We start from the raw sequence: 72,089 nt of genomic DNA on the forward strand, positions 1-72,089 counted from the left end.
TATATACATGTATATATATGTATATATGTATATATATGTATATATACATATATATATATACATATGTATATATACATATATATATACATATGTATATATACATATATATATATACATATGTATATATACATATATATATACATATGTATATATACATATATATATATACATATGTATATATACATATATATATACATATGTATATATACATATATATATATACATATGTATATATACATATATATATGTATATATATGTATATATATACATATGTATACATATGTGTACATATATGTATATATGTATATATAAATATATATGTATATATAAATATATGTATATATACATATATATGTATATATAGATGTATATATATATATGTATATATAGATGTATATACATATATATACACATAGATATATATATATATACATATACATATGTATATATATCTATATATGTATATATATATATATGTATATATGTATATAGATATATATATGTATATATATATGTATATACATATATATGTATATATATATTTATATATGTATATATATATGTATATATGTATATATATGTATATATATATATATATATATATATATTATATGTATATATAATGGAAAGAGCCATTATATATATTATTTCAAATTAAAAACAAGTTCAAGGGTTCATTCAGGAAAGAGCTTGAAAGAAAATCCAAAATCGTCACCTGATACAAAGATCCCAGGAGATTCCATACAAAGTGTCAAAAAATTTTATAGAATGAAGACTCAAATTGATTTGATCACATGGCAAGTAAAGTTGGAGCATGTAAGGTTAATGAGAACTTTGATCCTTAAAAAATCATCTAGGAAAATTCATAGCCCAAGAAAGCAGGACGCGCAGGGTCATTAAGCTACACTGTGCTAAGACACATGCCACAAGTACATGACAAGGTAACTCAAAAATGGGTAGATAAAAATCTCAAGAGTAATCATTTACATAAGTGCCAACACATCCATCTCAATTAATCATTTTCTACAAGGTACTAAATGACGACATGAAGAGTGCCAAATGATAAATCATGACAACCTTGTTTCATTGTTAATGATATTCAATAAACTTGGATATAGCTTTGCTAGTGTAGTTGGATCCTAACTATCTAATTTCTTTCCATCACATCCTAAGTTTGAAAGGTAGTTAACCAATTGGTTACCTTCACGATAAGTATGAGTGACTTTCAAAAGCATCAATTAGGCACCAGGCCTGTTTTAGCTTGTATGCTAGACTTCTACACTGAATTTTTGTATTAATACAAGCCTAAATAATAATAAGAGAGTCCCCTTCCACTTGGAGCCAAGGTATCTTCATAAATGATGTTGTGACAAGGCCAAGGAGCAAAGCTAAAACCTTTACATTATTGTTGGTGCCCCATGGAATAGGTGAAAATTTTATGATTAGAGGTATGCCCAAGTGATTTCATAAACACACACCTCTACCAAACATCCTTGAATTTCCACGAGATGCACCATTGAAGTTTAGCTTAATAACACCTTGGTTTGGAGGTTGCCATGTCACACTCAATCTATCTTACTTCAATGTATTTGTGAGGCTTAAGAGATTGGGAATAGATACAAGTTTCCAGTTTTTGAGAATTTGATTATCCCAATTGGAGAAGCTAGTTGTGAGGCTTAAATGTTTTATATTTACTAGTATAGATATCTTAAATAAATCTATCTAAAGAAATGCCGATATATATCCACTACAAAAGAATGATTATTTAATTTACAACATCTAAAATTATTTATATTTCCTTTATCTCCATTTATTTAACTTTTTTGCTAACTTGAGCTTTTTATTTTAATTTCTTAAAAAATGGATGATTTATATTTCCAAATATAATAATTTATATGGATATTTTATGTGGTATTTATTAATTTTTTAAAAAAGTATATTCTATTTATAATAAAATTTAAACTTTTGACATGTAGATGGTTGTCAAACTTAACCTAGAAGAATAAAAGTTAATATTAAGATGGTCACAACAATCTCACTCCCCCATTCTGCTATTCTAGAATGCCTATCAGCATTAATTATTTTAAATATATTTATTAGTTTTACGTTGATGTTTATTTTTGCCAATTGTAAAATGTTATTTCTTTAAGTTTACACAATATTTTACTAGTTGTTTTAGAATCTAGCTACTATTTTACAATCTTGCTCTATTTTTTTTTTTAATATAATTTTACAAATTGTATAACTAATACTATGCCTCAAACTTACTATATATTTTAGTAGTTTAAATTAAGAAATCAACAATTTATGTTTTTTAAATTAAATATTTCAACTTGTAACTGAATTGGTAGAAATGAGTACTTCATTCATATAATATAATTTTTATTATTATTTAATTATTTCTTAAAATAATATAATTATTGATCTTTTTAAAATTCCCTTCAACTCTCTCTATCATTCTACCTTTACTTGTCCTTATAATAACATATCATTGTTTCTTCATATCCTTCCTTTCCATCTATAAATATCTATTTTCCCTCTTTCTAATTATTGGTAGGAACTTTGATACATTGCGTCTCTTGTTGAATGTATGTGAATGGAGAATATATATAACATAAATTAGAGATAATATTCTTATAAACATTCCATAGCTTGTGGAATAGAACATTATAATTTTACAATTTTTTTGGTTGAGTTTTATGTCATTCAAATAATTTGATTTATGCATCTATTAATTCAACATTTAATCATCTGTAAACTATTTTTGATCTCAAATATCCTAATATAAATAACATAATGTAATTTTTAGATTTGATTTTAAATAAAAATGGAAGAGTTGTTTATAGAGAATTTTTTATCATTATATTTTGGAGGTAACTTCAATTATTCAAGTTAAGATAATATTTAGTGATCTTTTTTAGCTCTCTAACTTCAGCTACTCATTTCTCCATGTTTTTTCATCTTATTTCTCTCTATTCATGTAAGGCATTCTATAGCCTTACTTTAACTTTTGTATGCCCCTTCTTCCATTTGGACACATCACTCTCCTATTGGCTAATCGTTGCATGCTCATAAACATGCAATTGCTAGTTACTAGTTATTGTCTTGTGCTCTTCTTCTTATCACAAAAATTACTCCCTGTATTGTGCATCTTTTATAGTTTGTTATCATAAGATTTGGTTTTTTTTTTCATCCTTATTTATCCTATCTACTAGGTTGTCTTTTATCATTAAAATAAAATAGTCTTAGAAATGTTTAGGAAATGTATTCTTTATATTTTAGGTTTATAGTTTTAGATATATGTTCTACGCTTCTCCATATTTGGTCTTTCATTTGTGAAATAGAGATTGCTAAATCTTTTTGAATATTTAAAACTAGTTTAAATATAAAAATATTTTTAAAACATTTTTTAGTTTCTCCATAATAAAATTGTGAAATTTAGAGCCTTCAATACACATGATAGTTGTGTGTAATGATCTCTTGCAATTAACTCCTAGATTCAAAAGGGTTAGAAAATATGGTTACATACTTAAATGTCTTATCCTAATTTCAGCACATGTATATACAAGGTAAGCTTATTCCTACACTATTATCATATGCCAATAGAACATACATTGGAATTGTGAACATGATAATGGAAGAGTAAAAGATGAAAGGTTAAAGAAAATGGATAGATAATGTTGGTATAATATTTATTTATTTAGTAGTAGGAATAAATTTAATGTTGAGTATTTGAAGGCCAACGGTCATGGGCATTTCTTACTCCAATTGTATTGTGTCTCTTTAGCTGATCATTTGTGATCTATAAATGATGATGGCATCTATCTATAAACTCATTTTATTCATCAATAGAATTCCTCTACTCTCAGTATGGACATAGCCACCATTTGTGGTGAACCATGATAAACATCTGTGTTTATGTGTCTTGATGTTCTATAATATATAGATAGATAGATAGATAGAGAGAGAGAGAGAGAGAGAGAGAGAGAGAGAGAGAGAGAGAGAGAGAGAGAGAGAGAGATCTCATGAATGCTTCATTCTTGAAGCCTCTTAAGAAGTCTCTAGAAATATGTATAAAATCTATAAATAGAGCATTCCTCTTAGCTATAAATGTATGAAGAAAAATTATAGTGCTTTGTTAATAAAGTATGCATATTTGATTAGTTCAATCTTATTTTGCTGCTTTGTTGTTTAACTCTATTTTTACTCTTTATGTTGCTGTTTTAATTAGTTCAACATGGTATCAAAAAATTTCTTATTTTTTGGGCTGTGAATATATGTTTCTTCTTGGTATGAATCTTTAAACTTGCAACCTATAAGAAAGGAGTGAGCAACACTTTATTTTTTAGGAAAAGGAAGACTACTACAGCAAGAGGGAGAGAATTGGTGAGAAACTTTCAATTTCAATCTGTGTATTAATTTTCTTTTGAAATCTGCTTCATTCTCATCCAAAAAGGATAATATTTTACAATGGAATTAGTTGGTGTTACTTAAAATTCCTATGATTAGCTATCTCATATTGAAATCACTCTAACTCTTCAAAATTGTTATCATATTGTGACTGGTAGTGAATAGAGGCCCACAAATCTAGGAAAGGATCAAGATAATTGGGATAAAAGGGACAAGAAGGTAGCAACACTAATCAATCTTACACTTTTAGAAGAGCTCTTTCCAAAATTCAATAATGAGAGAAGTGGAGTCAAAGTATGAGAAATTTTGAAGGATCTATATCAAAATTCTAATGATGTATGGTTTATATCTCTCACTACTAAGTTATATAATATGAAATAATCAAGCTTACAAGAGATAGTCGCACATTTAAGTAAATTAAAAGAAAAGAAAAATGAGCTTTCTTCTCTTGGAAAAGATATAGATGATAGCAATTTGGTGCAAATTATATTACAAAGTCTTTCAGGATCTTATCAATCATTTATGAGGGGTTTAGATACTATAGATAAATTACAAAGTATTAAATCTGAAGATTTGTGTGCTAATTTAGTTCAAGAAGAGAAAAGAAAAATTAAGGAAAAACAATAATTTGATAGTGAATCTCAAGCATTTATAATGAAAGGAAAAAAATATTATAAGAAGTCACAAGATAATCAATTTAAAGAAAGAAATTGGCACCCATAGATCATAATTGAAGTAAATGGAAATATAATTATTGTGGCAAAATGGGTCATAAGCCAAGTGGATGTTTCAAAAAGAAAAGAGATATACAGAAAAAGATAAATCATTCTACAAAATTTGATGTGCCTAAGAGAAATGTTTTTTTGTGTTGCACTTAAAGAAACTGGTACTTTCAAAGATGATTGGATTATTGATTATGGTGCTATACAATGCATGTCTCATAATGAGAAACAATTTGAATCAATAAGTCAAAATAATACATAGAAATTATATTTGGGAGATAATAGTGCTTTAGAAGTTAAAGGGACTAGTAACGTGAAGGTTAATAATGGTTTGTTAAAATATCTAAAGTTAGTCCCATAATTAAAAACAAATCTACTTTCAGTCATGGCTATAGAATAGAATTCTACAATGATAAGAGCTTAATCAAAGATGTCAATGATAATTATGGAGTTACAACAATTGGTAAAATGAAGAATGGGCTATATAAGTTTCAAGAATTTACTTCTAAGTATGGAGATAAATATATGTGTGTTATTGCCCAACATGATGATATGAGCAGGTTGTGGCAAGAGTGTTTAGGGCATGTCAACTTTCGAAGTCTCAAGCTTATGGAGAGATTACAAATGGTGTAGGGGTTTCTAGAGATATCATTAAATCCAAAGGGATGTGAAGGATGTGCAATGGGAAAAAAACATGTGGAAATTTTCCCACAAGGTAAATAATGGAGAACAAAAACTCCTTTACATCTAGTTCATAGTGATGTAATGGGTCCTTTTTAAAACACCTTCAATTGAAGGATCAAGGTATGCTCTCACTTTTATAGATGATTATAGTAGAAAAACTTGGGTGCATTTGATGAAGCGTTTCAAAAGTTTAAGGAGTTTAAAGCTTTGAATAAAAAATAAAGTGGAAAGAGTTTAAGGATAATAAGAAATGATAGAGGGACTAAATACACAAATATGGATTTTTTAGATTTTTGTAAAGAACATGGCATTAAGAAAAAATCAACTATCTCTTATTCACCCCAAAATGATGGGGTTGCTGAAAGTAAAATAGAATTGTAATAGAAATAGCTAGGTGTGTGCTTAACTCTAGAAATCTAAAAGATAAATTTAGGGCTGAAGTAGTTCATACTACCATATATATCTTGAATAGAACACCTACTAAGGCAATTTTCAATATAACAAAAAAGGAGGCATGGAGTGGAAGAAAGCCTATAGTATCTCATTTTAGAATTTTTGGTTCTAGTGCATATGTTCACATTCATGATGAGAGAAGAAGAAAACTTGAAAGGAAAAATGAGAAGTGTATAATGGTTGGATATAGTGAGAAATCAAAAGGATATAGGTTATACAATCCCAAAAAAAAAAAAAAATTATATTAAAAGAAATATATGGTTTGATGAAAATATTAAGAATGATAACTCCCCAACATTATCTTTCTTTCCAATTTTGGTCCATGAAGAAAAGTCTACTTCTATCAATGGTCAAAGTCAAGGTGTGCAAACTATTACAGGGGAAGAGACACAAATTGAAGGATCAAGTGAAAGTGATAATGAAAATCCAAGGAAATTTAGAAGTATCCAAGAAATTTATCAAGGTCATACAAATATATTTTCTAATAATTCTATTATGAATAAGGTGATGCAGGTCAACACTCCAAGCACGTATGAAGAAGCAAAGGGAAAAGATATTGAAAAATACAAAGCAAGTTTAGTTGCTAAAGATTTCTCACATTTTCTTTAACTACAAAGTTTGGTTGGAAAATTTCTCAAATGGATGTAAAAAGTGCATTTTTGCATGGTGACTTAAAAGAATTAATTTACATGCAACAACCACCAAGATTGATTAAACATGGTGAATAAAACTTGGTGTGTAGATTAAGAAAATCACTCTATGTTCTTAGGCAAGCACCAAGGGCATGGTACTCAAAAATAAATAAGTACTTTCTAGATGAAGGATTTAAAAGAAGTAAAGTTGATCCAGATGTGTATATAAAAATTAGTGATGAAAAAGTTGTAATCATTGTATTGTATGTTGATGACTTAATTACGAGAGATCACATATATAATATTGAGATCACTAAGGATAAACTAAAACAAGTTTTTGAAATTACTTATTTAGGTTTAATGTAATATTTTCTAGCCATACAAGTATGGCAAGAAGAAGGAAGGATCATGCTTTCTCAAACTAAATATGCTCTTGATGTACTCAATAAATTTAATATGAGAGATTGTAAACCATCTAATACACCATGTGAAGTAAGATTGAAGTTGAGTACTAACTACATGCTTTACATAATTTTTTGCTCATAGCCAAGAATATAAAGCATAAAAAATGTAGATAAAGATAAACTAACAAAATTTTGTGCAAAGTGGAAACAAGTTACAAATTAGCTTGTTTTCCCTATAAGATTTTCCATATTGCCCTAGTCTTTTTAAAAATAAATAACTAAATAAATCTTTTAATACAAATCTTAGACAATGGATTTAAACAATTATATTGTTCTTAACCATATGATTAAAATACATGGACTAATAAAAATAAAATAAAAAATAATAATGGAAAAAAATTTAAGTTGGGTCGAAGAATAATAATAATAACAATATTTACAAAAAAAAAAATATTATAAGAATCTAATTTTTTTTATAATAAAATTTTAATAATAATAGAATGTTTATTATTATTAAACTATATAAATAAGATCATATCATATAATACTATTATTTTTATTTATTTATTACATTTTTCAAAAATCTTTATTTTTCATTTATGTATTATTTTTTGTAAAGTCTTTAATATTCTTTTGTTAAAAATAACAAGAATAATATTACAAAAATTACTTATGCATTAAAATAATATTTAAAAAAATGGCAAGCGGAAAGTGCAGTGCAAGAAATGCAAATAGTAGACTTCATGTGAAAAACCCCAAACCCTTTCCTAGGACTAATCCAGGAAAACTCCCTTAGCATCACTCTCAGACTTCCAAACAGTCTAGCAAAGCCCCTCTCAACTATCATTTCCAAAGCAAGGCAGGTGATCATGGCCATCTACGAGTAGAGAAGGTTTACACATCGAATTACTATGCTTTGTTCAAAGATCTACAAATGGAGAGGGAGGAAAACATGACAGCAATATCTAGCCAAGAGATGCCATTCAAAATATTCTCTGTTTCAAGCTTAGATAAGCAAATTTCTATGTTCAATTCAACCAAGTATGCTAGGATTAACTAGATTTCTCCTTGTCTAGGGCTCGAGGGTTTCACTCATCTTCATCAACTAGCTATACCATCTCATTCGCCGATTTTCCCTTCTTCACCTTCGTTGCCTCCCTACATCCCCCTGCATCATAGAGCTAGCAAAAATCCCCATCTCAACCCTAGTTTCTCCAAACCCCTCCACCATTCTTCAATGGCATGTGATGACATGATTCTCATCATTAGTGATCAAGTCAACGAAGAGTAATTGAAATAATGTCAAGAGGAAGGCTTTTTTGCCTATTGAAATGACCTTTCTACTAATTTGCATAGACTGATCGATTGGCTTGAAGAGTACTATGGTGCCCAGGTATCTATTTCTAAATTCTCTGATCAAATCCTTTATCTTAATTTCTATGCTGATCTAATTAAAAAAGAATTTCTTAAAGCCTTTGAATGCATGTTCAAAGGCCATGCTATTCATTTCTTTGATTGGATTCCTAATTGTAATGAAAGTGTTTTAGACTTTCTAATTCCCACTTGGTTTGTAGTTTACTCATTACCTCCAAAATTAAAACACATTAACATCTTAAAAAGGATTGGTAGCTCTCTAGGAAACCTCATTGGATTGAATTTGGCTTATGAAAATAGCAATAATGTGAGACTCCTTATTAGTGGTCAAATCAACGAATCCGATTCCAAACATTTAAAACTCATCACAAATAGATCCAAATCTGATTTAGAATTTCTCAAGTATGATGGAAAAATATTGGATATCATTAGACTTGATGATGAAAGAAGATAGTCCTTTAACATGATGTCCAAAACAATGGATCTCAGTGAGTCTCTTCCCCTTATTAGAAGAAGATATCTCAAGATGCTTCAAGAAGATTAGAGTCCAAAGGAATGTTTCATAAAAATGGGTGTAGATTTTCCTAATTCAACGCCAATCAAGGAAGATTTTAGGACAAGGAAAAAGGAAAGATGCCTCACAGATAATGTAGACAAATTAGCAAACAAGGAGGAAAACTCCATTCATCCAGACAAGTGCCTTCTAGAAATTAATGACAAATCCACTTAAGAGATTGTTAAAAGAGCCAAGGATAACCACATCAAGACATCCAAAAAACCCAAGTTGTAGAGCATAATTGTGGACAACAAGAAACATAGAAAGAATGAAAGGAAAAATAAAGGAAGGTAGAACAGAGACAGGGCAGTTCAATCTCATCAGATTTCTCAAGAACCAAAACTATTGGCTAATAGGGAGGAAGCTTCAAGGATTAACTCATCCAATCAAAAGGGGTCAGATGAGACAACCCATGAGAAAGATAATGAAGACAAATTATAGTAGACATGTGAAGATAATCAGTTGGTTGTGATATTTGGCCTTCAATAGACATGTTTTTTAGAAGATATTCAAGAAAGACATCAAGAAGAGCTTGAAAATATTATGTTGTTTAATTCATGCAAGGAAAGTAGAAAGAAAGAATCCCAAAAGGAAGCAGTCTCTCTGAAACCTAACCAACCTTGGTTGGATGGTAGCATCTTGGAGACCCCTATAAAAAATAATTTAAGTTTTGGCAAACTCCAGCCACAACAAGTAGCTCACCATTCACTACTATTAGCAGGCTCTATTATAAAGATTTAGACAATGAACAAGCAGATAAGTTACCAGTTAAAGAATTTCAAGAACTTCTGAATAAGGAAAGCCCATTGGATTCTTCAAATTCTGAACTCAATATGACAAAGTTAGAAGAAGTGTATATTGATCAGCTTTTAGATGAATTAGCCCAAGTTTTCAGTACTGAAAGAGCTGACAAAACCTTGGCATCTCAAAAGGAAGAACTTATTCAAAGAATCTTCAAATTAGGGGCAGAAAACTATACCGGTGAAGATCTCATAAGAGATATATTAAATATTCAATTGCAAGACATGGCATCAGAATTTTCCATACAATCTGGGCTCTCTAATCAACTCAATATAGAAGATAAATTAGAGGTACAGGAACAACCTGTACTAGAAAAGATGGATATAGTACAGATAGCCGAAGCTAATCTAGAACAACAAGGCATCTACATGTCTCAAGAAGGGCTTAAATCTCCATATTGTGGCAAAGTAAGGGGCAAAAGAGGAAGAAAATCCGTTAAGGAGCTCAGGGAAGCAGAGGATCTTTGCAGGGATCCTAATCAAGTATGAAGATCACTACTTGGAATGCTAGGGGACACAATGCCCCTAGCAAAAAGAGGTTACTAAAACATAACCTCAATCATTTAATTATGATATTTTTCTAATTCAAGAATCTAAATAAAATAATTAGAAATACCTAAATTTAGTAGGATGCTAGGAGTTTGGTTTTCTATGTTTCATGAATCATCAGGGACATCTAGGAATCTCGGCATCCTCTGGGATCTGAGGAAGGTTAGTATTAGTATCCTCCATAATTCTAACAATTGGATAAGTGGTATTGTTCATAGTTTAAAATCAGATCTAGTACTTATTGTCATTAATGTTTATGGCCTAGTTAATAATTTTGATAAAAAATTAGTTTGGAAGGAAAATGGTCAATTCACGGACAGTCACTATAATGATTTATTCCTTCTAGGAGGTGATTTTAATACTATCTTAGATATTAATGAAAAGGTAGGAGCTATTCAGGTGCTATCGCAAGCATCTAAAGACTTTAAAGAGTGGTGTGCTATGCATAGTTTGATTGACATCCCTACCAATAATGACATTTGCACATGGAATAATAGAAGAAAAGACTTTGCTTACATTGCAAAAAAATGGGATAGATACATGATTAAGGGGGAGCTGGATGTGTGCAATCTTAACATCCAGTCTTTCATTTTACCTATCGTTGGGTCTGATCACTTCCCCGTCAGGTTTGAATTCATTGAGCCCCTCAAACTAGTTAGAAACCCATTTAAGTGTGAGAAAATGTGGTTCCTAGATGCAAACTTCATCAATAATATCAAATCATTGTGGGTGCAAGATAGCTGTGAAGGGTCCAAAATGTTTGTCTTTGTCAACACACTAAAGATGCTTAAAGAATGTATTCTTAAGTGGAATAGAGAACATTTTAACAATATCTTCAAATAAAAATTGGACATTGAAAACCAACTTAAAGAACTGAACTCTGAAATAATCAACAAGGGCATGGATAATAGGAGTTATCTTCTCAAAAAAGAATTGCTAGCCAAGCAAGAAAACATTTTATCCAAAGAAGAGATGTTTTGGAGATAGAAATCTCGAGAAAGATTCCTATCGAAAGGCGACCATAATACAAAATTTTTTCACAACTCCACAATATACAACAGAGCTAAGAACAGGATCACGTGTGTTAAAAACCATCAAGGTGTTTTAATAGAAAAATTGGGCAAAATAGTTGACACTTTCATTAAATATTTTTAGGATATATTCAATAATCATGAAGGTTCATATAGAAAAGCACAATCAAGCATGTTAATAGGTATCGCTAAAGTTGTAACTCAAGAAGATAAGAAAAAATTGATCAAACCCATTACCTAGAAGAAGTTAAGAAAGTGGCCTTTGATATGAATCTGGATAAATCTCCGAGTCTCGACGAATTCCAGACGTTCTTCTTCCAAAAGTGCTGGGACATCATAGGTGTTGACCTTTGGAAAGCAATCGAAGCCTCCAAAAATGGAGGCTCTCTCTTCACTGAGATCAACCATTCATTCTTCACATTGATTCCAAAGAAGTCCGATCCTAAATCTCTAGGAGATTACAGACTGATAGCCCTATGCAATAAAATTTGTAAAATCTTTTCTAAGGTTCTAGAAAATAGGCTTAAAGAGATCCTTCCCAAGATTATCTCTAAGGAACAAATTGATTTCATGCCAGGTAGATCTATTCTTGATGGTATCATCACCATTCAAGAGACCATCCACTCTACATGTTTAAACAAAGAAGCCTGTATGCTCATGAAATCAAACATACAAAAAGCATATGACATGGTAGATTGGAGGTTCCTATGTAAGATGTTAGAATCTTTTGGGTTCTCCCATCAATGGATTAATCTAATCTTCAAATTTATATACACTCTTGAGATCTCTATTCTTATCAATGGTACGTTGGAAGGTTTCTTTGATATATTTAGAGGAATTAGATAGGGGGATCCTTTATCCCCATCTCTTTTCATTATTATGGCAGAAGCCTTTAGGAGCGCCATGATAGATGCATATAATAAGAAAAGGATTACAGGGATTACTATCTCCAAAAATCTACCTAATATAACTCACGAATAGTTTGTTGATGATACTATTCTTCCTCATAAAAGTTCAATTTCAGAGGCTTATTCTTTCAAAAGCATTATAAATAGAGAAAGTTAATGACCTCAAATCTAAAATTTTCTTCATTAATATCAAGCCAAAATTAGAGCAACAAATTTGCAAGATAATGGGCTTTAAGAAAGGAGCGTTTCCTTGTAAATACCTTGGTGTTTCCCTAGAAAAAGGGACTAAATTAGGTAAGGTTTGGGACAATATGTTAGAAAAACTGGACTCCAAGCTATGCTCTTGGAAGGATAGGTGGCTAACGAAGGCTGGTAAATGCACTAAGATCCATGTAGTTCTCTCGGCTATTCCAACCTACCCTCTTTCGTGCCTCCCTCTCTCTCAGCAAAATCTCAAAAAAGTTGAATCTAAGATGAGGAACTTTCTCTGGAAGGATCAGGATGAAGATAATAAACTCACCCTTGTCAAATGGGACAACATTTGTAAACCTAAAGAATTAGGGGGTTTAGGGATCAAGAATCTATAGTGGCAAAACAAAGCCCTAGGGGAAAAACTTATTTGGCACCTCTATAACAAAAGAAACTATAAATGGGCCAAGATGCTTTATAAAAAATATCTTTATGCAAATGATCCGCTTTCAATTTTCAGAGTTACCTCTCCTCCCAAAGGGTCGGAATGTTGGAACTTCATGATAAAATGTTGCAAGCTGATTCACAAATTCTTAACATGGGAAGTTGGATTGAGTGACAAGGCCCTTTTTTGGGAGGATTCTTGAGATGGTAAACCCCTCCCCCCACCCTTACTCTCTACAATTTCTCTCCAATTCTTAAAAATAGATTATCTATTCTTTGGGGTAACAAAGTCAGGGATTATAAGACTTTGATAGATTTAGAAGGAACACCCAAATGGGCATGGAAATCTCTTAAGGGTTTGGGTTTTGAGGATGATTTAGTTAACAATTTTGAAAAGATTTTGGAAAGCAGGTCACTTAAGCAATTAGATAGAAGAGACACCTTAATTTGGGTTGCTTCTAATGATGAGAAATATAATGTCAAAAATGGATATAGGGCCATTCTAGACACTCATAAACCTGAACTGGTGGATATCCCATTAAAGCTATTCTAGGATTCCTCTTGTCTTCTGAAAGCGGTCTTCTTTCTTTGGCTAGCTATTCAAAATAGGATTCTTAATATGGATAGATTATATATTCTTGGCATTTAGGATCCCTCCCAGTGTGTTCTTTGCAAACTTAGCATCAAAGACAATGACCATCTTTTGTTTAATTGTCCTTACTCTCAAAGCTATTGGGAGTGGCTTAGGTAGATGTTGGGATGGTCGACCCCTTTTCCAAAATCCTTGTTTGATTTTCTTAAAGGTTGGTTCGTAAATCTAGTCAAGGGATTTTATAAAAAACTTTGGAATATCTCCCCTTCTATTTTGTTATGGGAAATCTAGAAAGAGAGGAACCGAATTCAAACCTAAAGATCTTATTACTAAAATAGAAGCTAGTATTGTAGAAATGATCAACTCTTATCTTAGAAACTCATGGCTAGAGGAAGGTTCATTCTCGAATTGGGATGGCCTCATGAAGAAACTTTGGCCCAACTTGATTAATCCCCCATTATTCTATTTGAAGAACAATAAAGAGGCTAGGAAAAATTGAAAATGGGAGCCTCCACCTTTGGGATGGGTCAAATTGAATTTCGATTAAGCAACTCATGGTAACTTGGGTATAGATGGTATCAGATGTATAATAAATAATGAGACCAGGTGTTGGATAGTAAAAAAAGCGATGTCAATTCCTCCTACCCCTAACCATCTAGAAAAACTAGAAGCTCTATAACAAGGTATTCAATTATGTATTCAAATTAAATTAACTAAAGTCATCATTGAAGGAGATTCACAAATTATTTTAAATGCCATTAGGAAAAGGTCTACTCCTAATTGGGTTTTTAACTCTTAGTTAGAGGTGGTTCTCTCCCTAATAGATAAGCTAGAAGATTATAGAATCTATCACATATATAGGGAAGGTAACCAAGTTGCAGACTAGCTAGCTAACTTGGGAGCAAATGGAGTCAACTCGTTGTTATTTAATAATGATTACTCTCATCCTCTTTGAACTTGTATTTATCTTTGTTCTTGGTCTTTAGTTTTTTATTTAACTAACCCATCTAGTAATTATTCCTTTTGGTCATTTTTTATCGTTGGTATATCCTCACACCTTATTTGGTCTTATTTATGTCGATTCCTAAGTTTTATGCTATATATATATTGGTTTATCCTCATCAATCTAGGAGTACATAATATTTATATCATTCGAGTGGGATTTTGCACTCTCCTAATCATCATATCATCAACCATAGTTTTTAGGCAGCTTGGAGTATCATGTAATCATTCCTTCCTTCATGGTGTTTCCTATGTATTGGTACTTTGCATTTAAGTGCCATCTAATGTTATCCTTTTGTGTCACCGAGCTTATGACTCTTATGAGTGCATCTAGATGTTTCTACTTGTTATATCTGGGGGTTTCTTTCTATTTATTTTCACTTTCATTCCCAAGGTTTAGCATGGAGTTCAAAATTCACCTATTCCATGCCATCAAGAGTCGCACAATGGCATTCTGTGGGTCGGTAAAACAAGAGAGGTGGAACTGGATTCTCCATCTAGTGGATGACATGACACATCTTGCAATCAATCGAGCTCTTGGAGAGGGAGTCTTTGACTATCAATATACTTGGAGGACCAACAGTAATATAATCAGGTCATTCATCAGTTGTCTGGTAAGAGCCAAAGTGGCAACAGATGACATCATCAAGTTTTGTCATGATCTATTTGTCTCAACCTAGAGAAAAGTATTGGAACAAGCGGTGTACAACATTGATAAAAAATTTAGGATTCCCTTTCTAGAAAAGTATATGAATCTACCATTGGGGCATCTAGATTTAGTCACAACTTATTGATGGTCATCCTTGGTTATCTGAGAGAGTTCAACATTTTATCACGAATGGCCTAAAATGGAGGCCAATTTGTATTTTCTCCTTCACTGGTGCAAGATCATTGCAAAAGAAAATATAGAGTGGCTTCTCAACTATATTCATATCTTCAAAGCTTACATCTAGCCGGGGGTGACATTTGATCACCTCGATGATTTAGACTTTTCTACCCCTAATGCAGAAAAAACAAGCAGAGCAAAATTTGACTTTGAATTTCCTCCCAATTTCTAGTTGGAGCAGCCCAATAACATCATGGAAGTGATCATGATTCTCTGGAAGGAAGGCAAGGGTCTAGCTTGAACATTGGTAGTCTATTCTGGTTAGGATTAGTACTATAGGGTTTCAATGTTTATATATAGGTAGCGATTTTGTTAGTATGTTTAAGTACCCATGATATAAAAAGACCCTCATTTTAAATCAGAATGTAATATTTTGTATATCTCTATTATAAATACCTAAGACTTATCTTATGTTGTTCAATGGACTTTATGAAATATATATAATGCACGGTATTTGATTTATGCCCTATTTCTATCATGGAATTTTTGTGTTTCTTGCTTTAACTCTAATCTTTAGGTTAAATTCCTTTACTTCAAATAAGGGTTAATTGCATGGATGAATTTTTAGGCAGGGCTTTGAGCAGGGCTTTGAATTATTTTTCGGCATTTTGCATATTGGTTTGATTCTGCATTCGAAATTGGCCTCCTTTATAGTCCATTTGAGTTGGCCTTTTTCAGGATGTGGTTACATTCCCTTATGCTCTGAATTTCTTGATTTGGTTCCTCATTTCATGCTTTCATTATCTATGTGGCGAATGAATTAATAAAAATCTTCTCATTAAATCTTGGCAACAGGATAATCTAGAGGACCTTTGAGATTGGTCTCTCTTGCCTCGCCATCAGATAGTATTGTGGTGGGTAGTTTTCTCAAATCATGTGATTGAGAGGTGGATTTCTTTCTGGTAGATCTCTGAATACTGGATTTATTTTAATGTGATATGTAGTTTGATATGTTCCTTTTTCTTTTAAATTGTATTAACATTTGTGAATTCAAACCATAATCTGCAACTACCTTTTGTAAATCCTCCTTAGCCCTAAATTAAACTATTGAATTTTAGGGCAAGCAATATTTTAAGCTTTGTGTTTCTCTTGCCCAGACACACTTTGTGAATATGCTTCATTTTATGGGTTTCCACTAAATTTTGAGAATTATGAGAAGTAGGAACCATGGTGGCTTTATGGTTATGTTTGTATCTAATCTGGGTTCAATATCTTCATGAGCCAACAAGATCTATTGTTCATCTTGGCTAATCTTCTCATGTCTCTATGTTTTAAGTGTTTCCTATTAGTGCACTATGATGTTTATCTATATTCGAGGTATGGGCCCAAGTCGGGTCTGTCATTAAATTTAAGTTCATTTGATAGTTGTTTAATACTGTTATCCTTCTTCTTAGTATTTTAGGTTTGTTTCATTTGATTTTCTATTCAGTTTATTATTGTTTTCCTTTGCTAATTATGTTATCAGTATTTTGTATTCTGTTTCTTTATTTATTATTTCTTAGATTACTAACATTTGTTAGAAGTAACTATGATGCCTCTAATATGGGTAATTAGTCTTTCTCGGATATTAGTTTAGTAAGATGCTTTACTTGATTTATTAACATGCACTTCTAATATTTCTTCTAAGATGGATAGGACTATAAGAGTAAGATTTCGATTTGAGCAAGATATTTTCAACATTATAGGCCTTCTTCTACAATTTTTTCCTTCATTATCTATCAAGGGTATGCCTCTTTGCACATATCTACATGTAAATCTATTTTAATATATTATACTGGGGTAAGCCCCTTTTAAAATGTAATAATATAGAACATCTATCCTAGGCTAGACTGAAGATTTTCTTCTTTGTTCTTTCCTACCAATGCCCATTTGAACGGAGAAAAGCTATTGTAAATTTTATTTATTTATTTTAATAAAATCAATCAAGGCCTTGACCATTTACCGATAAATAATAATAATAATAATAATACAAAAATTACTTCAAAAATTAATAAAAACAAAAGAAATGTGATTAATAATAAAAAATATTACTAAAATAATTATAACTAGATAGATTTAAAAATAAGAATAAAGAATAGAGAAATAATAATAATATCAAATATTCATATCCAATAAATACTTGAAAAAATATGAATTTTTTTTAAAAATACACATGATAAAAAAGTTATAAATATTTAAATGTAAATGTGGAATAAAAGTGCTTTTATTAGTACAAATGTTTTACCCAATAAAAGTCTACCAAATTGTTTACATTTATACTTTCATTAACATTTTTTTAAAACATTAAAGAAAACATGATTTATGATTGGTTATAATTGAATTGTTTAATTACTATTTAAGTTTGAAAGTCCTTCAAGCACAAAGAAGGGCTGCTAGTTAAAACAACCCAGTTTGCACTTTGTTGTCCAATACATAGAGATTTCCTGCAATTCTTAGAAATCACACCTAATATTCGTTTTCGCTTTTTAGATATCAAAAGTGAATAAAAACACATTCTTAAAATAAATTATATAAGTGTTTCAATAAAACTATCTTTTATCTTGAAATATATAAATAAAAAATCTAAATACAAATATATTCTGATTTTTAATTCAATTATTTAATATCAATAAATGATCTTGTTAAGAGATTTGTGATGCTACCTATCCTTTTTTCTATAGATCCTTTCTGTTGGATGTTTTAACTTCAACCATATATCCATACAATGAAATGTATGAATTCAATTCACTTTTTTTTTAATTAGTCAATAAAATTTTAATAACAATTTAATGTTTTATTTTCTATTAAGTATATGTCAAACCAAAGTATAAGAATAACAACCATACCATAGATTTTCAGAGTATAAAAAATCTGAGCCAATTTAGGTCATAACATTTTAAACATCTGACCATGACCACCACCAAAAGATATAACAAAAACTGAAATATGGAATTAGATTACCATTCACAATTTAATGTTTGATGAATTAAGTTCACATTATTATACTTCACCACATATTACCTTCTAAAATAGAGCTTAACATTAATTATAAACTGTTAAATTTAATATGCTCACCTTTGTCCGATGAATTTGATTTTTTTGCAAACCAAGCAAAGTAACGGATACACGAGCCTTGAAAGTTAGACTCTAATAAATACAATGTTTTAATCAAATGCTAAAATTCGCGTATTAACAGTATCTCCTTGCTATTATCCATCTCCATTTCCGCACCTCTTGAAGTGACTCTTAACATCTCGAGAGAAAAGGGATTGGCACCCCTAGAAGTTAATATAAAGTGCTGAATGTTCAATGAAGAAGACCTAAAATTTCAGAGCGAAAGAAGCAATGGAACGAGGTCAAATTCTGATGGGCAAGTACGAAATAGAGAAACTAATCGGAGAAGGCGGGTGGGGAAAAGTTTACCGCGCAGTACACACAAAAACAGGCGACACAGTTGCCATTAAATTTCTCGACAAGCAGAAACTTCACACTCCCTTACTCCGCCAAATAGAGAAAGAAATCTCGAGCATGAGATCTCTCCACCACCCAAACATTGTTCAGCTATACGAAGTCATGGCCACCAAAACAAAGATATTCTTAGCCATGGAGTACGTCAGCGGCGGAGATTTCTTCGACAAACTCGGCGCCGTTGGAAGTTTCAAAGAAGAGGCGGCGAAAAAATACTTCCAGCAATTGATCAGCGCGGTAGATTTCTGTCACAGGCGCGGGGTTTTCCACAGGGATCTCAAGCTGGAGAATCTGCTAGTTGACGGAGAAGGGAACCTGAAGGTGGCGGATTTTGGGCTGAGCACGCTGAAGAAGGAGGGCGGGAAGTTGCATGGATGGTGTGGGACGCCGCCATATATAGCACCCGAGGTTTCCAACTCTTTTTTAGGCTATGATGGTGCCAAAGCTGACGTTTGGATGTGTGGGATTATTTTGTATGTCTTTTTGGAGGGGCGTTATCCTTTTGGAAACAAGACTAATGGGTTGTTCAAGTACTTTGCTTATCCGAAGATGGAATTGAGATTTCATATGCCGTGGCTTCTGTCTGATGGGGTGCAAGAGCTGCTCGCCAAGGTTCTGGATCCAAACCCTAAGACACGGTTTAGTACGCAACAGATTATGAAGCATTCCTGGTTTGCTAAGGGCTTTCAAGATGTAAACCACAAGAAAGGTAAATATATATTTTAATCAACTATATGTTTAGTCTTTATGTTCTTACAAATGTAGATTATGAAAAAGAAACGAAAACAAATGTATATTTTATGATATTATTTTTGTAATATTTAATAATATATAATTTTTTTTTGAAACAGAATATTTTATTGAAAGTCTTAATGGATGGACAGAAGAGAAATCTCCTAATGCATTTGAGATTATCAATTCAAAGTTTGATTTCACACCTTCTATTACTTGGGATGAAAAGAAAAGAGAAAATGCTAAATTTAGTTTTATATCAAATGAGTCAGTAAGTCGTATTGTTGAAAAACTTGGAAAGATTGGGAAGGAATCCAAATTTACGACCAGGAAGACACATTTTTCAATGAATATAAAGAAAAAGGATGCTCATAACAAAGGAGATTTGGAAATTAAAGTCAAGATATATGATGTAGGGTCATCATTGTTTAAAGTAGAAGTGACTAGAAAAAGTGGAGACTTATTCGAATATAAAAAAATTTGTGACCAAGAATTAAAACCCATGATTACAGATTTTTTTTTAACACCTCAAAAAGCTAATGTACAAGATTCTAAGTTGAATTCTTTAAAATTAAAATTAAATTAAAAATATGACTTCAAGTTATTATTGTACTTTCCTCACCTCAACTCAATCAATCAATAGTTTTGCACTCATAGATCAATCATAGATAAACATATGTTTCTTATTTATTTATTTTTAAAGTTGCAATTTTTAGTGTAATTCATTTGAAAATGTATAATTTCAATAAATTTTATTGTTATATATGTTAAAATTATATTGATAATGAACTATTAGGGATAAATAAAAATTATACTGATAAGGGACAAGTAAGGTATTTAATCGTTATGTTCAGTTTTGGTGTATCGTTGTAGAAGCTTATGAGATATTGTGTTCTTCAAGGACAAAGCATACCGGAAATGAGTTGAGATCATTTTAATAGGTTTTTTTTTTTGGTTAGTGTGAGGCTTTTATTTTCTTTCACTTTGTAATGAACAATTTTTTTTTCTATTTAATTTTTTGTTCATTCATGGAATTTTCTATGTAATAACATTTCAGACTGCCTAGGTTCTTCTAATAGAAAAAGTGTGGGCTGACCCAAAATAGATGAGAATAATTGTTGGAAGATCAATTGGTATTAATTACCACAAGATTACCCTGTCCACTTTCAAATTTTCAAATAACTACCCATACCCATAACTATAAAGTAAATACTACCATAAGCATCACGCATCAAGAGTCTTAACAATATACAAAATCATGGCCATAAGATAAATTTTTGCTCTACTATCATTCCAAAGGTAAAAACTAAAAGTGGCTCAAAGGCTTAAAGTATAACTAAGCATCATAAAACAAAACAAAATCTAACCACACGAGAAGAGGAACCATCAATGGTTTCTTAGATTTTCTAGTAGCAGTCAGAGCCAATCGTCAGCCAGGAAGCCATACAGGACACAGTTTGTCTCCACCTCCTTATCATTGGTTCTCTAATCTTTGTTAGTTTACATTAGATGGAGTATAGTGGCCACTGAGTGTATGATGTGAACCGAGAAATTTTCCACCCTATCAAACTTTTCCTCCAGGTCCTCATTCTATTTAACTAACTCCATAATTGACTTTTCCAGTTTCTCCACCACCTGGTTCCCCTACTCTTTGCTCTCATTTTTTTCATAGTTTCTTTCTATTGAGTGTCATCTTACCCCTTCTCATGTGTAGCCTCTTGTTCTCCCAATGTGCTTTCTACATGATCTAAGCTACCCAGAGTGCCCATCTTAATCGATGATGTTATCATACCATGGTCAACATTCTTGGAATTTACATAATCTAGAGTAACACTTATAAACATGTAAGAAACATTAGAGCGAAAATAGTTGGCTTCCTCCATATTTACATTTTTCCCCTCACTTTATGTTTCTTCTTCTTCATTTTCCTTGTAGTTCCTTCTATTGGCCTTACATTTGGGACGAGGCCTAAACTTTTTCCAAGAGGTGTCCAATTTGGGTATGGCAAGGTTGGTCAAGGGAATTTTCTCTCTCGACCTCTTCATTGTCTAGTTAGTGCCCTTACTCATGGTTTAAATTTTTTCAACATCTGGAACTTACATTTTCTCTTCCTTTATTTTTTTGGTTGTGGTCTTGGGGTCCTCCTTGGATGCAGGTTAGAATAGGGAGTTGAGACTTGAGCAGTAATTTTTAGAAGAAGAGGGTTAATGCTTAGAATTTGAGGGCGGAGGCCTTTATAAAATTTAAACAAACAAAGCATAAATTCTTGGTGGTAGACTATGTAATTTTTTTTCCCCTTTCACATTTTTTCCTTATATTCATAACATAGATTTTCATTGAATGTAGCAGGAGAAAAGGAAAAGAAATGCATTCTTTGTTTTGGAAATGATTGAGAATAGGAAAATTATAGTAATAGAAAAGCTTAAGTCTATCTTCAAGGATGACATAGTGCATGATAACATAGAAGACCATATTCCATAGCTTTACAAGCTTGTCATGAGAAAACCCACCACAAAAGTGAACAGGAGCTTCGTCGGAGTGCAAGAATCTTTAGAGGCTTGCTTTATCTTTAACTCTAGGTTGCTTCTTCCATGACTTCCCTTCCAACAAGAGGCTAGTGGCATTGCCTATCACTTCTTTTGTAACCTTCAAAGTGACCCTATCAATGATGACCTAATGCTTCTTCTAGGAATCGATAAATTTCCAGATAAACATCTCAACATGGCCCTCTATACTTTTTTATAAATAAAATGAATATGTCCTCTTTCAGATAGGACCATGCCACTTTGTCTTCCCTAACCATATTCTCAATTATTGATGGTTCACTCTCAAATTTCCCCTTCCATAACCTCATCATCATCCTCGTCAACCACCAACTCCTTGCATCTCTCATTAATCTCAACCATCATTTTCTCCATTTAGTTTGCATCCTCTAGATTGTCTTCAAATTATTCATTTTGTCAATAATTTGATTAATCTCCCACACTCTCATGCAAGCCCGCTCAATATAGGTTGGGGGTAGTGAGGAGGTTTCCATTTCTATAGTAGAACCCATTCACTTATTCCTTCCATACATTTGTGAACAAAAACCCTAGGTGGTGTACTTATATCTCTAAATATGTGGTTATTTTGTGCTTTCCATAATTTCCAACTTGTATATGGGTGGATAGCCTTCTAGATCATTTTTATAAGGGGATATTGTAGAGGGCACTACCATCCAAGAATAAATTGGTAGATTGAATGGTGGAAGACCCATGATACTCCAATCTGTGCAAGAATACTTTGCCAAACTTGGGTAGAGTAAGGGCAGTAGATGAAAACGTGTGGGATGGACTCTTCCTGCTTATAGCATAGCACACATCTATTACACATCTAGGAGTCATGCCTCTTGGCATTATCAATGGTAAGAATACTATTGTACATGACTGACCACCAAAAAAAATTAATTTTGGGTATAACATGAGGGTTCTAGACATTCTTTCACTCTGCATTTCTCCTATCACCCACTAGGGAAATGTAAGAATACTTCACAATAAAATTCCCCATTTGAGTTTTTTCCCATATAATCTATCCTTCTCCAAGAAGGAAGGGATACATGTGCCCTTTAGCCTAGTGTTAAGCTCTTCGGCTAAGGCTATGTTCATCCCATCTAAGTTATCCAAGTTGAATGCATTTTCTTGATTATTTTGGATGTAGTGTTCCACCATTTCTCCTATCCGCATCTCTCCCTCCTTTTTAATATAGCAAACATTGTTCCTTCTAAAGGACCTTCCTCCCACTATTTTTCCTTTTAGAATCTGATCTAGTTACCATCTCTCAAGGTCCATCACATACCCCCTTTTAGTTATTTCCTTATCTTTGTGATGTTATTCCATATCTTTGAACTGGTTGGTAGATCTTTACTAGAAAGTGTCTAGGAGAAAGGTTAGGAATTCAAATACTTAGCACTCATAATATGACATCAAGGGGTGGAATTTTGTGCCAAACTCCTTCCAACCTTCATCATGAGGGATTTATTAAGATCTCCAATTCTTCTTAGGTTTAGACCTCCTTTAGATTTTGGCATACAAACTTTGTCGCAACTCACTAGGCTTAACTTCTTCTTTTCCTCCATTCTCATTCATAAAAAATATATTGTATATTCTCAATAATATCTTTGAATTTACTAGATTTCTTATATAAATATAAGAAGTAAACAAGGATACCTTGGAAGGAAGCCGAGAGTAATTGTAGCTTACCCAAATTGTTTAAGACCTTTTTCTTCCAACCTAATAACTTCCTTTGCATCCTCTCAACCATCATATTGCATAATTGGGGAGTCACATCTTTGATATTGAGGGGGACACCCAGATAAATATTAGGGAAGGAGGTAACTTGACATTCCAATTCACTGGTAATTCTTTGCTGAGTGGTCATCTTTGTATAGTTAAAATATAATATACTTTTCTAATAATTTATATGCTATCTTGAAACTTTAGCATATCCATTTAGAGTCCTTTTCCAAACCTTTGCCTCTCTTCTGGAGGATATTCCATAGAGAAAGGTTTCATTAACAAATTGTTGGAGAACCTTGGGGGGAAGTCATTGTAGGCTTAATCTCTTTAATTTCATGTCATACTACCCATTTTATCTAAGATTTCTACCAAGAATCTCAGCAACTATTATTCATAGATATGGTGACAGTCGATCTCCCTATCCAATCCCCGTCTTTGCTAGAAAGAAAGGGTCTAGTGAGTCATTCACTATCACCAAAAATGGGATAGTATTAGTCATCACATGAATCAAGGTGATTAAGTGTTCCCCAAACCTAAGTGTCATCAGAATCTTAATAAGAATCTCTTTTCTTACCTTGTCGTATGCCTTAGAGATATCCAATTTCAAGGCCATAGAAGGATTGGGTATGTGTAGCATCATGGTCAACCAAACTATGCCCTTAAGTGGCAATGGAAAATGAGCAAATCAGGGTTATGCCAACTTGATGTGTAATTTTAAACTTGATATAAAATTTCAATCAAAAAGTTGTGAGAAAATAATTTGTAGAAAATTGAATTTAGTTTCTAAACTACTAGGCCTTATCTGAAGAAAGAAAAAATTGATTGGTCAAAATTTTGAATTTTAATGCAATAGTACAAAAATTTCAAGGCAAAAATGAGAAGTAGGCATATGTCTGACCAACTTAATAAAAATCAAGTGATAATATTTTTTTAACAAGATTCTATATATAATAAGTAGAGTCATGCTCATATGTGAGACATATTTTTTGGGTATTTTTATTCCAAATAAATAATTAATTATGAGCTTTCTACTATAATATTTTTAGAATAAAAAAAATCCCGTCTTTAACCACCTTAACTAATTAAAAAAATTACATAATTTTATTTTTATTTTATTTTTCTTATAGTAGAAGAAGTATATAATGTGACGCATCTTTTGAATTTCAAAATAGTTAGTGTTTGAAAGTTATATTTATTTTTCAATCAATATGTCAATCAACACTTTATACATAACTCCATTAGAAAATGAATAATAATTACTTACTAAACTCCTAATTTCACAGATATTATATTTATGGAAAGATAAGAATATGCTTAAGAAACCTTTTTCATTTCATCAAATTTGGGTGAACATAAAGTCATCAGACACATGTTTGAAGTAAGAAATACAAAAAAATAGGCCAAAAACATGTGTTCGAGACATTTTTTAAGTTGACCATGTAGCATTGGAATCCAAAAAAATACTAGGGCTTATAAAGGTATTAATATTTTGGTTTGGTATTAGGATGGGTAAGAAAAAAGTCAGAATAGATTTTGAAATGCTTTGAGGGATTTCAAAACTACATTTTTTTTTAGATTTGTCACTTTTTGGCACACCATGATCCTACACATACCTAATTATCACACATTTTCATGGAATGCAAGACCGCATGTGAACTGGTGATAAGGTCTAGGATATGTCTCCTAGAAACAAATCTATTTTGAGTTAGATGAATAAGTTTCTCTAGGATGGGTTTCATTTTATTGACCATCACTTTTGAGAAAATATTGTAGATGGTATTAGAATGGCTTATTGGTCTGAATTCTTTTCATCTAATATGATCATTAACTTTAGGGATTGAAACTAGAAAAGTCTTGTTGGGTTGTCTAAGAGTCTTACTTGTCCTAATGAGGTCCCCCACCACATGGATGAGATCATACTTGATAATTTCCTATAATTCCTGGAAGAACGTTGGGGGAAAACCATCCGATCTAGGGGCTTTGAAGGAACCCATTGCAAAAACCACACTCTTAACTTCCTCCTTCATCACCTTCCTACTAAATTCCTATGTCATGTCATTGTCAATTACCAGGAGCATAACTTCCAAGAGGTCAGACTCAGTTTTCAAATTAACTTGAACACTGGGAGATTTGTAAATCTCCTAGAAGTAGCTTGCCAGCAATTTCTCCAGATCCTCCTCCTAAAGTTCTATGTTGTCATTGTTGAACAACTTATGGGTTGTATTTCTCTTTTGTTTCTTGGAAGCCAACCTATGGAAAAATCTTGTGTTCCTATCTCCTTGTAAAATCCATTGAACTATAGATCTTTGTTACTAGAAAATCTCTTCACTTCAAATTACAATGTTCCATTTAAATCTCCATTGTTGTTCTTCTTCATGGGTAGCCTTTGTTCTTCCAACCCTTATTGAGGGCCTACCAATTCTTGTTGCCAAGGCCACATCCTCCTTATATTGGCCCCATGCCTTTCATTTGGGTTCCTGACATCCCCTCCATCCCAAGAGGGGTACCCAAAGTTAATGATGGTGAGCTTAGCTTAGTCATTTGGAGTTCAACACATGGAATACTAATTGTAAGGGTGCCCTGCGGTAGTGAGTCATTCATTTCATCTTTTCTCCCTCCTATAGTCATGTACCCTCATCCATCCTTTGGTTGGTCTAGATTTTTCCCTTGCTCTTTAGTCTAAGACTTTGATGCATTTTCTTGTGGGTCATCCTTTCAATAATAGCCTCCTTGCAAGTCCCCATAGCTTCTATGGAATCACCTGAACCATGTGTGCCTACCTTTTTGGTTTGGATAAGTCCTACCTCATCTATCTCCTTCTAGATTTTTCTCTCCTCCAAGAGTTTATCTAGGTCATTGTTACCAATATGAGAATTAGCTCCATATTGGATCATTTGTCCTCCCAAAACTTCTAGTTATAAGGGTAGCTCTTGGGACATTGTTAGGGATCTAGCGAGATTCATATGTATGGCTCCTAGAGGTTGTGTGGGTTCCAACTCTTTATCCCTCCTTTTTCTAAGATCCACTTTATATTGAGAGACCACATGACCATACTATCTACAATTTATGCAATATAGCTCCACATTCTTACAACTGATAGCTTGCATCCACATTCCCCATTCTACTCTCAAAACAATACAACTAGAGAGATTATTACTAACGTCAACATTTACACAAAGTCTATCAAATCCTAACCAGGACCTATTGTTTGTAATAGCATCCACCTTAATGAAATTCCCAAATGAATCCCTAATCTATTGGAAGACCTTATCATTCCAAAATTCCAATAGAAATGTTGGGAGACAAATCAAAACTAGGGCCATTCTCTATAGGTCAATACTAGGGTTAAAATTAGAATTCAATTTGGCTATGACCAACATGTGTTTTCCCAACTTCTAGGATCTTGAAAAAATTGGTCTCTATCTTCTTTATCTTAAACCTAGATAGATACATTTCCCTAGTTAGGACAACAATTGTGATTGATCCTCTCAGCTTCCACCTATTAGAGGCCCATTTCCTAAACATCTCTATGGTGGGTCTATAACCCATAAAATTTCTAACAAGGCCTTGCAAAATGCTTTAGGAAACATATTCCACAACCACATTAGGAAAATAAATCTCTGGGCTAGAGTCCCTATACAGGATAATAGGGGTAACCTCAGGCATAGGTTCGATGATTGTTCTTCCCACTAGCACACCTTTCCATCTTAGTTTAGGGTCAACAACACTTGACTCTAACTCAAGAATCTTGGGCCCCAAAGACTGTAGAAATGTGAGATCCTCTAGTAGATCCAATGAAGCTCAAAATTACAATCCCCCAGCCAAGTTACCCTAGTATCTAGGCCTTTTCAACTTGATAGAACTAGCCATTAGTCTAAAAAGACCTCCTAGGCAAGAGGCACTTGATTTTCTCACATAGTAATCACCATTAACCACTATTAGTGAGTAGAGTGGAGTTGTAAAGATCTTAAAATGTATTATTTTTTTACATCCTTATTATTGGTACACCTTCATTTGTTATAATGTGAACACTATAGGTATAGGTATTTACAAGTATTTTCATTTTTTTAAAACTCCAGTTAATGAATGTGTAAGACATCCACAACTCATCCATAGCATTTCCAAAATCTCATCTTTTGTGATCAATGTGAGTCATCCAAAAAATTGTAATTCCTTAATAAATAAAGTTGTAAGTTGACTCTTTGAGATTTGAATAGATATTTTTGATTTACATAAATGAATCCATCAAAACTCTACTATGGGGTATATGCAGAATCATTGTCCACCAAACTATGCCCTTAAGTGACAATGAAAAATCAGCAAATCAGGGTTATGTCAACTTGATATGCAAATTTGAAGTTGTTATGAATTTTGTATCAAAACGTTGTGAGAAAAGAATCTATAGGAAATTGAATTTAGTTTCTAAACTGCTAGACCTTATTTGAAAAAAGATAAAATTGATTGGTCAAAAATTTAAATTTTAATGCAATAGTACAAAAATTTGAGGACAAAAATAAGAAGTAGGTATATGTTCGACCACCTTAATCAAAATAAAATAATAATTTTTTTAGTAAGATTTTAGATTCAAAATGTAGACTCATGCCTGATTATGACACATATTTTTGCATTTTTTTTTCCAAATAAATAATTAATTATGAATTTGTTACTATAGTATTTTTTGAATTTAAAAAACTCTAGTGTCTCACCACCTTAATTAATTCAAAACTTTATAAATAAATTTTTTTTTTTTTTTTTTCCCCCTTATAGTAGAAGCGTAGAGTGTGACACATATTTTGGATTTTAAAAATGTTATATAGTTGGAAAGTTATATTTGTTTTTCAATCAGTGTGTGTTAATCAGTACTTTATATGTAACTTTGTTAGAAAACAAATAATAATTACTTACCAACTTCATAATTTGATAAACATTACATTTATGGAAAGAGAAGAACATTCTTAAGAAACTCTTTCATTTCATCAAATTTGGGTGAAAAAAAGTTACCAATACATGTTTGAAGTAAAAAATACACAACAATAGGCCAAAAATGCATTTTTTGGATGTTATTAAAGTTGATCATGTAGGTCTAGTATCCAAAGAAATACTAGACCTTATAATAGAGGTATTAATATTTTGAATTGGTATCAGAATAGATGATGAAAAAATAAGAATAGATTTCAAATGCTTTGAGGCATTTCACAACTACATATTTTTTAGATTGTCACTTTTTGACACACCACAATCCTGCACCTACCCTATATGAAAATATTAGTAGAAAATCTTTTCTTTTATCAATACTCACAAACATTATTAGATAACACTAGGTCACATCAAACAAATTCTATGGTTGGTCAAGATCAACTCATTCTTAAAAAGGTATTTAAAGATTTTCTTTGCTTGAGTAAATTTTACTCGAGTAAAAATATTTGAATTTGGTTTCAATAATTGTGTGTGCTCAAATTATATTTTTCCTTCTTATTTTAGGTTAAATTTTACTTTGTATGGTATTATTGAAATTTAATAGTTACTGCAGTTTTTACCTCGACTATTGTAAGGTTTTCACGATAAATTCGATCGCGCATGATACCTGCAATTGATATTTTTCAGTATTAATAGCCTTCAACATAAGAGGGCCTTTTTAATCAGGTAAAATAAGTTGGAAAGAACATGGCCTCTCACGCTTCACTACTACCTATCAAAGGACTTGCAGTAATATCACCATTTCTTATAACCAATTTACCCATATACTTCCCGATGGTAAAAATTTGTATCAAATTTGTTTGAAGATGTCAATCTGCTAGAGAATCTCAACAATGAGTTTAAGATGGCGCCAAAAAGTGGTACACATACCTAATTTTTTTAAAAATCATATATATTTTGTACTTTACAATTTTCCATGCACTTTCTATATATATTTTGTACTTTACAATTTTGTACATATATATTTTTTGCGGCAATCCTTTTAATTTCCTGCTCAAGAAATTCGACAAGAAATTGAGCAAACGATTATGGCAAGTGGTTTTAAAGGATAAGTGTCGTCCATGTTCCACCATGTACTTAAAGGACAAGTGTCATCCATGTTCCACCTCCTTGTTGAGCAGCTTCATCGTTAATCTCCTGTAATCGTTGAAGTTTTTCAGCATATTAAAATTTCCATCTGAAGTGGGAAAAAATTGCTAGAGTACTCATACAATCTTTTTCTTGTAACAGCTACATTGGTGAGGCCCTATTATACAACTCAGTCATTTTATTGAGAATACATTTACCAATTTAGAACATGCAATTGAATCCTCAAATTTTTCGATGCATATTAATATTTTCTGTGAAAATATTTGTGAAAAAATTGGTGAGCTTTCTTTTTGGGAAGAAACTCTAGATTAATACACCTTCTGGACTTTTTGTAAGATAATTCTATTTTTTTTTGCATAGACATAGCGTCAATTTTTTGTAAAAATATTAATTTCCTTATTTCAGATATGTTTGTGACAGAATTAAAAAATCTTTAGTATATTTGCTTGGCAAAAAAGTAAGCAGTATTTTTTAGATTGTCAATATGGTAATTGAGTATCTGTCAAATTTTGTGGTGAACTCTAAGGTAAAAAATGAGGAGAGAGCAAGGAGAAATCACCATGTCATGTCCCCAATTTTTTGGTGATAGTTCGATTTAATTAATTTAATTAATGGTTGTCCAAGGATGACTAATTAGTTATTTTAATTAAATAAATAATTATTAAATAAGTAACTTTATATTTAATAAAGTGACTTGGAGTATTTAATAAAGTCACTTGAGGGATAAGATCAAAAAGGTTCTAGAAGTCTCTGGAGAGGATGGAGGGAAAAGAATAAATAGGCACCCCGGGGCTCCATTCGAATCAAGCTGTTGTGTTATCTCTCTTTGATTTTCAGATTTGTGATTCAATCACATGTGCATTGTGGAAGCCTAGGGTTTCGGCAATTGTCACAGTTGGCCATTGAGAACGATAACTCTCAATTGGTACGCGATTTTGAAGGTGTGAAATATCATCTGAATTATTGCAGATTGGAGGTGACGCTGCAGTCATTTCATCAGGGCAATTATTGGTGGCTTAAGGCCAACTTTAGGGTTTATGCATCACTGTTCATTTAGGAAGCAGCAAGGATAGAGTTCATCATCATTCCACAAGTTGTTGCAGAGATTGGAGAGAATTCGGGAGGAATTAACTTCAGATCAGGAATTTGATCCAGAACAACAGGACAAGAAGGTGCAAATTGTAGAAGATCTTATAAGCATAGATTTATTTCACTTTGCATGAAAATTCGAGTGGCCGGATCAGATTTGATATACGAATCTCGGGCCAGGCAATAGCAAAGGAATTGGCAAATACCAGAATCAGAATCAGTAGACGGAACAAGTTTGCATTCCACACCTGAATATGTGGATTGAATCAGCAGAAGGACAACCGTCCGAAGCTCCAAGTCAACCAGATTTAGGAAGCGCAAACTGGTAAACCAGTGGTACTCAAACAGCGACTATATCAATGATTGTTCGTGGCGGTCTTAAGGTGAGAGGGACAATTTGTGTGCGGTTGTTGTGATAAACGGAAGGGCCATCCTCTACATAGGCCATCGAGGCAGTAAACCCTCCTACACAATTCTACTGTCAAGCGGCATTTCCTGTGGCTTCGACTACAGTGTTTGGTACCAGAACACCCTAACGGACTGTGCCTCTTTGCAATAAATCTGGGCAATTGAATCTGCAGTTGAGATGCAGTCTGCAAACTGACTTTGGCATCCATCTTAACCTATATAAGAGGCGGCAATATTGGATGATCTGCATGCTTGATTTGGGCGATTTAATTCTGCATTGTAGATCGCGGGCAGATAGAGGAGATCCCAAGCCAACCTACCACTCTTTCCATTAGCGATAGACAACGATTCTTAACATGCGAAAAGGTGCAATTCTCTGAACAAGATTAAGTACTTACGAAAGCATTTCGTGAATGTATGATAACAACTCGCAGGTCTGAGCTTCACCAGAGGACGAATTTGATAGAGTTTCCAAGAGCAGAACGCTGTAATTGGAGTTGCAATTTGGCACTTCAGAGGATTTGCAACCCTGAGAGGGATCCGACTGGTTCACAGTCTGGAAACCCGCAGGGCAAGAACACCGATAACCCTAAGAATTACTAAACTCTAGGCAGATCCCGACCATGCCGCAAACCGCCGGCAAGAGGCATTGATCTTCCACCTTTCGGGTCATGTTGGAGATGCAATTCAACTAGAAGTTGTACCCGAATTGTTATTCTTTCAAACAGGATTATTAAGTACTGGTTATGTTGTGATAGGACCTAATTCTGGATGTTAATAGTATCAATCCTGATCTATTAAATTTTTTATAGCTAGTTTAGCTGGTAATGGTTACTGTTTGTGAAATTTAGTGACCTTTATAGTTAGGGTCTTTTCAGTGGTATCAGAGCTCGATTGCTAAGTGTTTGATGAAATGTCAAACTCTTGAAGTTTTAAAAATTTTAGTGCTTAAAGAGTTGTCATCCTGTCGGGGATATTTCAGTGGTATCAGAGCGGTTTTCTTGCCATCCTGTGGGGTGAGAACCGGATTACATGAGTGATCAGCACTCTACTTCAACCAAGATGGACAGGTACATCACAAAGTCTCCAAGGACACAATCTCAGACAAGTAATAGACGCAGTATTCAGAGTCGGAATTGTGGAAAGGAGGACTATTCAGGCATTCAGGATGAGCTCAGAAAGATCAAACATAACATGTCTGAACTATTGGTTAAGCACTGCCACATGATTGACAGGCTGTCCGTCCCAGCTAAGGTGAGTAAATCAACTGGATTTCGTTTTGGCAAATCTTCTCATGAAGAGTTGACAGATACAATGAGAGATGTTATGAGGAACCTTAATGGGGAGTTCGAGAAACAAGTGTGCAACCAGTCAGAGGCTTCAGTTCGGTCACAAGAAGAAGCGGTAAAGGGCATTACTCTGATGGATAGTAACTGTCAACTTGACACTCAAGTTGAGACAGTTGAATACGAGCTTTCCAAGGGTGATGTCTCAGATACTCAAGGTAGTTTGGTTCCGACAAGCAATGATTATAGTGAAGTAAGTTCAGATGATGATGAAGATGTCATTGTGCATGATGATGAGATACCTGGTGGAAATGAGCAGACATTGAGCATTTATGATTTTGATGATAGAGAGTACCAGGCTCAGTTAGATGCTTCATCACATGAGGATGAGAATGGCAGTACTTCACATGATTTGTCCAGCCAGTTGAAGGTAAGCAGAGATAGTATTATGGCTTCTTTATCTCATCATGACAGGATGCGGGAGATGTTAGAAGAGCACATCCAGATGATTCAGTTACAAGGAAGACATAAGGGAGTTCAAGAAAAATCTTCTTGTTGTGACTTACATGCAATTGGTGAAGGAATGGGAACGACGAAGTTGAGCTATTTGCATCTTCTATCAGACCGTGACCATCTTCTTAGCCTTACCAAAGATTATTCAGATGCCTTGAGGAGGAAGGAGGAGGAAGTTGTCAAGCTTTCTTGCGAGCTTGAGGACACTCGAGCAACTTTGGCATTACAGGACTGGGAGAGACATGAGAATGAGCATGGCATGGAGCTAAGTTTAATTTCATCTGGTATGTCTAACACTCAACTTTCTACATTTGACGGATCATATATGGTAGCTGATAATGTTACGAGTTCATCTTGCATTCACATCCAGGATACAAGGACAATGGCAGACAGGTATGTGAAGTTAATTGGTATTGGTCACATTACTCAGGTAAGGAGTTTGCTTGAGTTACCAGCTGTTCCTTGTTTACGGATATGGACTCAAGAATGTTTCAGGGGCATTTGGGGTTCAATTAACTGGAGATCTTTAACACTTAATGGTAGCAATGATTGTCTAAGTGCTATCATGGATCTAATCAGCAGAGTACACGGTGTTGTCTTTCCTTGTGCCAGCAGAACATCCGATGTTGGTATTAGTTTTTATGCACCGTTGTTGGGTTTGGTTCATATTTCCAGTCGACCATCCTTGCTGAAAGGTGTTGAAGGTTTTTCATATTTGGAAGCATGTACAAATGAGGCCCAGGATCGTTTTGACCTTGATAACATCCAGGAGGATGAAGTGAACAGTTTTGAAGGTTCAGCTTCCTTGACAGTTTCTTTAGGTACAAAAGAGCTTGATAGCAGGACTACAGATTTTGACACTCTGGATGTTGATATGAGTTTTAAAGTTGATTCAAAAAATATGGATGATAATAATCCAGAGACCAGTATCTTTGAAGATACTCCTTTAGGCAATGCGTCGGAGGGAGTTTATAGAAGACAGTCTAGCCAGAGCCATCATGTGGTTAGCCAGTTGAAAGTTAGTGAGCAAGACATTACTATTGCTTGTGAGCATTTTGATACTGCTCATCAGTTGTTGGCTGTTACTGGTTGGGGTTCTTCTATGATAGATGAGTCCAGCGGTGGTTATTTTTCTTTGGCAGAGATTCATGCCTTGCGTGAAGCTGTTCGGATATTGAAGCAGGATTATTTACGATTAGTAGCCGACCGTAATCACTTGGTTGAGTGGGGGAGTACAGCATATGAAGCACTCTTAGATCGTGAAGAGGAGGTGAGTGAGCTTTCCCAAGAGCTCATAGCAACTACTGAGGCGTTAGAGGACACACAGCGGGATCTACAGAAGTCGCAGTTTCAGTTGAAGGAGGTGACCGTGGAGTTGGAGCATTTGCGGTCAAAACCAGCCCCAAACCCAATTCATTTGTCTAATAAGGTAGATGACGGTAAGTACACTCCTACAGTAGCTTTTGAGGAGCTTATTGTTGAGACTGACATACATGTTCAAGGTTTGGAAGAAGTTGTTCTTAATGAGTTCAGGATACCGGTAGAGTCAAGTTTCTAGATTGATTCTTCTCAATTAGTTGATAGTGTGGTACAATGGGGTATGCCACCTTCATAGGAGGATCAGTTGTGGTGTAAAGGGGAGTATGTTAATGCTTCTTCATATAATTTTTACTGCACTGAACTGTTCATGGAGTATTTGCTGGATAGTGCATGTGTTCATTTGGACTCGCATAAGGTGACAGAGGGTGTTCTCATCCAAGATACTAGTGTTATTTGCAGATTGGTTGAGAAGATTATAGGGGTCCTTTCTACTATGCTACCTCACAGGGATCTTGAGGAGGGGTTTGTTGAGCATAATGCACGGGATCCTAGCCAGCCTACAGTCACTTGGAGTCAAAAAAATGGAGCCATCTGTTGATTCCCAGTTCAGTGATGATGAGCCAGCAGCAGAGTTTGGAGGTTCTTACCGGCATTATACGGTAGGGTACGCTCATCACTTTTCTTTTGACATAGAAATAGAAGATTTTATTTCACGCAGATGTAGATTGGCTCCAGTTTCTTATCATCCATTAGGGGATAGATTGGCACCATCTTTTGAAAATAAAACTGGTAGTAGCAAGTTACTCGGCTTGCAGCATCGACACACCCGGAGCAGTTTTTCAGAGATTGAATTTGATGGCAGTAATTCAGGTACCTATAGCTGTTGTCATATCTACTGTGCAGTTGGGGGCAAGTGTCATTCTGGCGGGGGCTTGAGTTTTGATAGAGTTGATGTTTCAGTTGGCTTGAGTTCCGCAGAATGGTTTCTTCTACTGACATCTACAGTTGGTTTTCAGATGATTTCATCAGAGTTGTCAGTTGTTTGGATGTTGAGTACAGTTTCTCAGTTACTGGTATTGATGATTTCTCCACAGGAGTATGATGCAGATTGGGATGATACACAGATTTACATTTGGGATCCAGGAAGACTGATTGGTTCATGGTTCAGCCATTGCTTGGGGACAAGCAATTTCAAGAAGGGCGGACTGTCATGTCCCCAATTTTCTGGTGACAGTTCGATTTAATTAATTTAATTAATGGTTGTCCAAGGATGACTAATTAGTTATTTTAATTAAATAAATAATTATTAAATAAGTAACTTTATATTTAATAAAGTGACTTGGAGTATTTAATAAAGTCACTTGAGGGATAAGATCAAAAAGGTTCTAGAAGTCTCTGGAGAGGATGGAGGGAAAAGAATAAATAGGCACCCTAGGGCTCCATTCGAATCAAGCAGTTGTGTTATCTCTCTTTGATTTTCAGATTTGTGATTCAATCACATGTGCATTGTGGAAGCCTAGGGTTTCGGTAATTGTCACAGTTGGCCATTGAGAACGATAACTCTCAATTGGTACGCGATTTTGAGGGTGTGAAATATCATCTAAATTATTGCAGATTGGAGGTGACGCTGCAGTCATTTCATCAGGGCAATTATTGGTGGCTTAAGGCCAACTTTAGGGTTTATGCATCACTATTCATTTAGGAAGCAGCAAGGATAGAGTTCATCATCATTCCACAAGTTGTTGCAGAGATTGGAGAGAATTCGGGAGGAATTAACTTCAGATCAGGAATTCGATCCAGAACAACAGGACAAGAAGGTGCAAATTGTAGAAGATCTTATAAGCATAGATTTATTTCACTTTGCATGAAAATTCGAGTGGCCGGATCAGATTTGATATACGAATCTCGGGCCAGGCAATAGCAAAGGAATCGGCAAATACCAGAATCAGAATCAGTAGACGGAACAAGTTTGCATTCCACACCTGAATATGTGGATCGAATCAGCAGAAGGACAACCGTCCGAAGCTCCAAGTCAACCAGATTCAGGAAGCGCAAACTGGTAAACCAGTGGTACTCAAACAGCGACTATATCAATGATTGTTCGTGGCGGTCTTAAGGTGAGAGGGACAATTTGTGTGCGGTTGTTGTGATAAACGGAAGGGCCATCCTCTACATAGGCCATCGAGGCAGTAAACCCTCCTACACAATTCTACTGTCAAGCGGCATTGCCTGTGGCTTCGACTACAGTGTTTGGTACCAGAACACCCTAACAGACTGTGCCTCTTTGCAATAAATTTGGGCAATTGAATCTGCAGTTGAGATGCAGTCTGCAAACTGACTTTGGCATCCATCTTAACCTATATAAGAGGCGGCAATATTGGATGATCTGCATGCTTGATTTGGGCGATTTAATTCTACATTGTAGATCGCGGGCAGATAGAGGAGATCCCAAGCCAACCTACCACTCTTTCCATTAGCGATAGACAACGATTCTTAACATGCGAAAAGGTGCGATTCTCTGAACAAGATTAAGTACTTATGAAAGCATTTCGTGAATGTATGATAACAACTCACAGGTCTGAGCTTCACCAGAGGACGAATTCGATAGAGTTTCCAAGCAGCAGAACGCTGTAATTGGAGTTGCAATTTGGCGCTTCAGAGGATTTGCAGCCCTGAGAGGGATCCGACTGGTTCACAGTCTGGAAACCCGCAGGGCAAGAACACCGATAACCCTAAGAATTACTAAACTCTAGGCAGATCCCGACCGTGCCGCAAACCGCCGGCAAGAGGCATTGATCTTCCACCTTTCGGGTCATGTTGGAGATGCAATTCAACTAGAAGTTGTACCCGAATTGTTATTCTTTCAAACAAGATTATTAAGTACTGGTTATGTTGTGATAGGACCTACTTCTGGATGTTAATAGTATCAATCCTGATCTATTAAATTTGTTATAGCTAGTTTAGCTGGTAATGGTTACTGTTTGTGAAATTTAGTGACCTTTATAGTTAGGGTCTTTTCAGTGGTATCAGAGCTCGATTGCTAAGTGTTTGATGAAATGTCAAACTCTTGAAGTTTTAAAATTTTTAGTGCTTAAAGAGTTGTCATCCTGTCAGGGATATTTCACACCATTACAAATTCTTAGGGTTTTGATTACCGAATTCCTCACAAATCTGACAAAATTTCCAGATGTTTCAATGGCAGAATCTTTTATTACATAACCTCAGCCATATATTTCGAAAGGAAAACAATATTACCTGTATAATTTCCTTTTACCAAATCTCATTGCCAAGGTTAGCAAAGAAAAAAATTGCCAATGGAAAGGAGGTAACCATTTGGTGAGATTAGTAGAGGCAACACTCCCCCGCACAAAAAACATTGTGAGATACTTAATAACCATATTCGTTGCTCTCACCTTCTCATTTTTTACCGTAAGAGCTCACAACAAACATTAGTAGATACCTAATAAATATATTCCTTTGCTCCAAAAACTATTCTATGTGGCACTGATATTTATAGTCAAAATCTATAAATCTACTATGAAGAAATATGCTAAACATTTCTTTTTTAAAGGAAATTAATTCATAGATAAAATATATTTCTCCTTAGACCTTTCAGCTCTAGACCTCTCAATAAATAGATTTATATAACTTACAAGCTTGATAATTCATCTCAATAGCTTATGAATGACTAGTTTTTGTTGTAGATAGAAAGCAATAATTCATCTAAAAGATTAATAATTCATCTCAACAAATAGATTTATATAACTTAAAATTTTAATAATTTTGCCTTGCTCTCATTTTAGTAATAGAGTAATCACATTTTTTTTCTTTTGATTGGTAGATTGTTTAGCTTTCTAAAACATCTGCAGCTCTGTAATTCACTTCTATTTTCTTTCTTATGACATACATTGTGATTGTATGCAAAAGAATATGGTTGTCAATGTAGAAAAAAATATTGAACTTTCAAAATGTTAGACTTTAAATTCTAATATCTAAATAATGTAGACAACTTTAAAATGGACTTGATTTCTTTTCTTTTTAGTTTTTTAATAGATAACTAATTTTAATTTTTAATTCTTATAAGAATGTTGTTAAACTGAATAACCTTTAGAAAAAGTTTGAAATAATTGTAATTGTAAAATTGATCTTATTAGTTTTTTTTCTATTTGTAAAATCCTTAGCTGATAGACTTTAGTTTAGATGCTCTACAATCTCATAGTAGAGATCCCGAATCTGGAAAACTACAAATTCTTTGGGAAAAAACACTAAAAATCTTTCCTAAAATCTGAATTGTTCTGATTGTGCAAATTATTTCAATTTTTACTATTGAAGTAAACTATGAAATATGTTTTTTTGTTTTATGATATAACTATTGTCACCCATGTCATTTGTACCTTTTGTTTTTTAACTTCTACATATTATAGCTCTCATATTGGTCAATTACAATTGTTTTTTAAACACACACACACACACACACACACACACACACACACACACACACACACACACACACACACACACATATATATAATTGTTTTTTTTTAAAAGTTAAAATAGTTGAAGAGGATGAAGCTACATAGTACAAGCATAAGATAATGATAAATATAAGGCTGCATTTTTAAGAGTATTATAAATATCAAATATAACTACAGGTATGAGGCATATAATTATAATTAGATGTTAATTGTTAATGTCCAAAATGACAGCTACAAACTATTTAACTGCTAAAATTTTTCATTTCTTTTAATGGAATGACTATACAAAAAAAACTTGTTTACCTTCTATTTATTTATGAATGACTAGTTTTTTAAAGAGAAGGAGAAAGAAGAGCTTTAGCTTGGGAGCCCTTGTGTTATTTCGTATTAGAAGTAACACATAGATGCTTGTCAATTAATGAAAATTTAGCCTTCAAATATAAAGATGTAATAAACAATGTTACTCAAAATAGCGAATGGAGAAAGTGCAGCAAAACATAGAAAAGGATTCACAAACTGAAGGTTGAAATTTTACTTTCAGATATAAGATGCAATAAACAACGTTATCCACAGTGGCGAATGGAGAAAATGCACCAAAACATAGAAAGGATTCAAAAACTGAAGGTTTTTTAACCATATACAGAAGGAAGATACAACCTAAAGAAAATACTCAATAAAAATGAAGATAATGGAAAATGCACAACTTTTCAAGGAGATAAATCCTTAAGGAAATTAATCCTCATAACTATTCAGCACAATTAAACTTTAGGATGTAAACCTTCCATTGAGAAATAAACAATTTTGAGTTTTTCTATTTATTTGTTTTCATTTCAAAGCATATGGAGATTAGAGTCATTGATTCTTATTAAGGTCATTTTAATAAAATAGATTGCAGTTGCAAACTAAAAAAAGGTTTAACTTTATTAGGAACCACCTGCATTTCTCTTTGTATTATTCAATTCTTGGAAACAAAATGAAGAGAAACGAATTGAGCAGATGCTTTCATTTCCTAACATTACTCTAGAAATCCACCTAAAATTATAAGGTATGCATAATCTCCTAGGGTCAATATTGTTGATTCTCATTATAATTTTCCTTTATGAGTATTTAAGTCTATATCTAGTTATGCTTGATTTCATAACCTTTTGTTTTAGTTCTTTTTAATTCAAGTGAAATGCTACTTTTACTGTATTCTAATTTTTTTACCCATCAATTGTTCATTTTGATTTTGGACATGCCCACTTGTTAAAATTTCAAAAGAAAAATGGTTGGTTATTTCACTTTTGACATATTCTCTTTTTTATTAGCTTCAATTCTATGTACCTATGACCAAAATGAATCTATTTACAATTTTGACATATTATTTTGTTTGAAGCTTGTTATTTTACCTACAAATTGAAGGATCGGGTGGGTTATATATGAGTTAATGTACTTCTATTGGACTTAAAATATAATTTATTTTGAGCTATTTGGAATGCTTAAGATTTGTGGGCATTGGAGAAAATGATATTCATAACACATAGTTTTGGATTTGATTATTAGTTTTATTATTTGATGCTTGGATAAAGTGATTATTCTAAAATTTCAAACTCAATAATTTATTTTCAAAGTAGAAAGAAATAAAGGAGGTGTTCTAAAATATTGAAGAAAATGAATGATCAATCAAATTTAGAAGCAATACATGTCGATGTGATAATTATAGATGCGAGGTAAATTCATAGAGAATCTTGAGAAGCTATTCTTGGAAATCATATCATCTTTTATGGACATTGAAGCTTAGCTCAATTATGTGAACTATGGAATAATTAGTAGTACTACATATTTAGATAAAGTTTTCATAAGAGTGAATTTCACATTTTCTACTTACATTATAATCCAATCTTAGCATCCTCATAATAAAAATAAATATTTATTTGAATACATGACCTTACACCATTTTTTTCTTCAAGGTATCAATAAACATACCATACCATCATTTTGGAGCCCTTTTCTGAATTGACCTCCATTTATGTGACTTAAAATTAAGTTTGGCAATGTCTACTATATATTTATACCATGGTGAATAATAAGCTATAGTGCTTTTGATAGACAATACTTGTAAGTGAAATAAATAAAAAATTGTTCTTGAACAATTCTTTGAGCTAGAAAAAATGTGTTTTAGTTGTTATAATTGATTAATTTATTGGTTTAATTGTTTCATGTTCTCACATGTCTTTATACTATATTGCATTTCTTGTATTATGGAGGTGTAATGATACTTTAAGTAGTAATAAGTTACATAATATCAAATAGCATCAATATCATGATGGTTATCAGGAATTATATCTAAATGAATATTATTCATATTTATTATGAAGGATATTTTTAAAACTCAATCATTCACTAGAGTGAAGATTAAAATTGCAAACCTAGTTTAAACTCAAACATTCATTATAGTGAAACTTCTATTTGCAAACAAAATTGTAAATAGTTTAACCTAAAATATATACTAGAGTGAAATTTTTGTCTACAAATAAAATTTTAAACCTCACTTTCTTATTTCTAGGACATAATCTTGGAATAGAACAATGTTAAGCTAATTGTCAACACTAAGCCAAATGACTCATCACTTCTCCTACTCTCTCATCTATGGTAGGGACTAATAATAAGCTATATTGCTTTTGATAGACAATACTTGTAAGTGAAATAAATAAAAAAATTGCTCTTGAACAATTCCTTGAGTTAGAACAAATGTGTTGTCATTGTTATAATTGATTAATTTATTGGTTTAATTGTTTCATGTTCTCACATTTCTTTATACTATATTGCATTTCTTGTATTATGGAGGTGTAATGATACTTTAAATAGTAATAAGTTACATAATATCAAATAGCATCAATATCTTGATGGTTATTAGGAATTATATCGAAATAAATATTACTCATATTTATTAGGAAGGATATTTGTAGAATGCAATCATTCACTAGAGTGAAGATTAAAATTGAAAACCAAATTGTAAATATCATAGTTTAAACTCAAACATTCATTATAGTGAAACTTCTATTTGCAAACAAATTTCTAAATAGTTTAACCTAAAGTATTTACTAGAGTGAAATTTTCATCTACAAACAAAATTTTAGACCTCACTTTCTTATTTCTAGGACATAATCTTGGAATAGAACAATGTTAAGCTAATTGTCAACACTAAGCCAAATGACTCATCACTTCTCCTACTCTCTCATCTATGGTAAGGACTCTAGTTGCATGCAACTCTTGCTATTGTTATAAAAGTTTTTGTTTAATTTACATTCTCTTCATTAACATATTTAAAAATATATTCAAACTATTGATTGTTTTGAAAGAAAATTTATAATTTATAATTTTTTAGTGATATAATAGTTTAAAAAAACAATATTATATGATTTTTTATTTTTAACATTACGGGTGAAATATAAGGCTAAAGATATATGTAAAATATTTTAAAATGTAAAAACTATATTAATATAATTTTGCAAAAAGAGGGGTAAAAATTTATTAAGACAAAAAGGAATAGAACAAGGAGAGCTCAACAAGGAGCTTGATCTTGAGCAACAAGATCATCAAATTCTTGCACCATCTCAAAGGACAGTTGCCCCTTATCCCTAATATTCCAACCCAGATCATGACTAGAAGCCCATTTGGCTAAACAATCAGCAATTCTATTCCATTCATGAGGAATATACATGAATCTAATGAATTGAAAAGAGGAAGAGAAGAAAAGAATCTGCTTAACAACAGTGGCTAGCTGCCAACTAACATCCTCAAGCTCTTGCGAAGAAAGCATGTTCACCACCACCTGGGAATCAGACTCACAAATAATCTTACTCCATCCCCGCAAGCAACACTGTTCCACAACATATAAAATAGCTTGAGCTTCCATGAGATTGTTAGTATAATCACCCTTATGAACTGAGAAGAAAAATTTAACATCCCCAGAACTACAACGAGCCACTCCGCCAATACCAGCCGGACCAAGATTCCCATGGGAAGAACCATCAGTGTTAATTTTCAGAACTCCACAGGGAGGAGGAGTCCAGTGCCCATCCTGGTTAACCCGACCCTTCCTCTGATGGTGAAGCTGCCTGGACATAGAAGGAAACCTATGAGCTGCAACCCCATCTTGCAGATAAAAATTGAGGCAATTACAGATAGCAAGATCAACTGGATCCATACCCCCATCAAGCTCACACTTCACAAGAATAGTTTCCTGAAGAGAATGTGATATTTTAAAATGAATATCTAACTTTATTAAATCTATGAAATTAAACAATATAAAGGTTAGATTCTTCAAATAAAGCTATTAAAATGATGCTCACTATATGTATGTATGGATAAGAGGCTGAAGACAAGATTCATTATTATTATGTGATGTGATTAGTTATTATTATTTATTAATCTTGTGTAGAGTCAAACCCAAAATCGCTCCAATGACAGGCTTACAATTTACTATTGTGTTGTAGGCTCTTACTTGATGGTCACAATATTTGAAAATGAATATCTTAATTTATTAAATCTATTTGAAGTTGAGATTTGATTACTTATAATATTTATTATTACTTCAATTTAAAGATTAAATTTAAAGATAAAAATATTTAATTTCATATTAAAATATAATTGTATATTAAAAAGAAAAAAATAATAGTTATGATTGTGGTTAGTAAGGGTTAAACAAAATTTTATAATAACTCTTATTGTAGTCCTATTCAAATAATTTATTCAACTAAAATGAATCTCTTTTTACAATAGAATAACATAAGTAACCCAACCTTAATGTTGAACCTTTAATTTTTAATTATAGCCTTCAAAAAAGAATAGAAATCCTCAAGCCAAAAAATAAATTAAAAAATTTAACTTTACACCTAAAAAAATTGAATTGTAGTTTTAATTGTATAACAAAAGCTCATCGAGAGGTAGATAGAGAAATAGAAGTAAATATAATAGAAATATTTATATGAATTATGTTTATTTATTTTAGTGAGATATAGAGACCGTCCAGGATAAAGAGAGAGGTGAGGGAATAATTGGAAATATATAGAAAGAGATTATGTAAGTGAAACATAATAGAGGGATAAGAATATAACAAAGTGATGTATAGAGAGGGGTAGAGTATTTTTTCTAGAGAGTTGACAAAATAAGAGATAGATATATGGAGGGAGAAAAAGATAAGAAATCCTCAAACAAAAAATAAAGAAAATTAACTTTGCACCTACAAAAGTTTAATTATAATTTCAATTGTATAACAAAAGATCATTTGAAGGTAGACAGAGAAGTAGAACCAAATACAATAGAAAGATATATGTATTATGTTTGTGTAGTTGAGTGAGAGATAGATAAGGTGAAGATAAAGAGATAGGAGATAAAACAAGTGGATTGATATAGAAAGAGATTATGTGAGTGAGACATGATGGAGGGATAAGACTATATCAAAGTGATGTATACAAAGAGAGGTGGAGTATGTGTATGTAGAGAGATAATGTAAAAAATTGGATTAAAAAAGATATATATATATATATATATATATATATATATATATATATATATATATATATATATATATATACAGAGAGAGAGAGAGAGAGAGAGAGAGAGAGAGAGAGAGAGAGAGAGATATGGGAATGCATATATAGAGGGAGAAAAATAAAGAAAATTAAACTTACACTTACAAAAATTGAATTTCAATTTTAATTTTATAACAAAAGCTCATAAAGTGGTATTTATAGAAGTATAAATGAATACAACTGAAATATATATGGAGTGTGTTTGTGTATTTTAGTGAGAGATAGAAAGGGTAGAGGATAAAGAGATATGAGAGAGAATAATTAGAGAGATATAGAAATAGATTACATTAATGAAATGTGATAGAGGGATAAGAATATACTAAAGTGATGTAGAGAGAGAGGTGGAGTATGTGTATGTAGAGAGATATTGTAAGAAAGTGCATTAAATAAGAGAGAGATGTAGAGGGAGAGAAAGGAGATGATGGAGAAAACTAATAGATAAATCTAGAAGAGGAAGACACACACACACATGTGTGTGTGTGTGTGTGTCTATATATGTGTATATATATACATATATATACATGTATGTATATATATATATATACACACACACATATATATATACATGTTACTATCTATCTATATATGTATGTATGTATATATATATATATATACATATATATATACATACATACATATATATATATAGATAGTAACATGTATATATATATGTGTATATATATATGTATATATATGTATATATATATATATATATATACACATATATACATGCATATATATTATATATATACATGTATATATGTATGTGTGTGTGTGTGTGTGTGTGTGACAAGAGACATAGAGATATAGATAATGAGATGGATAAACACATAGAAGTATAAGGAGGCACATAGATAGAGTGTAAGAGAAAGAGAAATATAGTGAAATAAAAAAAAACATAAGTAGAGAGAGAGAGAGAGAGAGAGAGAGAGGTTTAAATCAGTAGAGACAAAAATACAAAGGAAGACTAGTTGATAAAGATAGAAATATATGGGTAGATAATGGGATAATTAAGTTAATATGCACATATGGGTAGAGGGGAGGAGAGGCATAGAAAAAGATATATGTAAATAGAAGAAGAGAAAGAGAGCGAAATAGGTACAGTCAAATTAAACACTAATTATATGACTGTACTAAATTTAACCCTTACCCCTTTCTACACTTGATAGTAAACCATAAATAATACAAAATCCCATCCCTTAATATGTTTAAACTATATTTATAAACCTAATTTAACATTTCGCCTATTTAAACATAATCTTCAACAGTATTATTATACTCCCTCACTATACATCATTAAATTTAATGCTACCTATAAAACTCATTAAATATTAATGATAAACTATCAAACTTAAAAAAAATTGAATCGTGACCCTAATAATAATAAAAAAACACTATTAACTAATGTACTAAACTCAATTAAACATTACATAAAAAAATTACCTAATTAATCACTAATCTTAGTCCTCCTTTAAAATTATGCTAAATTAAATCCTAATTCTAAACTAGTTGTGTATAACACTATTACTAAATTAAAAATAAATTCTAATTACATATAATTAAGCACTAAATCATACCCAAAAACTGTAACAAATAACCTAACCTTGAAATCAAAAAAAATAGAACTATAGTTTCATAAATTTGATAAAATCTAATCATAACCATGACCTAGATAAGAGTAGATTTGGTGTGAAGGAAGAGGAGTAAGGAAATGGTAGAATTTTGAGGAGTGTGAGAGATATAGGTGAGGGGGATTGAATAGGAGAAAGATAACCCAACTTATGTAAGGGAGAGATTAGATGTAGAGAGATATTAAGGAATAGGGAAAATGGAAGAGAGTAAAGAAAGGGATAAAGAGATCATAATAGTTAGGTACACGCTATATATATATATATATATATATAGACTACGTATAGATAGAGAGAGAGGGGGGAGGGTGGGTCAGAGACATGAGATATAGATATATGGGAAATGATGGAAAGAGATAGCAAGAGGGAGGAATGGATTAAAAAAGAAGAGATGTAATAATCCCAATAGGTTATAACTTCTTCAAACACCAAAAATCTTTATACTTTAGTTGTTTGACATTTCGTCAAACACTTTGCAAGCAAGCTCTGATACCACTGTAATAACCCCAATAGGTTATAACTTCTTCAAACACCAAATTTCTTTATACTTTAGTTATTTGACATTTCGTCAAAAAATTTGCAAGCAAGCTCTGATACCACTGTAATGACCGTCTTCAAATCTGCTCTCAAAAATGTTGATGAAAGCTCAAGGAATTTCATCAAACAATTCACATGCAAGGGACGTATGACTGATATAGTATTTCAGCTAGCTTTAAATGACTTTTTTTTCAATTTGCATCAATAAGAATCTTGTGCTAGAAGACTACAATGGACTACACAATGACCTAACATGAGTGTGCTACTAATTTTGACAATATTCAGTGCATATATATGATCTAAGCATGAGAAATAAACACTTACAACCAACTGGCATTTTTACAAACAGTTGGTATGCAAACTAACTAGCTGATAAATAATGATAGTAAATTGCTTAAATGACAATAGCAACTATTATCTTCTTAATTGCAATGAAAAATACAATGCTCATGAAATATGACCAAGACTTTGGCATTTACATGGATTACCAAATGATAATGCTGGTACAATGCACACTTACAGCTGAAACTTATAACACCCTAAAAAGCAATACTAATAAAGAACCTGGTTGTAGATGGCTGTAATAACTTCCTTCAATGTTGCCCCTTCTACTTTGCTTTTTTCGAACTTCTTTTTCGGCCTACTTTTTTGGTTCTGCTTTTTCAGACTACTTTTTTGTATCCACTTTTTTAGCCCGCTTTTTCGATTCCGCTTTTTCAGACTTCTTTTTCGTATCTACTTTTTTGAATTGCTACTATGTTGAATCTCAAGACCATATCTGTCAATGGCGTCAAGATTTCTAGCTTGAAGAGATTTCGTCCTCCAAACTATTGAGACATAATGTCCAGCAAATTCTCCAATTTCTTTGATATTTCCAACCATACTAAAAAGAAGCTCTTCCCTTTCTTTTATAGTGTTCTCACAAGAGCTCAATCCTTCATTTTCTCAATGTGAGATAAAAAATAACTCCCTTTATGTAACTTATGTCTCCAATGTGTTATAAAATAAAGGGGACTCTTAATTTAAATATTTCCCACAAACTATAGTCTATGCATTAATAAAGTTAAATATTTAAACTTAACTTTATAAAATAGCTTTATCAATGCATAACAAATCTTATCAATGATAAACAAGTCTTTTTGTCAATTTTAAACAATTACCATCGACATACCGCTGCCACTGGATGTCCGACCATATCCAAGATGACTTACTATAAATAGTAAGTATGCCCAAAGTTGCCTCAAAACCCCTCAGAAAGACTTGCAACTGAAACTGTCTAGACCAAATGGCCTCTAAGTCCCTTTAATGTCCTGGTTAGCCTACAAGACTGTGGGGAAATAGGCTAATGACAACATCATGCTATGAATGCTAGAAAGGGGACATTACAGTCTGTCGTTCCCAAAATTGCTTGTCCCCAAGAAATGGTCAAACAACAACCCAATCAATCCACCTGGATCCCAAAAGTAGTCATGAACTATACTGTTGTTAGTCAACATAGGCTCCTGCAACAACCTTTGAAAATTAACCAAGAGGAATCCATAATCAAATTGGTGAATACAACTCACCCAAACTCCAACGTCAAGAATGTTGAGATAATGGGTGTTGCACACATTGCATAATATTGTTATTTTATTATTTTATTTTTATTATGTAATGTTGTACCTAGATGGACGTGCAACATGTAAGGATTCCCATGGAATATTCTTGATGAGTTGTATTGTAACATTGTGAAAATATTTCATGTAATTATTTAATATTGGGAAAAAAAAGAATTAAATGCCCAATATTAAATGTGGGGTCAGCGGGTTAGGTAGCACATGGTTTATGTAATACCACTTACTGGTTTTGTGGGACTTGCTACTATATAAGCAGCCACAAGGGTAGCTGTTGTATAAAGAGTGAGAGAGAGTGACAAGGAGAAGACAAAAGGCAAGAGTCGAGTAGGACAAGGCTTGACAGGTTAGCCAAGGGAGCATTTGTGAAGGTTGGAAGCATGGCATGGAATGTGTGGATTCATGCTTGTTCACATAATTTGCTCGGTTGTGGCTATGGCCATGAAGGCTTCCATGGTTGTATGGAAATGGTATTTTTGCTAAATAATACATGATGATGGATGCTTTTGGAGGCTGGGTTTTTCCCTCAATGAGGGTTTCCCAAGGTATATCTTGTGTCACAATTTTGTGGGTATGTTGTCTATTCTCTTGCATGTGGATTTTAATTTCGTGATGATTTCATATCTATTATGGGTTATGTAGAAACGGTTATATCCTTTGTTGCCAAGTTTCCTTACAAGTGGTATCAGAGTTATGGTTTTATTATTGCAACCCTAGATTGAGTCCATGGGAATGCATGAGAGGATTAAAAAAAAAAAAAGGGCAAGATATATGAATGATTTATTGTAGATCTGAGGGTTTTGGATTTGCTGTTATGATGGGATGTTAAAAGATTTGGGCATGTGAAATTTTTGGACAAAAATATTTTTTTGGATGTTTCATTTAAATGAGGGTTTTGGGGGGTAGCTTGCAGAAATGACCTCCTGGGTAAAAACAGACCTCACCATTGGATCCGGGTCAACATTTCCATAAATTTTGATATATAATATGCCCTAGTTTGGCCATGTTCAGAGGAAATGAAAGAGTTTTTTTGGTTTTAGCCCATGATGGCCATCAAATTTAATCCCGTCGAAATTTTCGTCACTGAAAAAAAATAATAATGAAAAATCGTACTGAAAATGGTAAAAAGACTGTCTTAGTAAAATGGCCATAACTTTCTCTCAGAATATCGGATTTTAGAGTTCTTATAGGCGTTGGAAAGCTAATTCAGAGCACTACAAAATGGTGTAGGTTTAATTCTATGATTTTGAAATTTTGTCAGGTTTTAAGAGCCCTAAAGTCAGATGTTGTTTATTTTGAGCATGGATTAGGGCATAACTTGGGCATACGGAGTCAGATTTTGGACTTCGAGTAGTCAATGGAAAGCTCTTCGAGAGCTCTACATATTGGTTTAGATTTTGTTCAAGTTTGGCATGATTTATTTATTGATATATTGATCTGAATAGTTTACATGTATATTTTGACTATGGTAACATTGTGAGTTTATGGCATTAGAGATTTAAGATTTGACGTCATTGTATACTCAGTTCATATTTCAGTTTGGTCTCATGATGATATGGTTCTCAGTGTTTGGTTTGGATATGCATGATGACTTTTTGGGTCTACAAGTTGTGCAGTGTTGTAAGCAGTCTATACTTACAGGTTGCATTTATAGCTTGGTTATGGGTTGTCTTTGCCCATTGATCTTTCATTATTGATGCATATTCAAATTGGTGGCTTGGATTTGGGTTGTCTATGCCCTAAGTCACATGATTTACTATTTTCTTCATGTAGAAGGGATGAGATGTTGTTACCAGGTACAGTCATGGCAGAGGATTGTGGTTGACTATGCTGACGGGTTGGACACTTTGAGAGCCAGATGCTCGGTTCATGGATGTGATCATGGTGTCATGGATTTTGGCATGACATGATTGGTTATACAAGTACATCCTTGATGTTCATTAGCTGAAATTTTCTGATTTGGTTATGGTGGTATATCTTCTTTGTTGAGGATCATGGTTATTTGGTTTCTTTTGAGGATCTCATGATGTGCACTTTGAGTTCTTTGATGATTTAATGCCTTGGTTGATTCTCATGGTTAGAGGATGGGTTTTCATCATGATGTCATGGATAGCTTGGATACACGGTTTAGTGGGAGCTTGTGACAGTGATGGGGTGACAGTGCAGGATTAGTTCTTGGTTTGATTTGGATCTTCATATAAGAGATGAATTTTATGATGCCATAGGTGACTTGGTACCACAGTTGAGTGGGAGTTGTTGGCATTGATATATTTATTGAGTATTTGCAGATGTTGGAGGTTGTCTTAGATCCTGTTGTTGCAGAAGCATCTTTGACATTTGCATGGTGCACTTGTTATCTTCATGATGTTTGAAGATGGTTAGATCTTGAGGACTCATGGAGTTCTTGGTTATCGTCATGGTGTATGGAGATGGTTCTTCCTGGTATGTGGAGATGATTTTCTTCATGGTGTGTGGAGAAGGTTGCATCTTGAGGACTCACAGGGTTCTTGGCAAAGGTGTGATTTATGCTTTTATTTGGCATGTTATCCTTGGTATGAGGATGGTTTCATTATTATGTCATGGTATACTCTTGATACGCGTTTAGAGTTGTGACATGTTATAGTATGTTCATATGGAGCATGTTATCTCTTTAGTTGAGATGGTAAGATCATGTTGTCATGTTTATGTTCCTGAGGCCATGGTTGGAACTTTGAAATTGATCTTGGTTTAGTTTCTTGGTATTGAGTACACTGATCATAAGCTGGATACTTCATGATATTGCTATGTTGCATTTGGAGTTAGCATGGATTGATTGGTTACAGGTGCTCATGGATACTTAGAGACGGTGGTGACGCGGATTTCTTTTGGATTAGAGAAGTATTTGTTGAGATGGTTGATGGTTTCAGCAGAAAGTCCGAGGCGTAGTCACCTGATATGGACTTGAGAGGAGATTGTTCTTAGACAAGTCTTGGTTGGAGACTTGGGTATCTTGATGAGCATTCTCATTCCCCACTCTTGGTCTACTCGGTGGTTTGCTACTTGAGAGGTATAGCCCATTGTTTCTCTTAGTTGCATTATATTTATGCTTGTCTTTTTTGGATATGGATCTTGAGCTATGGTACACGAGTTAGTTCTGGAGGGTTCATTTGAGAGATGGTTAAGCATTTGTTATCTCCATGTGCATATGTTGTTATGCTGGTTGAGTATGAGAGATGGTTTTATATTGGGCATATTCCTTGGTTTAGGAATGGTTTATTGAGTTTGATCTTCTTGTGAGAGGCTTACATTCATGATTAGTTATATGGTATGGTTTTGCTGTTGTTGAGGCTTTTTGTTGGGGTTTAATGGAGGAGATCATACTTGCATAGTTTACATCTGGAGGTGTGTGTAGAAGGACATGATACAGGTTATGATTTGCATGGTTTCTCTGGTCTTGGTTATCTTCCTGGATGTTTAGTTTTGCTTAAATTGGATTTGAGATTGGTTGGAGATTGTGATCACTGGTTTGTGCTCATGCATGTCATGTGACAGATGACATGGTTATTTCTTTCTCTTTCCTTTGTTGGTTGTGGAGAATTTGGGAGACTATTGGAGACTTGTTATGAGAGTTGTTCTTGCAGGATATCAGTTGATGTATTGTGGATGTCCTTGATACTACATGGATTCACTTCTTTGAGATGTTGTGAGTGAATTGGTTATAGATTTGACATCATCTTTTGCAGTGGGAGCTTCTTGGTATCTATGTGGAAGGTATTGCTCTTGAGGCTTGTGATTGCAGGTTGCAGATTGGCTATGTCAGTGATATAAGATTCACTTGTTATAGCTTTGAGGTATGGATAGTTGGATGGGTTTGGCACTTGATTTGGGTGCTATTTCAGCTATGGATATTTTTTGACAACTATGGATACATGTGATTACCTTTGGATTAGGTTTTTTGTGCTTGGAATTTTAGTTGGTACATGATTTTATGATCTGTTAATGCGACAGGTTGGGTGGCTTTCTCTTTGGATGGCTTCTATGTATGTCCAGTTGGAGTGGCATAATAGGAGGTGAGATCATTCATGTGGCTATGGATTGACCCTATGCAATGTATACAACAAGTGGGAGATTGTTGAGATAATGGGTGTTGCACACATTGCATAATATTGTTATTTTATTATTTTATTTTTATTATGTAATGTTGTACCTAGATGGACGTGCAACATGTAAAGATTCCCATGGAATATTCTTGATGAGTTGTATTGTAACATTGTGAAAATATTTCATGTAATTATTTAATATTGGGAAAAAAAAAGAATTAAATGCCCAATATTAAATGTGGGGTCAGCGGGTTAGGTAGCACATGGTTTTAGCACATGGTTTATGTAATACCACTTAGTGGTTTTGTGGGACTTGCTACTATATAAGCCGCCACAAGGGTAGTTGTTGTATAGAGAGTGAGAGAGAGTGACAAGGAGAAGACAAAAGGCAAGAGTCAAGCGGGACAAGGCTTGACAAGTTAGCCAAGGGAGCATTTGTGAAGGTTGGAAGCATGGCATGAGATGTGTGGATTCATGCTTGTTCACATAATTTTCTCGGTTGTGGCTATGGCCATGAAGGCTTCCATGGTTGTGTGGCAATGGTATTTTTGTTGAATAATACATGATGATGGATGCTTTTGGAGGCTAGGTTTTTCCCTCAATGAGGGTTTCCTAGGGTATATCTTGTGTCACAATTTTGTGGGTATGTTGTCTATTCTCTTGCATGTGGATTTTAATTCCGTGATTATTTTAGATCTATTATGGGTTCTGTGAAAATGGTTATATTCTTTGTTGCCAAGTTTCCTTACAAAGAACCCATGAGGAACAAGCTCTTGAAATATTAGAACCCAAGTAGAGTAGATACCCAAACTACCAACATAGTAAATACCATCAACACATCCCACTAGCCTATGTGGAATGTACAATACAATTTTGCAACAACGATGAATACTTCCGCATGAAACTACATGAAATATAGAGAATCCACACACTGCACACTTGCTACAATTAACACAACTCTGCAGATCACCAACCACTATCTCATAACCATAACACCCATGCACTGCTGATGGTGTATAGTCATTACACGGTAGATAGCAAAAATGAGAGCCCAGACCAAACCTGTCTACCATCAACTCCTCAACACATGGATCAAAAGAAAACTGATGAACATATTCTACAGTATAATGCTGGTAAAAAGAACCAATCCCAGTCAAAGACTCATCCTGTAGACATGATACAACCAACTATGACTGATCATCAGCTAAGTTAGAGGATGATATAGCCAAGAGTGCAGAATCAACATCAACATCAATAGTCTTTGAGCCCTCAAAGTCAAACATACCACAATGCTTAGCTGTAATGCCCAACTCAGCTAAACCTACCTCTAGTGGAAAAGGACCAAATATGCCAGTACTAGTGTCATGGATAGATATATCCTCATCTCCAATGCCTCTATCAACCTCGACCATGGATATCCTTGGATCACCAGACACCGTGGTCAGTGACTGTACAGAATCTAGTAAAGACTAAAATTGTTCCAACTCCATGGTCACCTAAGCTAAATGAAACTCTGACTCCTTGAAAGCCAACTGTGTACTCTAAAGAAACTTAGAAGTCACCTCAAGCTGCTGAGTAAGCTTACTCACCTCATCTTCCTTCAGTAATAATGCATCATATGTTCTACTGCCCCACTCCATAAGATAATCTCTATCGGCTACCAACTGCATATAATTTTGTCTCAGAATTTGGATAGCCTCCCATAAAGAGTGGATCTCTATCAAGGAAAGATAACTACCTCCCTGCTCATCACTACCAGGAGAACCCCATCCATAAACTGCTAACAACTAATGAGAAGCATCGAAATGCTCGCAAGTGATAGAAACAAGATTAGTTGACTAGACACATGATTGTGCTAATTGGTCAAACTCCTATACTCTACCCTTGGTACACTATCCAAAGGAGTATCCTTAGAATGACTATCATCTGTAATATTGCCATCCAAATTTTGCAGTCCAACTGCTGAACTTGTATCATCAAACAGAGTGACTGAGGCATCAACATAAACCTCTGTATCAAAGGAAACTGTTGAGGAGACTAAGTCCTCAAAACTGTCCACAACATCCCCCTGGGTGTCATCTGTAATAATTAGATCTTTGGGCTCTTCTATCAGTTTTTTCATATCTGAGAGATCATCAACCCATTCCAACAAGAATGGTCGACTGGATACATGAACAATGCCCAACAAAAGTGTGTAAAAACTAATTCCAACATCAAAAAAGCTACTAGCATGGATGAGAACTACACCTGGCAAGCTACTAATCAAGTCCATGATGGTGCAACAGATACTACTACCAAAGAATGATAAATATCTCCGGCCAAAATGATCCCAAGTACTAAGATAAGGATCCCAACATCTAATCCATGAACGAAAACCAACTGGCAATTCAAGTAAACTTCTCACCTGAGTAATGTGAACAATACCAACCGACTTCATGCACCTGTCTACAGTCTCTGAATCCAGAGTGTGAATGCTAGACGTACTCATATCATCATCAATATGTGACCTGACTGTAAAAGGAAACTAAGTCCCTGCTATATGCACTAACTCCTGAACTAAACTCACCTCAAGACAATGCTCGTCCACATGTCTCTCAGAATCCTGGAGAGCCAACTTCATTTCCTCCATGCCTTCCTTGATCTACTATAAGTCATCACAAGAAGAACCTGTTGTGACTCCTTTCTCTCTCTCCTACAGTTGAATCATCCAGATGTGATTCTCAATCAATCCATCTATCCTATCATGATGAGATAAAGCCATGACAATGTTCTTGTCCCTTGTCTTTAGCTAGCGTGCCAAACCAAGTAAAGAGCTACTAGCCTCCATCTCATGTGAAGAAGCATCCAACTGTGCCTGATACTCACTTTCTGCAAAGTCCAGAATGCTCACTTTCTGATCAACTGTACTATCCTCAAACATGACAGTATCCTCAACTACTATAACTTCATCTAGCCCAACTGTACTGGAATCACTATCTATGTCAATCGCACAATCCGGTGTGCCTATGATATCACCTTCTGGCTCAACCTACACAATGTCTATAACCCCTTCTACCTATGAAGATGATGCAAATAAACCATTACTTGAAGATATGCTAATGTCTCCCTGTATCAAATCAACATGTTTGTTAAACTCCTCATACAAGTTTTTGCCTGTCATAGGGAAGGTATGATCCTTAGGCCTATCAAAACATTCAATTAGTCTCTCCTTAAACTCCACATATGAGGTAATGTGTGCATGACCCATAGTGACCATACCATGATGCCACCACTCATGTGCTAACCCATCTAGGTGAATTTCTGCATACTTAATAGCTTCTTCCTCAGGCATAGGGTTTGTTTGAAAGTATGTGTCAAGCCTTTGAACCCAAGCTCTTGCTGTAGACTTCCCTGACCCATCATAACATGGTAATTGAAGTTTCCCTACTTTCTTTCGCAGCTCGTAGCTCTGGTTCTTGTCATGTCCACAAGGCATATGCTTCATTTGCACATCTATATACTCCTTAAAGGTAATTGCAACAGTAAAATTTGGACCTTTGGCTTCCCAATCTCTCCTCAGCTGGTCTTGTATATCAGTGATCTGGGGCTTTGGTACAGGCTGTTCTGGAGCTCTAGGAGGAAATGTGAGAATCATGGGCCTCGAATTCACTGACCTAGCTTACTGGGGTGTATGACTGAAATTGTTCCACAACTTGTTCACCTCCATTATGTGTCCCATCCTGATTATTCCCATTCTGATTGTTACCATTCTGATTATTTCCTCCACCTACCTTAGCATTCAACACTATTTGACGAGCCATCATCTACATCATAAGCTCCAATCTCTGACTCTGTTCCTATGCTCTCTACTCTGCTGATCGATGTCCCTATGCTAAGGTGTCTAATAACTATAAGAATCTTTCCTTTCCCTGATCTGGACTGGCATTGATTTTGTCAAACATTTTTCTCTCTATTTGGCTAATCCAAATTCCCAATAAGACCTCCATAGGATGGCAGGAAACCCCTCTAATACCACTATAATAACCCCAATAGGTTATAACTTCTTCAAACACCAAAAATCTTTATACTTCAGTTGTTTGACATTTTGTGAAACACTTTGCAAGCAAGCTCTGATACCACTGTAATAACCCTAATAGGTTATAACTTCTTCAAACACGAAAAATCTTTATACTTCAGCTGTTTGACATTTCGTCAAACACTTTACAAGCAAGCTTTGATACCACTATAATGAACCTTTTCAAATCTGCTCTCAAAAATGCTGATGAAAGCTCAAGGAATTTCATCAAACGATTCACATGCAAGGGACGTATGACTGATATAGTATTTTAGCTGGCTTTAAATGACTTTTTTTTCAATTTGCATCAATGAGAATCTTGGGCTAGAAGACTACAATGGACTACACAATGACCTAACATGAGTGTGCTACTAATTTTGACAATATTCAGTGCATATATATGATCTAAGCATGAGAAATGAACACTTACAACCAACTGACATTTTTACAAATAGTTGGTATGAAAATTAACTAGCTAATAAATAATGATAGTAAATTGCTTAAATGACACTAGCAACTATTATCTTCTTAATTGCAATGAAAAATAAAATGCTCATGAAATATAGCCAAGACTTTGGCATTTACATGGATTACCAAATGATAATGCTGGTACAATGCACACTTACAGCTGAAACTTATAACACCCTAAAAAGCAATACTAATAAAGAACCTAGTTGTAGATGGCTGCAATAATTTCCTTCAATGCTGCCCCTTCTGCTTTGCTTTTTTCGAACTGCTTTTTCGGCCTGCTTTTTTAATTCTACTTTTTTTGGACTGCTTTTTCATATCCGCTTTTTTAGCCTACTTTTTTGATTGCGCTTTTTCGGACTGGTGTTTTGTATCTTCTTTTTTGGATTGCTACTATGTTGAATCTCAAGACCATATCTTTCAATGGCATCAGGATTTCTAGCTTGAAGGGATTTCATCCTCCAAACTATTGAGACATAATCTCCAGCAAATTCCCCAATTTCTTTAATATTTCCAACCATACTAAAAAGAAGCTCTTCCCTTTCTTTTATAGTGTTCTGACAAGAGCTCAATCCTTCATTTTCTCAATGTGGGATAAAACATAACTCCCTTTATGTAACTTATGTCTCCAATGTGTTATAAAATAAAGGGGACTCTTAATTTAAATATTTGCCATAAACTACAGTCTATGCATTAATAAAGTTAAATATTTAAACTTAACTTTATAAAATAGCTTTATCAATGCATAACAAATGTTTTCAATGATAAAGAAGTCTTTTTGTCAATTTTAAATAATTACCATCGACATACCGCTGCCACTGGATGTCTGACCATATCCAAGATGACTTACTATAAATAGTAAGTATGCCCAAAGTTGCCTGAAAACCCCTCAAAAAGACCTGCAACTGAAACTGTCTAGACCAAATGGCCTCTAAGTCCCTTTAATGTCCTGGTTAGCCTACCAGACCATGGGGAAATAGGCTAACGACAACATCATGCTATGAATGCTAGAAAGGGGACATTACATTACCTAACTATGATAGATATGTCTTTACTTTTCCCTTTATACTATTTTGTAGTCTACTTACTCAATTTGCTTTATATTTTCTTTTTGTCTTCAAAAAATCATCTTTTTAATTCTTAACACACCTTAGGAAAATGAATTTATCTTCCTTATATATCCCTCAAATAACTTCATTCCAAATCAACTCATATAAGGAATAACTTTATAATAACCAAAAGATACCTTCAAGTTGGCCAAATGATGATGCTTGAGTCATACTATACATTTTGATGTTTTGATAATGCTCGAGAAACACAAAGAGCTTGGGTAATACTATGGTACTTGGGTAGCACTAGATCTTGGGCAATAATTTAAAACTTGAGTGATACTAGAGCATTCTAACTTGAACTAGTTAGCTCAGTTCAAAACATAGTGAACTTGGTTCACATTGGGAACTTGGTTTCCATTTATAACACTGAATACTTCGGTTTATATCGTGAGCTTTTTTAATACAGTGTATCCTTCATCTTCTTGGGCTACACTAAAATCTATTATTTGATGGAAAGATCGGTTGGACTATTAAACAACCTTCCTAGATACTTAAGTTGTTTGTCACTAATTGACAACATGTCTTTCCTTAGGATCAACAATAGGAAAAGAACAATAAAAAATACAAGATGCTCTAGTAAAAAGATGGCTAAATGGAAGTATGATCCAAGTGAGCTAAAAATCCAAGCTCCTGATTTCTTACTAAAGGTAGTTATACAAAGATGGTCAAGTGTTGTGATAACAAAGAGAGACATAAGAGAGAAAAGCTTAAAGAACATCATGCCTAGTTTCACAAATTAAGAAGTCAAGGAGGCCATGGAAAAGCATGAGAACAAGCAAAATCCTAGGTTCAAGGCTTTTCAAAATTTTCCTAATAACATTGAAGAGGTTGTTCAATCCACAATAAAGTTGTGGAACTCTATTCTTCAAGAAGAAGGTAAACTAGGGGAAGATGAAGAATAAGATGTACAAACTATAGAAGAGTCTAATATAGAAATGATGATAGCTACTATGATTGCATCTCTACCATCCACTCCAAGCCAAGACATTGCTACATCAAGTGTAGAAAAAATCAGAGACAAAGATCAGGGATAACTTTAAGAAACCACCCTTTGGAAAAAAGTATAACGTTTTGGCCAATCAAAAATTAGTTGAGGGGAAAAAAATAAAAAATCTCTTGGTGAATTTTTTCTTTAAAGTAATTTTAAAAAAAATTAATTTTCTTTTCAATCGTATGCTCAAATTCTATAAAATCTTGCTGAATCTTATATCTTTTAAGAAAAACATGGATAGAAGTACACATACATGGTTCCATGATTTTATTTATATTATTATATCAAGCCAAATTAATTATAAACCTTGAAGGTTAAATTTAGCCAAGTTTTATCATTGCTATTTCCCTCCAAATTTAGCTCTTGGTTTTTATAATTGTTGGGTGATTCTAAATCAATGTCCTCTAATCCTATTTTGGGCCAAAATTTTAAAAGAATATGAATTTTTAAAGAAAATTCCCAAAATAAAGATGTGTATCCAATCAAATCTATCTTGGGCCAAAGTGAGAAAGGATAATAAAGTCTCAAGGAAATTCTTTGGAATAGAGACACGTGTCAAATCTACTAATTAACCTATAACCTAACTTAGTTTTTACACCAAATATTGGTCAATATGACCATCATTTAAGAGAATCCTTAGAGATTGTAGGCAATAATATTCAATTTACCATGTGAAAAAATTAGACTCCATTGGCAAAGTCAACACTAAAAGCCAAATACTTCTATATTATTATTAACATTGGGCCTAAGAATGAGACAATTTTTTGTAAAGTATAGGTGACATGGCTACTCCAAAAGCACAAATAAATATCCAAATTTAGGGTCCCTGATAAGTGAAATTATCTAATTGGGGAATATTAGCGACTAAAGTTATCCTTGAAGAAGATACAAAGTCCTCCATCCACCCAAGTAGTAACCAAGAAACAAACTCAATCTACCTCTGGGAAAGGATTAACCTAGTAGAAAATAGAAAAGCATGAGGAAAAGGTTGACAAAGATCATATAGAAGAATCGAAGAGTCAACTGAGTGGAGAAGAGGAGAAGGATGAAGATAAAGATAAAGAAATCATAGTTAGTCCTAGTGCCAAAGGGAAGGAAAAGGAAAATATCTCTAATGAGATAGACCTTGATACTAAGATTGTGAAATTAGGATCAATCCAATCCCACTTCTAATCATATGGAGATCATGAGTGATCTATGGAGGAAAAGAGCATAGAAGAGGAAGTTGAGAGTAGAAAGAGATAGAGGAAAGGTTCTTGAAGACATCTAGAACATATATTCGAATGTTACACAAATAGATGTAAATACTAAGGCCTCCATTATTGAGAAGTTAGTTGAAATTGTACATAAATTTAATAAGGACATTGATGGCCAAGAAAAAATTTTGCAAAGGGAAGAAAGAAAATTTTAAAATAAAGTTTTGGAGAATATAGCAAAAAAAATTGCTATTGATGAAGTGGAACTATCCACTTTTATTAGAACTCTAGAAGGAGTTGTAAATAATGATGTTCCCTTATTTAGAAAATTGTGTGATACTTCAATTTTCACAAAGGAAATAAAGGTTAAACTAACAAATATTGATGAAGGCTTGAAAAATAGTGCTAGAAAGTTAGCACTTGACCTAAGTTCTAGATCAAATTATTTTGTAAAGGTCAGATTATTGACAAGTTTGTAGGTAGAATTATTGAGGGAGGAAGACAGAATAAGGGCAACTATATTAGACATTTAGATTTTGATACTTCCTCACATGGATGTGATGCAAAAAGATCTTATACATGCAATTACATTAGTACATGCCACAAACATCTCAATTGCAGATCTCATTATAGAGTTATCAGCTAAACTATAGATTGAACTGCACATCTTGAAGGTATGCAAGAAAATTTGGATAAGATTTTGTTTTTCATTTTGAAATGCATAATGATTTCCTCACACATTTTGGTATTACCTTGCATGTATATGATAAGGAATTTGTAACAAAAATAAGAGGAAAATATGGTAGCAAATGTACAAAAGGGAAAGTATATTATGTGAACAAGGAGGATATATTTAGTATAAAGGTGTAGAGGAATATGTATAAGATGTAGATTATTAGATATAAAAAAAAAAACAATTTTGTTTTTGAAAGATCCAAATTCAAATCAATTGTAACCAAGCCCCACATTTTTCTATCCAAACCAAGTTACAGAACCAAGCATATGGAAAGAGGGAGTTTAACAAAAGCTTCTTAATCAAGAGGTTTTTTGATTTTTGATAAAAACTACTCAAGATAAGTGTTTTTTCAATAATGCCAAAGGGGAAGATTGTTGACCCTATGGCAAGACATATTTTTAATTAGTGAAAAACCACTTAAGTATCCAGGAAGGTTGGTTAATACTAAAACCTAGCTTTCTATTAGAAAATAGATTTTTGTGTAGCCTAAGTAGATAAAGGATATACAATGTTAACTAAGTTCACAATATAAATTAAGTTATACAATGTTATCAATGGAAACCAAGTTCCCATTGTGAACTGAGTTTATAGCATTAGCTAACTTCTCAATATAAACAGAGCTAACCACTTCAAGTCATAGTGCTCGCTCCAGTATCACCCAAATTCTAAAGTATTTCTTGAGCATCAACAAAGCATCAAAATGCATAGTATGACCCAAGCATCAGCATTTGGCTGATTTGAAGGTATATTTTGGTTATTAAAAAGATATTCCTTATATGAGCCAACTTGGTATGGAGTTATTATTTGATGGATATATAAGGAAGGAAAAATAATTTTTCTAAGGTGTGTTAAGAAGTAATAAGATAAAATTTTGAAGACAAGAAGCTAATATGAAGAAAATTGAGTAAGAAGGCTACGAAGCAATATAAATGGAAAAGAAGATACTTATCTATCATAGTCAAGTGATCATATTATTCAAAGGATCTAGATCAAAAAATAGACTTACATAGCAGATATCAACCTATTCATTCATCCTAATAGGTGGATAAATCAAATCCTCTAACTAGGTGGAACTAATGGTCCTTTTTTAAATCTCTTAACTGAGTACATACTTCATTATATTGTAAAATCCTTTCACAAGGTGGACGTAATAGTTCTTCATACTCCTAATAGAGTAGATCACAAAAAGAGAACAATTGTAAGCCATAATAGGCAAACTTTATTTGCTACAGTATTGAAGCATTGTGGGTGTCATCTCCACCCTAGTTTTACCTAATCCTTGGAGGGTTTCTAGGTTACAAAATCTTGTGTTAAAGTATTATGGTGATTATTTCTTTAATGCTTTGTGTTCATGCATCAAAGTAGATTATATAATCTAGAGATTTAAATGAAAAGTAATCTAAATATTAATTTTTCTAGTAGTTCCGAATTCCCACCCCCCACCCCACACACACCTAAGTCACTTTCTTTTCATTAAATTTCCAAACATATTCATGTACCTTAAAAATAATAAAATTAGATCAATACTATCTAATAAGGAAGATTGCATCTACGGATATTATAATTCCAAGATTTCTTTTAATTTGAAGTTTACTTTCAAAAGAACCATTAACCCTTTTGAAATTTTTTTATTGTTGTGATAATTATAGCTGTAGATAAATTTTATGCTATATATTATATTATAATATAGCTACCTATAATATAATTAAGAAAATTAAAATAATATTTTGATTAAAATGAAATTAGTTGATAAAGAGAGGCATTTCTATTGCAATCGATGAATTGGTTAATAGGGCATATCATAGTGGTAAATCATTCATCAATTTTTCAAAATTATGCAGTTTCTTTCTCATGTTGAACATCATAAGGATGATAAATAATTAACTCATTTAAAAAATTTTATCTAGTTTCTTTTACATCATAAACATGTCAAGAAGAACAATTATGATGAATTGTTTTCCAAATATAGTTTGGAAGAACCCATCCCTTGTCTATATTATCTTCATTCCATGTCAAAATATTTTTATTAGTGTCAAAATATTGGTGTCTTATAGAAAATATAAAATAGTTTTGTGCGTGTGTGTGTGTGTGTGTGTGTGTGTGTGTGTGATAATATAATTTTTTAACAAATTATATTATTAAATTGTCTTATATTACTTTATTGATAGGGTAAAATCTTATAGTTTACTAAGAGGGATCAATATAATTTAACTGATGAATTCAATCTAGCTTAGGGTCATAAGGTTTACAAGCAAGATTCAAATTGGTTTACTATTAAATTTGAATTTTGAGTATGATATGACATTAATTTGGTTTAATGAGTAAAAGTACATAGTTGTGTCACCTTTTAGGCTAACTTATTAAAATGACTGAATTTGAGTATTTCTATCTAAAATTCAATTTTTTTTAAACATGTGATCTAGATAAAAACATTCTAGCTAAGTTATATATGTTCTAACACTTTTCCAATTGGAAATTTCTATTTAAAACATGTTTTATACTAGTTTGTATCTAATTACTAAAGATATTAAATTATTTTAGAAAAGTGGCATTTCAATAACTCTTACTATTTTTTATGATCTTTTTTTAATAACATATAAAAATCATTTTATAGAGTTAAGAGTTAAGAATAGTCTCATGTAGAGTTTATAGTGTTTTAATTAGATATAATGTATTGTAATTAAAAAATTCCACAACCACATATTTTAACACTAAAAAAAATGTTGGTTTTGAGAAAGAAAAAAATATTAAGTCATATCAAAAAAAATCTAAAAATTATATGACATTCTAGACGAGAGAGTCCTCTTCTAGAATGTATAACTTTTTTCCTAGTTAGAATAGATTTGTTTTAAAAAATGTGGTGGAAGATGAAAACTATCGATTTTAGGTGAGTTAAAATTTTAATTAGTATAAAATAGAAAATATAGGTATAAATTCCATTTTAATATTTGATTTCTCTAGATATATATGTTAGCTATAACATAGTCTAAAATTAAATGGAAATAAGTTTATTTCCATATAGTTTTGTGGTGGGAACTAGACCCCTAATTTTCAGCATTTTTCAGCACCTAAAAAATTATCTATGAAAATTAGGAAAATATATCAATTCTTATTTCAAATAATTATTAAAAAGTATAATCCTAAAATTCATCCATTTCTACACATTTCATTAGTTTACTTCATCTCCAAATTCAAAATAATAATACCAATTTTATTTCATTGAAGGTGAACAGTTATACTTTTGTTAGCCTTTTCCTTTACAAAAGGATGACAAAGGTTTGTTCTTTTACCATAATGTAAAATTAAATTTATTAATAATGTTAAAACATATCTATGGTTAGGTTTTTATATTATTTAGGGTTTACTATTTTCTATTAAAAATTTTAAGAGTTCAATTTGGTGAAGTTATACAATAAATATGTAATTCATTAGTGATTGAGGATTATATATGTGCTCTCCTATATCACTCTACTTATCTCTATCCATTTCTATTCTACCATTTACATATCTCATATTGTTATCTCTCCCCCCTCATCATCTCATCCTATAACCATATATTTTTCTCTGTCAAGTTCTCTTGCTTTATATCTTTGTCTCTCTACTCTATAATAAGGGTTCAATTTGATTTTACAATTCATTTTGGAAAATATTATGGGTCTAATTAAATTCAATTTTATGATTTGATTTAATTTGTTTTAATCAAGTTTTATTTCAAAAAATATTATTTTATTATTATATTTAATACTTCGCTATGTCTAGAGAAAGAAAATTCATTTTAGTTTTTAAGAGTAAATTGGGTTTAATTTGGTAAAATTTGGGAGTCGATGTTAAGATTTGGTTAGCATATAATTTTTGTTCCTAATTATAGTAAGGATTCGATTTGGATTGAGCACATGGTTTGAATAGTCATACAATAAGTGTAATCACACCATATCACCATATTTTGGTCACAATTTAGCCTCCATATGTACCCAATGTCTCTCTCCCTCCCTCCTCTCTACATCCCACTACTACTATATTTTTCTATTAGATGCCCTAATTATCTTTTTTCATAAGATCTATCTCATCTCTCTTGAAATTTTCTCTATGTATCTCATCTCCCCCCTTCAACTCCTCCTTTTCCCCCTCATATATTACCATATTTTTTATCTTGACCCTAATTATCCTCTTTATTAAAATTTATCTTATCCCTCTCTCTACCTCCTACTTTTATCTCTTTTTTCTAATATCTCGCCCATGTCTCTTGTAAAGTTCCCTTTCTAGCATTCATAGCATGATGTTGTCATTAGCATATTTCCCCATGGTCCCGTAGGCTAACCAGGACATTAAAGGGACTTAGAGGCCATTTGGTCTAGACAATTTCAGTTGCAGGTCTTTCTGACGGGTTTTGAGGCAACTTTGGGCATACTTACTATTTATAGTAATTCATCTTGGATATGGTCGAACATCCAATGGCAGCGGTATTTCGATGGTAATTGTTTAAAATTGACAAAAAGACTTGTTTATCATTGATAAGATTTGTTATGCATTGATAAAGCTATTTTATAAAGTTAAGTTTAAATATTTAACTTTATTAATGCATAGACTATAGTTTGTGAGAAATATTTAAATTAAGAGTCCCCTTTATTTTATTACACATTGGAGACATAAGTTATATAAAGGGAGTTATGTTTTATCCCACATTGAGAAAATGAAGGATTGAGCTCTTGTGAGAACACTATAAAAGAAAGGGAAGAGCTTCTTTTTATTATGGTTGGAAATATCAAAGAAATTGGAGAATTTGCTAGAGATTATGTCTCAATAGTTTGGAGGACGAATCCCTTCAAGCTGGAAATCTTGACGCCATTGAAAGATATGTTCTTGAGATTCAACATAGTAGCAATCCGAAAAAGTAGATACGAAAAAGCAGTCCGAGAAAGCAAAATCAGAAAAGCAGGCTAAAAAAGCAGATACAGAAAAGCAGTCCAAAAAAGCATAACCAAAAAAGCAGTTCAAGAAAAGAAAAGCAGAAGTGACAGCATTGAAGGAAATTATTATAGGCATCTACAACCAAGTTCTTTATTAGTATTTCTTTTTAAGGTGTTATAAGTTTCAGCTGTAAGTGTGCATTGTACCAGCATTATCATTTGGTAATCCATGTAAATGCCAAAGTCTTGGTCATATTTTATGAGCATTGTATTTTTCATTGCAATTAAGAAGATAATAGTTGTTGGTGTCATTTAAGCAATTTACTATCATTATTTATCAGCTAGTTAGTTTGCATACCAACTGTTTGTAAAAATGCTAGTTGGCTGTAAGTGTTCATTTCTCATGCTTAGATCATAAATATGGACTGAATATTGTCAAAATTAGTAGCACACTCATGTTAGGTCATTGTGTAGTCCATTGTAGTCTTCTAGCACAAGATTCTCATTAATGCAAATTGAAAAAAAATTTATTTAAAGCCAGCTAAAATACTATATCAGTCATACGTTCCTTGCATGTAAATTGTTTGATGAAATTCCTTGAGCTTTCATCAGCATTTTTGAGAGCAGATTTGAAGAGGGTCATTACAGTGGTATCAAAGCTTGCTTGCAAAGTGTTTGACAAAATGTTAAACAACAAGTATAAAGATTTTTGGTGTTTGAAGAAGTTATAACCTATTGGGGTTATTATAGTGGTATCAGAGCTTGCTTGAAAAGTGTTTGACGAAATGTTAAACAACTGAAGTATAAAGATTTTTGGTGTTTGAAGAAGTGATAACCTATTGGGGTTATTGCAGTGGTATCAGAGTGGTTTCCTGCCATCCTGTAGAGGTCTTATTGGGAATTTGGATTAGCTAGATAGAGAGAAAAATGTTTAACAAAATGAATGCCAGTCCAGATCAGGGAAAGGAAAGATTCTTATAGTTATTAGACACCTTAGCACAGGGACAGTGATCAACAGAGCAGAGAGCACAGGAATAGAGTCAGAGATTGGAGGTTATGATGCAGATGATGGCTCGTCAAATGGGGTTGAATGCTAACGTAGGTGGAGGAAATAATCAGAATGGTAACAATCAGAATGGGAATAATTAGGATGGGACACATAATGGAGGTGAAAAAGTTGGGAACAATTTCAGTCATGCACCCCAGCAAGCTAGGACAGTGAGTTCGAGGCCCATGATTCCAACATTTCCTCCTAGAGCTCCAGAGTAGCCCGTACCAGAGCCCCATATCACTAATATATAGGACTAGCTGAGGAGAGATTGGGAAGCTGAAGGTCTAGATTTTACTGCTGCAATTACCTTTAGGGAGTATATAGATGTGTGGATGAAGCATATGCCTTGTGGACATGACAAGAACAAGAGCTATGAGCTACGGAAGAAAGTAGGGAAAGTTCAATTACCATATTTTGATGGCTCGAGGATGTCTACAGCAAGAAATTGGGTTCAAAGGTTTGACACATACTTTCAAATGAACCCTATGCCTGAGGAAGAAGCTATTAAGTATACAACAATTCACCTGGATGGGTTAGCACATGAGTGGTGGCATCATGGTATGGTCACTATGGGTCATGCACACATTACGTCATATGTGGAGTTTAAGGAGAGACTAATTTAACGTTTTGATAGGCCTAAGGATCGTACCTTCCCTATGAAAGGCAAAAACTTGTATGAGGAGTTTAACAAACATGTTGATTTGATATAGGGAGACATTAGCATATCTTCAGGTAATGGTTTATCTGCATCATCTTCACAGGTAGAAGGTGTTACAGATGTTGTGCAGGTTGAGCTAGAAGGTGATATTTGTAGGCACACTAGATTGTGTGATTGACACAGATAGTGATTCTAGTACAGTTGGATTGGATGAAGTTACAGCAATTGAGGATACTGTCATGTTTGAGGATAGTACAGTTGATCAAAAAGTGAGTATTCAGGACTTTGTATAAAGTGAGTATCAGGCACAGTTGGATGCTTCTTCACATGAGATAGAGGCTAGTAGCTCTTTATTTGGTTTGGCATGTCAGTTGAAGACAAGGGACAAGAATATTGTCACGGCTTTATCTCATCATGATAGGATACATGGATTGATTGAGAATCACAGTTGGATGATTCAACTGCAAGAGAGACAGAAAAGAGTCACAACAGATTCTTCTTATGATGACTTACAGTAGATCAAGGAAGGCATAGAGGCAATGAAGTTGGCTCTCCAGGATTCTTAGAGACATGTGGACGAGCATTGTCTTGAGGTGAGTTCAGTTTGGGAGTTAGTGCACATAGCAGGGACTCAGTTTCCTTTTACAGTTGGGTCACATATTGATGATGATATGAGTACGTCTAGCATTCACACTCCAGATTCAGAGATTGTAGACAGGTGCATGAAGTCAGTTGGTATTGTTCACATTACTCAGGTGAGAAGTTTACTTGAATTTCCAGTTGGTTTGCATTCATGGATTAGATGTTGGGATCCTTATCTTAGTACTTGGGATCATTTTGACCGGAGATATTTATCATTCTTTGGTAGTAGTATCTATTGCACCATCATGGACTTGATTAGTAGCTTGCCAGGTGTAGTTCTCATCCATGCCAGTAGCTTATTTAATGTTGGAATTAGTTTTTACACACTTTTGTTGGGCATTGCTCATGTATCCAGTCGACCATTCTTGTTGGAATGGGTTGATGATCTCTCAAATATGACAAAGCTTACAGAAGAGTCCTAGGATCTAATTATTACAGATGACACCCAGGGGGATGTTGTGGACAATTTTGAGGACTTAGTCTCCTCAACAGTTTCCTTTAATACGGAGGTTTATGTTGATGCCTTAGTCACTCTGTTTGATGATACAAGTTCAGCAGTTAGACTGCAAAATTTGGATGCTAGTATTACAGATGATAGTCATTCTAAGGTTACTCCTTTGGATAGTGTGCCAGGGGTAGAGTATAGGAGTTTGACCAATCAGCACAACCATGTGTCTAGTCAGTTGAGAGTTTGCGAGCGAGACATTTCTATCACTTGCAAGAATTTCGATGCTGCTCGTCATTTGTTAGCAGTTTATGGATGGGGTTCTCCTGCTAGTGATGAGCAGGGAGGCAGTTATCTTTCCTTGATAGAGATCCACTCTTTATGGGAGGCTATCCGAATTCTAAGACAGAATTATATGCAGTTGGTAGCCGATAGAGATTATCTTATGGAGTGGGGCAGTACAGAATATTGCACATTATAGATCAAGGAAAATGAGGTGAGTAAGCTTACTCAGTAGTTTGAGGTGACTTTTGAGTTTCTTGAGAGTACACAGTTGGCTTTCGAGGAGTCACAGTTTCATTTAGCTGAGGTGACCATGGAGTTGGAACAACTTTAGTCTTTACCAGATTCTGTATAGTCACTGACCGCAGTGTTAGGTGATCTAAGGATGTCCAAAGTCAAGGTTGATAGAGGTAGTGGAGATGAGGATATATCTATCCATGACACTAGTACTAGAATATTTGGTCTGTTTCCACTAGAGGCAGGTTCAGCTGAGTTGGGCGCTGCAGCTGAGCATTATGGTATGTTGGACTTTGAGGGCACAAAGACTAGTGAAGTTGTTGTTGATTCTGCACTCTTGGCTATATCATCCTCTAACTTAGCAGATGATAAGTCATAGTTGGTTGTATCATGTCTGCAGGATGAGTCTTTGACTAGGATTGGTTTTTTTTACTAGCATTATACTGTAGAATATGTTCATCAATTTTCTTTTTATCGATGTGTTGAGGAGTTGATGGCAGACAGGTTTTGTCTGGGCTCTCATTTTTGCTATCTACCATGTAATGACTATACACCATCAGTAGTGCATGGGTGTTATGGTTATGAGACAGTGGGTGGTGATCTGCAGAGTTGTGTTAATTGCAGCAGGTGTGCAATGCGTGGATTCTCTGTATTTGGTGCAGTTTCATGCGAGAGTATTCATCATTGTTGCAAACTTGTATTGTACATTCCACATAGGCTAGTGGGATGTGTTGATGGTATTTACTATGTTGGCAGTTTGGGTTATCTACTCTACTTGGGTTATGATATTTCGAGAGCTTGTTTCTCATGGGTTCTTGACTTTGGAGTTTGGGTGAGTTGTATTCGCCAATTTGATTATGGATTCCTCTTGGTTAATTTTTAGAGGTTTTTGTAGGAGCCTATGTTGACTAATAGCAGTGTAGTTCATGACTACATTTGGGTTCCAGGTGGATTGATTGGGTTGTTGTTTGACCTTTGCTTGGGGACAAGCAATTTTGGGAAGGGTAGACTGTAATGTCCCCTTTCTAGCATTCATAGCATGATGTTGTCGTTAGCCTATTTCCCCACAGTCCCGTAGGCTAACCAGGACATTAAAGGGACTTAGAGGCTATTTGGTCTAGACAGCTTCAGTTGCAGGTCTTTATGAGGGGTTTTGAGGCAACTTTGGGCATACTTGCTATTTATAGTAAGTCGTCTTAGATATGGTTAGACATCCAGTGGCAGCGGTATGTCAATGGTAATTGTTTAAAATTGAACAAAAGACTTGTTTATCATTGATAAGATTTGTTATGCATTGATAAAGCTATTTTATAAAGTTAAGTTTAAATATTTAACTTTATTAATGCATAGACTATAGTTTGTGGAAAATATTTAAATTAAGAGTCCCCTTTATTTTATAACACATTGGAGACATAAGTTACATAAAGGGAGTTATGTTTTATCCCACATTGAGAAAATGAGGGATTGAGCTCTTGTGAGAACACTATAAAAGAAAGGGAAGAGATTCTTTTTAGTATGGTTGGAAATATCAAAGAAATTGGGGAATTTGATGGAGATTATGTCTCAATAGTTTGAAGGACGAAATCCCTTCAAGCTAGAAATCTTGATGCCATTGAAAAATATGGTCTTGAGATTCAACATAGTAGCAATTTGAAAAAGAAAATACGAAAAAGCAGTCCGAAAAAGCGAAATCAAAAAAATAGGCTAAAAAAGTGGATACGAAAAAGCAGTCTGAAAAAGAAAAATCAAAAAAAGCAGGCCAAAAAAGCAGTTCAAAAAAAGCAAAGCAGAAGGGGCAGCATTGAAGGAAATTATTACAGCCATCTACAACCAGGTTCTTTGTTAGTATTTCTTTTTAGCGTGTTATAAGTTTCAGCTGTAAGTGTGCATTGTACCAGCATTATCATTTGGTAATCCATGTAAATGCCAAAGTCTTGGCCATATTTCATGAGCATTGTATTTTTCATTGCAATTAAGAAGATAATAGTTCCTTGTGTCATTTAAGAAATTTACTATCATTATTTATCAGCTAGTTAGTTTGCATACCAAATATTTGTAAAAATGTCAGTTGGTTGTAAGTATTCATTTCTCATCCTTAGATCATATATATGCACTGAATATTGTCAAAATTAGTGGCACACTAATGTTAGGTCATTGTGTAGTCCATTGTAGTCTTCTAGCACAAGATTCTCATTGATGCAAATTGAAAAAAAAGTCATTTAAAGCTAGCTGAAATACTATATCAGTCATACATCCCTTGCATGTGAATTGTTCGATGAAATTCCTTGAGCATTCATCAACATTTTTGAGAGTAGATTTGAAGAGGGTCATTAGAAGTAATCATATTATTCCTAGAATCTACATCAAAAAATAAAGTTACAAAGAAGAGATCAACCTATTGATTCATCTTAACATGTGCATCAGTCAAATCCTCTAACCAAGTGGATCTAACAGTCCTTTGTTGAATCTTCTAAAAATGTACATACTTCATTTTATTGTAAAATCCTTTCACAAGATGGACCTAATAGTCCATACTCCTAATAGAGTAGATCACCAAAAGCAATTAATTGTAAGCCCTAATAGGCCAAATTTATTACTGTGCAGTAGTGAAACATTTGAGGGTCATCCAC

General features: G+C 33.4%; 1 pseudogene; it reads left to right on the forward strand.

The window, feature by feature from the left end:
• Positions 1-18,961: 18,961 nt before the first annotated feature.
• LOC149565911 (CBL-interacting serine/threonine-protein kinase 15 pseudogene) lies at positions 18,962-32,256 on the forward strand (annotated as a pseudogene).
• The last annotated feature ends 39,833 nt before the right edge of the window (positions 32,257-72,089 follow it).

Source organism: Cupressus sempervirens, chromosome 3, assembly GCF_028749045.1.
Source record: "Cupressus sempervirens isolate cs-2001-9-10 chromosome 3, ASM2874904v1, whole genome shotgun sequence".
Classification (NCBI taxonomy): domain Eukaryota; kingdom Viridiplantae; phylum Streptophyta; class Pinopsida; order Cupressales; family Cupressaceae; genus Cupressus; species Cupressus sempervirens.